We start from the raw sequence: 72,089 nt of genomic DNA on the forward strand, positions 1-72,089 counted from the left end.
GCAATCCGAGTGAATCCCTACTCCATGCACACTATATCTATCATGAATAACAAACTCAAATCAATCCGTGATTTGTATATACCCATAAAGTGCAATATATCCTGTATACAAAAGTCTCCTCACTCAAGTCATCCTCGATATTAACCTCTGCAAGTCATAACTGATTCACAAGTATGCCTCACACCGAAACTTATACAACACATAACCATGCAATCAAATCGTCGATAACAGACTCCCCCACTTGTCTCAAAGCCATAGAACAAAAAATTCGATAACTCACAATGCCTATACTCTATTACTGCCATAATCTCACACTGAAATTCAACTAAATCTTTCATAAGCTCATGTAACACAAACCATATAATACCTCAAATAATTTGATAAGTTCACATTCATCCTCGTGGCGGTCGGGTCAACTTTCTCAACCAATCCAAACTCAAATTGCAACACCTATAACCTAATGGTAGAAAAGAAACCCTCCACACAACATCATAAGGATCACACATCCATAAATTACCCCGCAGGTGATAACCCACCTGCTTAGCCTCAAACTAACATCTCTCTATACCTCTTTCACAGCCACAACTACTACGCAATCGCTTAATCTTCCTGAGTCTGAACTCATCAACAAGACATGAAAATCTACTTTGTTCCACAAGTAAAATAACATGAAAGAATCTCTCAAAAACCTTCATAACTCATGACTGTATGACTCATCCACAGAAATCGTGCATCCAATAGTCCTTTTGACATCTCAAGCAAATTTTTCCCGTTATATTCAAACCATCTGAACACATCCACCAGTCACATACTACTCATCATATAGCCATCCAACCCTCACCAAGCCACCAGTCTCACTCATAGGGACACTACTAGACATAGAAGTCCAAAAGCACATGCTCACACAACTAAACTAACGAGCCTAAGTTGTGGTCCAAACTGATCCTCAAGTCTTCCAGACTGGCCCATCACTAAAACATAGAAAACATATCTCGCACCTCATCCATGGAATTCACAACCCGTCAGCATACAGTTGATACCGAGCACTCACATGCGCATACGAGTGAGTGGAAGAATTCAAAGTGATACGCTTCATGCTGAATCAATGTCGCACGATAAAGAAAAAAATATGGGAAGTTTATCCTGAATACCCTAAAGCCTCTCGAAGATAGGTACGGATGTCATCATATTGATCCATAAGACACTACTAGACACTTGCTCATGACTCGTAGAACTTATGAACTTAGAGCTCTGATACCAACTTGTCATGACTCAAAATCCAACTAGTCATGATGACACCTAACCCGGCTTGCTAGGTAAGCCAATTTAACAATAATCCAATTCAAATGAGATCTACTGAGAGAAATGATAATGATATAACAGAACTTTTATACAAAGAATTCCTAAGGACTGGTAGTACAAATCATGAGTTTTTAAGATTTAGAATTTACAAAACTGGTATGAAATAAAGTACATCATCTGTTTGAAATATACATGAACAAATTAAAATTCTAAAGCTACCAAGATCAAGAGGCAGGTATGAATGGAACGTAAATACATCTTCAAATCCAGCTCCCGCCGCACACAGCAACATCAGCACCCAACATCTGCACGCAAGGTGTAGAAGTGTAGTATAAGTACAACCGACCCAATGTACTCAATAAGTAACAAACCTAACTTTAGGTTGAAAGTAGTGACGAGCTTGGACAAAGATTAGAGTCCAACACCAATAGCCAGTAACAACTTATAACAATATAACTAAAGTAGTACAAGTAATAACTCAAAAATAAAATGCTTTGCTCGTTCATAGTTCCGAAAAATGGGCATGCTTTTCAAGTATATCAGTGAGAACCCCAAATCTTTTTACCGAAATCACCAAAATATGAATAAGTTTGTAAAACTGTGATTTTTCCCAAGCCTTCAACAGGTAAATGTTTAATTTTCAAATGGCATGAGGAAAAATACTTCTCTATGCCTATATGTCAATGTGTATGTGAAGTCATGAATGACGCAATATCGTACAACATGCAGAAAAATGCATCTCTATGCCTGTATGTCAAGTGTGCATGTCGAATGCAATGAAACTCGGTGATAAAGCCATATGCATACCCTTAGAGTATCATTCACTCGGTCCTCCCAGTCACTTAGTCCTCCCAATCACTAGGCACTCACTCTCGGCACTCGCACTCAATAGGTACCTATGCTCACTGTGGGCGTACATACTCCAGAGGGGCAGATCCAGCCTAAGTGCAATAATAAGTCATGGCATGAATCAATAATATATGATGCGGTGTGCAACCCGATCCCATCATGAATCAATAATACTTGCTGCGGCTACAGCGCGATCCCATCAATATCCTCATAATAAGGCCCTCGGCCTCACTCAATCATCAATCTCTCCAATTTCTCGGGCTCACAATGTCATGAAAATCAGCCCAAATATGATTGTGTGATGTATCAATAAATGGTTACAAAGACTGAGATATGATATGCAAATGAATTCGTATCACTAAGTATGTAATTGCAATGTAAGCAAATAACTCAACAGTAGAAATGACCTCAGTGGGTCCCAACAGGATAAGCATATAGCCTAGACATGGTTTCTAACATGGATTACAGCTCAATTACTCTAGCACGTAGAGATTTCATAGATACAAATAAGATTAAGCAACTACATATTACCATAGAAATAACCGAGTCAGAATTCATACGGTGCACGCCCACACGCTCGTCACCTAGAATGTGCGTCACCTCAACACCAAACACATATCACGTATATTCAGGGGTTCATACTCTTAGCACAAAGTTTAAAAGTGTTACTTACCTTGAACATGCCAAATCTAATACCAAGTAAGCCAAATGATACTCCAAAAATGCCATCCTGCGCGTACCAACTAAGGTTGTATTTTGGGCCGGGCCCGGGCCTAAATGGGCTAAACGGGCTAGGCCTAACGGTCCCGGGCTTTGGCGGGCTGGTCTCTGGCGGTCTCGGGCCAAACGGTCCCAGGCTTAACGGTCCTGATGGATGGAACCGGCCCATTATGGGCCTAAGCACACATGGTCCCGGGCTAAATGGGCGGGGCCCACGGGCCTAAGTGTTCCGAGCTATTTTTTTTTGAAATTATTTTATCTAAGGTAATTTCTTGTAAACTATATATATATATATATATATATATATAGAGAGAGAGAGAGAGAGCTTATACGATACATCGGATCAGACTATATTGGTGGAAACCAATTTTGCATACTCAACCCAATCTTAATTGGTGGGCGGTAGTACGCATGGCCATCCAGATCTAGCTGTTTAGTACCCTTTAAAGGTTGGCGGTAGTCCGCACGACCAATAAAATTCAAAATATACAAGGATTTTAATATAGCTTTAATGACTGTATGGAAGAATCTATTCCTTTAACCAAGCAAGGGACCTGTCTAAATCTAATACATACTCTTATTGAGCCCATATGTCTAGCTATTCTAACTGTGAAAGAGAACGCCCTTTTAACTTCAGCGGGCTTTAGTGTCACAGCTGGCTAGACGGAGCCACTAAGGCAAAGCCAATAAGAGTAGTACTAGATTCGACTGTACCACCATCTTGGAACCAAGCCAAAAACCTATATTAAAATTCTTTTATATTATGATAGAGTCTAGATCTTTCGTGGTAAATATGGAAGAGAAGTTATACATTCAACATAGATATGAATATATTTAGCCGAACATAGTCACGGCTGGAGAGAAATGAAGTATAAAATAAATTAAATACCTTTTAAGGCCGGGACGCAAGGCCTGAAGATGATGAATTGGAAAACTTTATTTACTTCAAGTGAATACTTACAATTGAGAGATATATTCAGTAAAGAGGGATTTATTGAAGAAAGAGAGGGGGTTTCTTCCGATGTCTCTCCAAATGAGAGAAGGCTTCTACTTATAGAAAAAATAAAAAAAACATAAAGAATCTTTGTACAGTAAAGTGGGTCACTTATTGGTTTCCTTACACAGTGTATTTATTGTGTATATAGTGTATCTTCTATGTATAAACAGTGTATCTACTAGGTATACAGTGTATCTACTGTGTATGCAGTGTATCTATTGTTGTAGTGAGCTCCTTAGTAGCTTTTCTGTAGATCACAACCCTCTTTCGTCTAATCTTTTCATCTGTTGGAGGAAATATTCTGCCTTGTCTATGGCTTTACCAGATAATATTTCTTCTGGTTGCAAAGGTTGGGAATCATCTTCCGCGATATCCTCGCCACTTGTTTCACTTCGCATTGAAGTGTCAAATCTCTCATATTAATTTAGAGACTGAAGTAAATTTCTTTTTACTTCTTCTAAATATTGATTTATCATTTCATTTTTGTCTCCTTCTTGCACTGAGATCCTTCTGGCAATGCGTTTGACCGAGTTATCATCTTCTTTTGAGGACTGGTTGAATATTCTTGGATTTTTACTTTGATGGAATCCAAGAGTTCTTGCCCATATAATACTTTAGTTTTGGGATTTGTTTTCATCAACTTGTCCCAGAAATTATTGTAAAATATCCTGTATAAGCATGGAATTTGTTCTTCGGTAAATCCCAGTTCTGGAGTCTATTTATGAATCCATGGGATAGAGCATTCAATAAAAAAAGTATACTTGGTCAATCCTTTCTAGGTGACAGATATGATCAGTGTTATATAATTTGTTCAAATCTGGTGAAACCTTAGCCCATTCTTTATATAATCCAAGAAAAGGATCAGGCAAAATTTTTATTGTTGGACCATGGTATAACCACCAGTTTAGGAACCAATTAGGAATTGGTCCTGCAAATATCTTTGCACATACCTTTATAAACCAAGTATGTTTATGTATTTCATTGTTGTAATAAAGCACTTTATCAAAGGCTTGGATATAATCCCAGTACGTAAAGTTCATCAAAGATTTATCAAGGCTTATCTGCCTTTCTTTCATCATGAAAATTCCCCAATATTCAACAGATATAATCTGTTTAATAATAATCTTTGAGAAGTTATAAAAATTCTCATTGGTGTTATAACCAGAGAAGTGCTGAAATTCTGCACTGCCTGTAGTGGTGAGAATAGTCTCATAATACGAATGGGTTTTGTATGACTCACCCGGATATTATAATCCATTAATCAAATATCTTTGGAATATTTTCCATGGCTCATTTTTTCTCTGAATCTCAGAGTTTTCCAAAAGAAATATCATTTCTTTGTTTTCTAGCTTTTCATAGGACTTGATATCATCAGTGTCCTCTTCTTTAACAACTGAAGCAAATGTATCACTTTGCTTTTTAGCGTCTAAATACGCCTGCAGATGACCGTATAATGGACTATCTTCTGGAATATCTTCTAGATGAATGGAAGGTGTTGACGAATATTCTCCTTTAAGAGGAACCTTTGAGCTAATCAAGCTTCTCTTTCCCATTTGTATTACTGGGGAATTAGATAAGGATCCATATGACGATCCTTGAGAATATAATCTTCTTGAGGAGGAGGATGATTTGCCTCCTTTTCCTCTGCCTCTGCCTCTGCCTCTGCCCCACGAAGGGTCCATTCTGCACATATAACAATTCATTTTACTCAGAGAAGTAATAATCTTGCATATCATCCCTGATTTCTTCAGAATAATCATTGATTGGAAATTCATCTTCAACCATACTATTAATGATTCTTTCAATTATGAGACCTTGTAAGTCTCTATTTAACTTAACTACCTTTAAAATAGTGATTAACATTTCTTCATCGAGAAAAGTTGTGTAGAAATTCATAATCAATCTAAGTATTCTCAGGATAACAAATCCGGAAGAGAATTATCAATTCCCCTTTTACACAGAATTTCAAAATCAAAAGGCGCTAGTTGAGACTGTCATCTAGCAAATATTAATTTTGAAGCATCATGTTTAAAATCTTTGTCAAACATATACTTAACAGATTGAGCATCAGTTTTTATCAAAAACTTTTGATTATATAAATTGTCTTGAAATTTCAAAACACATTTAACAATAGTCAACATTTCATGAGCCACAGTAGTATATTTCTTCTGGGCTTCAGTCCATTTGCCAGAGTGAAATCTTATCATATATTCACAATTATTGTTGGGATTTACTTGTTTCAAAATCCCATTATAGCCAATATTGGACGCATCTGTCTCAATAATCTTCTGCCATGCAGGATTAGCAAGAGTTAAACAAGGTAGAGACTTAATACGTTGCTTAATAGTTTTGACTAACATAGTATGACTGTCAGTCCATGGTTGTTTATAGCCCTTTTTTAGCCTGTCGTATAAAGGGGCTAAATCTCGAGATAGACTCTTATAGAAAGGGGATATGTAGTAAAGACTTCCCAAAAATCTTTGTAATTGAGTCCTGTCAGTAATAATATTAGGAAACTTTGATGCAAAGTCAATTGATCTTTGAATAGGAGTAATTTTTCCTTGGCAAATATTATGGCCTAAAAATCGAATGTCAGTTTGGAATAAACTCATTTTTTGTTTAGAAATAACTAAACCATTTTGTATAACAATTTTTTTAAAATATCAAGATGCTTAATATGCATATCAAAGGTTTTAGAAAACACCAAAATATCATCAATATAAACGATGATAAAATCCAAGTAAGGATTAAAATATCATTCATTATTTTCTGAAATTCTGAAGGAGCATTTTTCAAACCAAAGGGCATGACATTCCATTCATATTGACCAAATGGAACATAGCAGTCCTATAAGTATGCTCTTTAAAAATTTGAATCTGCCAATATCCAGATTTTAAATCAAATTTTGAAAATATATTGGCATCATATAATCTGGATAACAAATCTCTTTTATTGGAGATAGGATATCTAATCCATTTCAAATATTTGTTAAAAGGTTTGTAATTTATAACCAATCTAGGAACGCCACGTTCCTTTTCTGTTGCATTATTCACATAAAATGCAGAGCAAGACCAAAGAGATTTTGAAGGTTTTATCAAACCCTTTTGTACCAAATTATCAATTTTCTTTTTGCAGAATTCGACCAATTCAGCGTTCATCTGGAAAGATCAAGATTTAGTAGGAATATCATTCTCGGAGAAGTTTTCTTCGTAAGGAAGAGTGACAATATGCCTTTTCCGATTCCAAAAGGTGCTAGGATGATCGGCACATATATCAACAGCCATTTGTTCAGCAATCAATTAAATCTTTTGCTGAACTTTAGCAGATTGTAAAGTATCGAATATATTCATACTCAATACTTATAATTGCAAGGAATCAATATGTCTCTGCTTCATATTAATCAGAGTATTAATATCTCTAGTTACGGAATCTGTAACAAAAGAATAAATTATCTTTTTATCCTGATAAGTAGCAGTAAAACCTTTCGAGTCTATGCTAATAAAAGGATAAATAGCATTAATAAAAGGATTTCCAAGTATAATAGGAGGGTATAACTGGTTTTTTACAAAAAAAAAAAGAAGTGAGGAATACAGACCTTATTTTGGCAAATATGAGTATTCGGTAGTTTATACTTGAAATCTAAAGCATGACCAAAAGTAGACTTAACAAAATGGGTGGTTTTCTGAAAATATTTAGTGGATATTAGCCCTTCCTGAATGCAACTTACATCAGTTCCACTATCAATCATGGCTATATCAGTTATAGAAAAATTATTATCAATCAAAATAATACATTTAATGTACCATTTATGAGCAGTAACAATTTGCATCATACCTAAAAACATGTCAGGTTTTTCATCAATCGGATTTTTACTATCATAGAAATCAGAAATTCCTTTTCCTTTGTCATTTGAAATTCAGAAATTCCTTTAGTCAAAAAATCAATTAGAGAATTATTTTTCTCAATTTGAGTAATTCGGTGATCATAAATCATTTGATTTTGTTTAAGAGACTTAATATCTCTTTTCAAATTTTCAATTTCGACTTTTAAGTCATCAAAAGAAGCATCTCTGCTTGGTGTATTGGTCTTATGAAGACGTTTATTAATTTCAGACAAAGAATAAGGCGTAATTCGTTCTTTTGTTTTTCAAAAGGTTTTGAACTACTAGAACTAGAACTTGCAGCCAAATTAATAATTTTTTTCACGAAGTTTTTCATCAGTAACTTCTTTTAAAAGATCTATTACATTATCAGATGTAATAGTTTTCATATTCAAATCTTGAAATTGAGATTGTAATTTATAAAATTCATCATCATCACAGGTACAAGTATCAACTTTACAAGCAGTACAAATATTATCAATATTTTTATCACTATCAGATAAATCAAATAAATCAACTTCAGCTTCAGAATCAGTCTCAGAATTATAATTAGATTCTGATCCAGAAGTGCACAACAAACTATAAACCTTATCACGTAACTCGTCTTCTAGTTCTAAGGTTTTCAGCTTTTGAAGCTTACAATTTGGAGCTATATGGCCAAATTTTCCGCATTTGTAGCACTTAATGTCAGCAAGATCTCGCTTAGACCTATTCTTCGTAAATCTAGTAGTCCTACGATGGGTTTTTCTAGAATCACGCTCTTCTTTGGATCTATATCTAGATCTCTTTTTCTTATAAGGGTTATCAGGGTTAGGATATCTATGATATCTATTTTTCTTTTTCCTACTCTGGGTGGAAGTTTTGGGTAGACCGAACTGGGTACAGAAATCTCCTAATTGAGATCTCTCTTTAAGCTTATCTATCTTAAGTTGTCTAGATAGTTTCAGCTCATTACACAAGTTTAATCCTTCTTGTGTACAAACTCCTATAAGTTTGCCATAGGTATAATTCTTATACGGAATTTCACTGTAACTACCCCTTAATGCTTTTCTTACTCTCTCAGCAAATAAAGAGGGAAGGCCATCTATAAACTTAGCTTTCCAATGCTCATATTTATTTTCGGGTAGTTCCATAACCCTACTCATAAACGTATCTTTATATCATCTGAATTCACTAAGGGTCTTACATCTAAGACCATTTAGCAGAGTACGGACAGTCTCATGTTGATTGGTAAATCTACCATTGAAATGTTCTAGAATCGTAAGGACAAGAGTATAAACAGCATCTTCTCTATTTTTTACTAGACCCATGCCTAAGTTATCAACTCCCTCGTCAGTGGCTATTGCATTAATAACCAAAGCTTTTTCCTCAATAGATAAATAGTTATCCCACCAGCCACGAAGTTGGCCAGTAAAGCCTGCAATAATCATTTTGCAAATAGTTCTATCTGTATTTTTAACACTTTTACAGATAGTTGCGTACATAAGCATTCTATGTACAAGAATAGTTAATTGTCTATCAGTTAAACATTCAAGATTCCTTTCATAAATTTCGGAACCGCTGTAAGACGTATTAGTCGATTCCAATCGCGTTCTTCTATTAACACATCTTGAGGAGTAGGACGGGAATAATAGTAAGTCTGCATTCTGGGTTTGTCTGCATACTTACTATTGGGTTTAATTAAACCCTTGAGTTTATTAAACTCTGACCACATTTCATTTTTATAATCAGAAATAATCTCAATTCTATCAGCAAAAATTTTTGATAAATCAACTGGTTTGATACTTAAACCAGAAAGCTTTTTATCAAGAAGTTCTTCTAAATCATTAAAGGATTTAAATTTAAAATCTTGAATCTCAGGAGGTCTTTGAACATGAGTAAGAACAGTTTGAGCATCTGATTTACTTCCTGAAGTAGAGGCAATATCAGTTGTCCTTTTGTTAGTACCCATTTCTTTTATCAAAACAGTCAATTCATCAAGTTTTTTGTCAAGAGAACTTATATGTTCACCCAAAATTTTTACATATAACCCCAAATAATTGTTTTGAGAAATCAATTTATTAATTTCTGTGATGCTGACTGCTGCAACATTTTCATCAATAAATTTTTGGAAGGCAATAAACGTGATACCAATATTATTAGGTAAAATAAAAGGCACTTGAGAAGGGTATATAGCTTTAACAATATTACCACACCCCTTTATAAGATCTTTCTAAAATCTTTATATAAAGCGGTAAATAATTTGTTATAAACTACGGAACAAAATACATAATTTGATTATGCAAAGCACAAGTTTCATAAAACTCTTGAGAAATATTATTTAAATCATATTTGCTATAAGCGTCGAAAAACCAAGTTTTAAACTGCTTCCATTTATCAGTAAAAAAATCTTTTTGAATATATTTTCTTGCCCGCGACCCCGGGCTAAAATCAATTTGATGTGGAATCATTAAGTATCATTGGGGTCGAAATCCATTTTGGATACAGAAGGAATATCATTATCTTGAACAATATTTGTTTGAGGGTTAACTTTAACCCTTTCAACCGGCTTACCACTAATTTTTGTAGAAATTGTGTGTAAGGAGGCTGCACGATTTCGGGCTGGTCCATAGACTGGTTCAACAGGAGAAATAAGTTGAATAGCAGGTAAGAGTCTATGATTAGAAAATGAATGTCTATTATAAATAGTAGACTTATCATCAAATTGAATACAAATCCTACCATCCGGATTTTGAGTAACATGCGAAAATTCATTGTTTGACAAGTCGTTAGTGATCTGACTTGGGGATATAACCGAATTTAAAGTCCAAGTAGTTGGGAAATTAATTTCTTCCCACTTAATAGGTCTCCTTGTTGTGACCTTAGACTTCACAAAATTGGTTTCCACCAATATAGTCTGATCCGATGTATCGTATAACTTACATCGAGGATTCAAAGTGACAATAATTTGAAATAGATTCTATAAGATAAACATATAAGTTCATAACCAGGCGCATAATTATAACCATGCATTTTCACATTTAAAGTCAATGCATCGAGTACATTAACATCAGAAAGAGAGCCTTATATATATATATATATAATTATGACTTAAATCTTCTATTCAAATTTAAACACAAAATAAATTGCAAAGAATATTCAAGGGAATGCCTTATAATTTTTATTATTATGACATTAACAAAAAATGGCAATATCTTTCTTAGTCTTCCTCCCCCCAATGGAATGAGCACAACAAGGTACTAATACCACCATTAAAAGGAAAAAAACTAATGAAGATGTGTCAAAATACAAGTTACATATTAGTCTATGTATTATCTCTAACAAATTTCATAAATCCTTCAAGGTCCGGAGGAATTTCCGTTGGTAGTGGCGGAAAAGAAGCTTGTTCATCACCGCTTCCGAGCGAAGCAGCATCCTGCACAAGTTCCGCTAGCATTTCTTCATAAGCTTTGTCTATCTCCGGTTGTGATTCATCAAGTCCGAAATTTCTTCTTTCTGAACGGATCCAATCTCTGAAGAGTACTGATTTTTTCAAGCTCTCCCTCATAGATGCTCTATGATCACCAATTTGAAGTCTCGCTTGACTGAAAGCGCGCCACTGTTGAATCTTGAACGCTTAAAATATCTCGAGTCATCCTTGAAAAAATCGGATAGTGTTTATCTTTGTCCTTCCACCATTCCAAAACATCAAAGGAGCCGTCGGGATTCTCTGATTCAAGTCCCTGCGACAAATAAACTTGAAACTCATTTAGTTGTGAACTATCACCAATATTATCACCTTGAGAACCCCTGAACTTTGTCCAAGAACTAAGTGCTTTTAGGCACGCAGTTCTTTTAGATGATTGCGAACTAAACGAAGTAGGAGTTAGAATATTTGGTCTAATATGATCTAAGGCAAGTTGATAAGCAATATAAATTGTTTGAGCATTTATTTTAATTGAGGCTTTTGCATCTGCAAGTGTAGCAAATTCCTCATCTGAAAGTGATAAAGCCCTATAAATATTTGTATACCAAAAGTGAGGACCATGGCAAAATTGACTATCGAAAAATTGAAAACAAGGGTTATCCCTATCAAGAATAACAGGTGGAGGAGGACGGGTAACAGGTCTGGGTCGGGGAGCCGGGGGAGGAGTAGTAGCTTGGCGACTAGATTCATCAATTTTAGAGTTTCCCTTACCCTTACCACCAAATATTTTTTTTCAAAGAAAAGTCCATATTAATTATAATTATACAAACAAAACTATAATATTAAAACTTAAGAGTTGGAACGAGTTTACCGAATTGACGAACAACTTCTTGAAAAATGTATATCGTTGAAGACTTGAATACTTCAATTCACCAACTTCATAATTTTTCACAAATTGCAATAATAAAGTAAGCAATTATAGAAGAAAATTAGAGAGAGATTGAGAGAGATTGATAATTTTGTGAGTAAAAATAAAAGAATCAGGGGGTATTTATAGTTGAGAATAGGGAAAAAGTATAATTATAAAAAGTTTGGGGTTAAAACAAAGTTTGGGGGCCAAATGGCTATTTTTTAAAAAGCCAAACGGCTAAAATGGCAGGCCAACGGTTAGTTTTTAAACTTCCAACCGTTGGCCATTTTTAAAAAAAAATAAAAATAGTCGTTGGGCCCGTTGGGCCCGGTTGAACTGGCCCAGGCCCGCCTGCTGGTCCCGCTCGCGGTCTCAACTTGGAGGACCCGCCCATAGTGGACTCCAAGAACCGTTTGAACCGGCCCATTTGGTCCGTGGTCTCGCGGTCCCGGGGCGGTTCCGGGCTGGTCCCAGCCCACAATATAGCCTTAGTACCAAACTTCGAACGGCTTGAAACTATTCAAAAGCAACTCAAGAATATCAAATAATTCCAAAGGAAACAAACTCAATTGATAAAAGTGGAATTTTTAATCAAAAGCTCAAAGTCAACCAAAAATTCAAACTTGGGCCCGCACCTCCAAATCTGATGAAATACATAAAATCTGATAACACATTCAATTACGAGTCCAACCATACTAGTTTCACTCAAATACAACTCCGAATCGATGTTCAAAACTCAAATTCACTTTATAAATTTTTTGACAAAACTCCCCAATTTCTCTTTTGAAATCATCAATCAAATGCCACAAATGAGGATAGATTCATGAAATATTATCAAAACCGAGTAGATAACACGTACCCCAGTCCTTCAAAAATCATCTCAATCCGAGCTCTATAGCTCCAAATATGACCAAATGAAAAACCCTCGTTATTAAATATTTTTGCCCAGTTGTTCTATCTCGTTTCTTGTTCCAAAAGATCCCAAAATTTTGCTTTTGATACCTCCAATGAATTCCTTGTGAAATTTCAGTAAATTTAGGCTTTTGAATCACTCCATTTGACCTTATAATGAAGGAGATATGTTGGTTTCAATATTTGAAAATAGTGTAGATTTTTAAATACGAATTTCATGGCAATTTCGTAATTAATCTAGAAAAAAATCTGGAAACCTATTCTGAGTAAAATGACCATAAATTCCTTGAAACTTGATGATTCCAGTTGCTATGGTTCCAAAATTACGATACATATCTAATGATTCAATCAAAACAGAAATTGGAGCCCATTTGCTTAATGTGGTACCATTTATGTTTGATAAAACGACGTCGAAATCATTAGAAAAACGAACGCAACACAACCCAAACCTATCTAAAACTCACCCGACCCCTCAGGACCCCGTCCGAACATACCAACAAGTCCCATAATATTACATGGACTTATTCGAGGCCTCAAATCACGCATAACAACATCAAAACCATGAATCGCACCTCAAATCGATCTTAATAAACTTTGAATCTTTCAACTTCCAAAACGCGTGCTAAAACATATTAAATCAACCCGGAATAAGCTCAAATTTTGCAGACAATTCCCAAATGACATAACACCCTACTCTCACCCCAAAGTGCATGTTATAACATTCCAAACTTATCGACTTTCGACGAAACTTATTTTTTCAATTCGTTTAGTTTCTAAGCCTTCCAACCCTCTTTGTACGTGGTATTCATGATCTTAAATATTTGTAACCTTTAACTTACATTATGTACTTTCAAAGACGATCTCATTTCTGAGCTTATGTCAATTGACTTGACGTACTCTCACGTACGAGAACATGGAATGTAACAGAGCGGCATGGCCGAAAGATCCACTGGAAATACGTCAGGATAATCCCTCACTACCGGAACTGACTTCATGGTAGGAACGTCAACACTAACATCCCTCACGAAGGCTAGATAAGCATTACACCCCTTCTCAACCATACGCTGAGCCTTTAGAAATGAGATAATCCTACTAGGAACATAATCTAAAGCACCTCTCCACTCTAACCGTGGTAATCCTGACATAGCCAGAGTCACAGTCTTGGCATGATAATCAAGAATAACATGATAAGGCGACAACCAGTCCATGCCCAAAATAATATCAAAGTCTACCATACTGAGCAACAATAGATCGGCTCTGGTCTCAAAACTACCAAGAACAACTAAACATGACCGATACACACAGTCAACAACAATAGAATCTCCCACAGGTGTGGACACATAGACAAGAGAACTCAAAGAATCGCGGGATGCACCCAAATACAGAGCAAAATAAGATGACACATATAAATAAGTGGAGCCTGGATCAAATAAGACTGACGCATCTCTATGACAGACCGGAACAATACCTGTGATGACTGAGTCGGATGCAACTGCCTCCGTCCTAGCAGAAAGAGCATAATATCTGGCATGGCCTCCCCGTCTAGGGCGACCTCTACCTGCTCGACCTCCACCTTGAGCTGGTTGCAGGTGGAGTGGCAACTGGTGCGGTAACCCATGGCCTAAGGACCCGACGGAACATGTAGAGCCATAGTAGTCTGTGGAGGTTCACCCCTCCTAAGTTTGGGGAAATCCCTCACTATATGACGAGTGTCACCACACTCAAAACAAGCTCTCGGAGGACGTGGTTGTTATGGCTGGCTCGGGCCTGATCGGCTGGACTGACCGCTGAAAGCACCCCGTGTAGGAGGTGCACTAGACAATAACGATGCATAATAGGGAGCATGAGGCCTAGGAGTGGCCGGAATACCGCTGGAAGCTGGAACTACTGAATGAACAGGGCGAAACACATAGCCCCTACCATGACGAGTTGCAACTAGGGCATGAGTACCACTATATGTGCCAGAATCTCGAGGCCTCTTGTCCTCTCTTTCCTCTCTCTCTCTCTCTCTCTCTCTCTCTCTCTCTCTCTCTCTCTCTCTCTCTCTCTCTCTCTCTCTCTCTCTCGTCCACATACCCTCCAATCTCCTAGCGATCCCCACTACCTGCTGGTATGCGATGTCCATCTCCAACTCTCGGGCCATGCTAAATCTGATATCGGGGTTGAGCCCCTTGATAAATCGACAAACTCGCTCTCTAACAATAGTAACAAAGGCTGGTGCATGCCTAGCCAAATTGCTGAACTGGGCCGCATACTCCGACACGGTCATAGAACCCTGGCACAATTGCTCAGACTCTGTGCGACATGCATCTCTGAGACTCTGGGGAACAAACCCCCCTCAAGAACATATCTGAGAACTGAGTCAAGTGAGTGAAGCTTTCTCGGTCGAACTACCCAACTCATATGCTCGCCACCACTGATAAGCCTCTCCCTTAAGCTGGAACGTAGTGAAAGCAACCCCACTAGACTCCACAATACCCATAGTACGGAGGATACTATGGCACTCCTCAAGAAAACCCTGGGCATCCTCTGACGCCAAACCGCTGAATGTAGGAGGGTGGTACTTCTTGTACCTCTCAAGCCTGAGCTGCTTTCCCTTAGAAACTACTGCCCTAACCTCGGGTTGAACTGGGGCGACCGGCTGTACTGGTATGACCTTTGGGACTTGGTCAACATGGACCCGCTGCTCTAGGATACGGGTGGCGGGAGTCTGTGCTCCTCCCCCGGCCTGAGATGTGGAAGGAGCAAGTGGGATTAACCTTGCTTGAGATAAGGTACTCAACATGCTCAGAAACTAGGCAAGAGTCTCCTGGAGAGCTGGTACAGTAACAGGCACCTCAAGTGCCTGCTCTCCAACTGGAGCTACTGGTGGCTCCTTTGTAGCATCTCATGCAAGTGATATGGTTGCACCACATGGACGTCCTCGGCCTCTACCCCGGCCCCGGCCTCTTGCGGCTCTAGCAGAGGGCATGGGTGTTTGGTCATCTGATCCAGCTGTATGTGTCCTCACCATCTGTGAGAGAATAGAACGATAGAAATTTAGAAGTGAAGTTTTTCCTAACGGTTCCATAGCCTCCCGAAGATAAGTACGGACATCTCCGTACCGGATCCGCGAGACTCTACTAAACCTGTTTGTGACTCATAATACCTATGAACCTAGAGCTCTGATACCAACTTGTCAGGACCCCAAATTCCCTATGTAGAATGTAGTGACGGCACATAGTTTCTAAGACTAGGTAAGTCTAACAACATGTGAAAACATTCAAATAAAACTTAGAATTTCAAAACTCCAAAATATCATAAATAGAAACTATAAACCCAATGCGTAGAACTCCTAAAAACCTGGTGAGTTATAAGTCAGAAGCTCTAGATACAGTGCTGAACAATCTTATACATCACTATCTATACAAGTGTAAAGAAATAAGGAAGAAAGGGATAGAAGGGGACTCCAAGGCCAGCAGACACGGACATGTGTACTTTGAAGTCTCCAAAATCAAGCTCAACGCGCTAGTACCGGGACTGATAAAATGTATCTAGGTCTGCACAAAAACATGTGCAGAAGCGTAGTATGAGTACACCATAACGGTACCCAATAAGTGCCAAGTCTAACCTCGGTAGAGTAATGACGAAGTCAGGTCAAAGCCTTACTATAGATAATAAGAAACAAGACAGAAGATGTAACGATATAATGATAATGACAAAGGGAATGAAACAATAAGGCATTTACGGAAGGTTAACAACACAGAATCAAGACAGTTAATAAAACACGGAAGGAAACAAGGATATACATGATAAGGAAACAAGCAACCAAGACAAGTACAACAAATAAAGAATACAGGGGGCCCTACCGAGGTACCACCTCGTAGTCCCAAAATATAAAGGTAACTCATAGTCTTTCCTTATATTACTGCGGGAGCCTTTACATTAAGTTTTGAAAATTATTTTTTCCTAAATAGCACCCCGCGTTTTAGCCCACTTTATCACACCGCATGGCTTCTAGTAGTTACCCTACTAGCCATGCGTATCAAACCCACCTTATCTCACCGCATGTGTTTCAACACCCAGACTTTATACCACTGCATGCATGTCAATAATAACAACAGCACGGCAGAAACCTCGTGCAAACAGCCAAACAATCATCTCAAAAATAACACGAATGACAAAACATAACAACTAAATAAAATGATATTTCACAACTTACACCTTGCCTTAATAGAAACCACGGCCTTTGCAACTCAACACAAAACTCAACAGCAAGACATTTCAAGGATAACAATTTCAAGTAAAGAATTCCACAATTAAATAATGAATGCGGAATTAAAAAAGCAAGTAATTCAACTAAACATGTAGTACAAGTTGCAAATAAGAGATTAGACAAGTAGACATGTGAAATTATACTAAACATGGTGACTATAACAAGCTAAAGTAACTCAATTAAAGCATGAAAAGGAAACTACGTAGCTAAAATCGGAATTTCAATATTTAGCTCGTGTACACACTCGTCACCTTGCGTATACGGCCTTCACATATTACAAATTATCACAACAGTACCAAATCCAAAAGGGGAATTTTCCACACAAGGTTAAACAAGTCACTTACCTCAAACCACGCTAAGTCAATCAACTAGAAGGCCTTTCCCTCAATTTTCCAACTCTGAACGGCTCGAATCTAGCCAAAACAATTATATACTATAAATATAACTGTAGGAAACTAATTTAATTAATGAAATTATGATCTTAGCAAAGAATTGAAAAAGGCCCAAAAAGTCAACCTGGGCCTGCGTCTCGGAACCCGATCAAAATTATAAAAGCGAACACTCATTCGATATCGAGTCCAACCATGCAACAATTACACAAATCCGATACTAAAATCTTACTCAAATCCCCAAAATTTTGCCTAAGAAGTTTCCTTCATTTCCCCCCGATTTTTCAACCCAAATCCCTAATTAAATGATCAAATCAAAGATATAATCATGAAATTTAACCAAAACTAAGTAAGAATCACTTACCCCAATCACTCCTTTGAAAATCTCTCCAAGAATCGCCTCCAACCGAGCTCCCAAAATTAAATTGTGAATTATGAAATAAACCCTCGATTTTGAAACTTAAGTTGTGCTACCCAGTTATTTACACATCGCGATAGCGTAAGACAATTTTTGCCCAGCTCAAATTTACCCTCCGCGATCGCGTAAAAGCACTCGCGAATGCGGATACATACACTGCCTCAACATCGTGTTCGCATCACAGGCTACGCGATCGCATAGCACAACTACCTCAACCCCAGCTTCGCCATTTCTTTTTTGTGAACGCGACTACTTTCACGCATTCCCGATTCACTGGAACCCAGCCTTCCGCGATCGCAGGCCATTTCAAGCGATCGCATAGAATAAATTCTCCCCAATGCCCAATTACCCTTCGCAATCGCATTAATCCATTCGTGATCGCATAGAAGGACACTAGAAGCACCAGATTCAGTAACTCCTCGATGATCCGAAATGCGTCGAACATGGTCCAAATTACACCCGAGGCCACCGAGGCCGCAACCAAGCATACCAACAAGTCCTAAAACATCATACGAACATGCTCGAAGCATCAAATCACATCAACCAACACTAGAATCACGAATTGTGCATCGACTCAAGCCTAAGAACTTATGAACTTCTGAATTTCCAAAACTAATGTCGATTCATACCAAAACAACTCTGATTGACACCAAATTTTGCACACAAGTCATAAATGGCATTACGTACTTATTCCAACTTTCGGAATCGAGATCCGACTCTGATATCAATAAAGTCAATTCCCGGTCAAACTTTCCAAAATCCTCCAACTTTTCAACTTTCGCCAATTTATGCCGAAATGGCCTATGGACCTCCAAATCAACATTCGGACGCGCTCCTTAGACCAAAATCACCATACAGAGCTATTAGAACCATCAAAACTTTATTCTGGAGTCGTCTTCATGCAAGTCAAACTGCGGTCAACTCCTACAACTTAAACTTCCAACTTAGGGAATATGTGTCCCATTTTACCCCGAAACTCACCCAAAACCAAAACCAAACACCCCGGCGAGTCACGTAACCACAATATAATATAGGGGAAGTATAAATTAGGGGATCGGGGCTAAAATACTTAAAACGACCGGCTGGGTTGTTACATTTCATTTTCAGAAGGCAAAAAATTGTGTTTCCTCCTTTGATGAAATTTTTAAACCTGCATCGTACCCGCATAGATTTAAATTTTCTTATTTCGACCCACCCCTCCCCGCACAACATCCCATGTGTCTAAACCTGCCCCGCCCCATTGCCATCCCTGCACGCGCATACACATACATACAATACAATGTTCAGAATGAAGAATGCAATATTGGAGGGTAGGATAGCCAAGACCATTTCCAAATTCATTAACTTATTTCCAGAAATGGAAAGAAGATCTGCTGAATTTACCAGCCACCGACCTAGATAAGAAAGTGAAAAGAATGAATTTGTGCACTAGGGAACTCGCTAAAGTACAAGATGCTAAATCGCCATGTGTACAAGCCATCGATTTTAAGAAAAATACAAACAAACAACAAAATAAATGGTGGAAGCTGAACAAACCCACTCTTGATTGTAGGGGAAATCATTGGCTATTTAACTAAAAGGATGCCCATTCCTGGCAAGAGGAATTTACTCATATAAGATTGTCAGCATATTCATGTTACATAAAAGTGCGGAAATCCTACATACAAAGTGGAGGACACTAATTCTGCCTGGCAACTGGAAACGATGATATTTATTTCGCAGGGACCTTTTAATACATATTATACAGCAATATACTTGTTACAATTCTTCAGAATAGATGCTACCCAGAACAGCTTAGGGATCAATTAATCATGGAAATTTCTTTAATAATGCTAACTATATTCTAATTATTTGGCAATTAGCCATTTACTCTGTCAAGTATTAACCTTGGCAAAAAAGCATGCTATAAGGTGCAACAGCTCTCGTGCAACTTAGTCCATTGCTTAAGCTTCAAAGCAGCATTTTTATGTCAATACTAGGTAGGAGTGGTAAAAGATGCCAGCAAACAGAAGTCACAAAATGTATGAAACGGCTCGTTCAAAACTATTAGCATGATGCCGATTAGTCCCCCATACTTGCTCTCTTGTGTAACCCTGTGTCAAGTTCCATTAAAGGATAAGAGGCATTACCAGAATTTCAACAGCTTGCACTTATTCCAATTTTACGAGATATTACAGGTTAATCTATTACTCCTGTTAGCCTAGCCAACACTCTTTGAACCTCTGCCGGTCATTGGTAGGTCAAGGATGATCAGGAAATAACATCTTTCTGATTCTCTGATATACTGGATTTCTCCATTCATAAGCTTTAAGATTTTTCTGCACATGCTCAGCCCTAGGCCTTCCTTGGTTACCCACCGACTGCTGTGGAACATGTCTTGAACCAATTCAGGAGGAAGCCCTTCACCAGGGCATACAATCCTATACCAAAAACACGAAAGGAAAAAGAGAGAATATTTACTAGTTAAGGTAGTATAGCACACCAAAGAGCGCGCAACTGCTGAAACTTTAAAACCACTACAACTCAATTTTCCGATCCAAGGCCAGAGTTAAACTCTAGAAAAAACAAAGTGCAACCTAGAATGCAGTAAAACACTGGCAGGACGAATATGTTTGGGGGTCCATTTTGGCCCAAGTCAACCCCCAAGAAAGCTAATAAAGTGATACCTAGGATGCTAATAAACACAAACCCTGCAGAAGTACTTGATTGGGGATATATTTTACATCTCTAATGAAAAATGTTTGGCTATTAAGTACCACACAAACACCATGAAAAAGTATGTAAGATTAAACTTCAAAATCAAAAGATTAAGGCTATGCTCCTGCTAATTCCTATCTCTGGGTTGAGATAATAGTATCTTAGTTATGAAGGCCACCAACGTTGTTGTCTATAAGTCAATGAAAGGCAATAGAAGAAGGCAGTTATGATACAAATGAATAAGAGATGGCGTATGAAGAGAGACAGAAGGGTAAAAGCTATATGTAGAGAAAAGGTGCAAGTCCAAAATGCACCTTCCACTTAAGCTTGAATGTTGTAGCCCCTACTGTAAATAGTCATGTGTCTAAACATACATGAAATTTATACTTCTCTTAACGTTACATTAAAATTCATTGGGTCATAAATCTCATATTTCAACATGCCTGCTGGAGCAATCAGAAATATAATCAACTAAGTAGCCTACAGAAAACAGCCCTGAAAGGAAGGACTCAAATAGGCAGTAGATGGCATTCAAATGACAGCTTCCACTTCAAGAACCATTTAAGAAATCAAGGTTGCATGATAAAGACGAGAGTTATTATTTACTACAGCGCATCTGCCAGTGGAACAATTAAATAAAATAAAGGAAGAGTAAATTATAGAATGTACCTGAATTCAATATGCACAACAGTTACTTCATCAGATATTTGCTTCATATTTGGCTGAAGTTGGATCTCTACCCACCCATCAGGTGATGGTGCATACCGTACCATGTTAAGCAAGAAATCTGCCAAGACCTGTTGAATTCTCACTTGATCACCATGTACTGTTAATGTCTTAATTTCCTCTGGAATATCCCTGATTAATTGCACACTTCTTTCCCTCAGCAATAACATCACTTGGCTAACAACAGCATCTATTACACTCCCAAGAAAAAATTCTTCTTTCTCAAGGGTCAGAGAACTGTTAGAAGATCAAAGATAAGTCAAATTATGCGAGGAAAAAGGTTGCTAATTCTACATAGAATTGTATGAAGATATGGACTTTGGGACTTACTCAACCCCAAAACTATTGTCCAAGTCCATAGAAAGAGATCCAGGAGCGGCTCAACAGATTTGGTGACCTAAAGCCAAACTTCAATATAGGGCCTTACATTTTTTTTTAAAAAAATCTTCATATACAATTTTATGTGAAATCTATTTTTTCTAGCTCTTTTAGATGCAAAATGATTAATTATTTTCTTATAATCGATTTTTTCTTTTAATTCTTTTATAATTGATAATAAAGCCAATACATTTGATCTTTCTTGAGACATTGTTGATCTTAAATAAGATTTTAATAAATTTAATTTTAAAAAACTTCTTCCGGCTGAGGCAACTCTTACATGAACTATTTTTGACTTAGTTTTTGATCGATTGCTAAAAATTTATCTAAAACTCCTCTGTGAGATTGTATTAAGTTTTGCAATTCTTCTATTTTTTGGCGTTTTGAGTAATCTGATTCACATTTTCTAGTTTACAAACTTAATTACAATAAATAATATATATTGTAATATATATATATATATAATAAATAATATATATATATATATATATATATATATATATATATATATATATATATATAAACACACACACACACAAGTAAAAATATAAAAAAGAATATAAAAGTAGCAATAGAACATGATTGTAGATGTTGGTAATTCACTGCTTCAAATCTTGTTGCACCGCTGAAGTCCGAGATTGAACAAAGAAGATATGCAAACTTTTTCCAATGCACTTCAATCCTTGATTTCTTACAAAATAATAGATTTTGTAAAAGAATGAAAAAAAGAGAGTAAATGAATAGTTCTTGTGTGAACGAAAAAGTAAAGGGAAGCATAATTTGGGATATATATACCCCACGAATGTTAAATGTAAATGACCCAAAAAAAAAAAAAGGCTAACATTCACACTTAAGGTAATGATCTGGATTACCTATTTTCCTTGATTTTATTACCCATTTTCCTCAGTCAAGTCACATTATTAATAAACCCCGAAATTTTTTCCTTTTTTTGATCAAAATTTTGTACTTCTTATCTTAATTCAATATTTTTTATTAAAAAAAAGTAACTATACAACTAGTCAACCTATCAGGAAATGGGGCCTCTAAGCTAGTGGGGGCCTAAAGCACTTGCCTTAGTGGCTTGTGCATTGAGCCGGCACTAAGGAGACCACCAACCCATTCTCTAACCAATGTGGGACTCTAACCCACTCTAACACCCCCTCGCACACCCAGACTGCCAACTGGAGCATGGACAATATAACACGGGGACCAAACGGGAATAGACCTGACTCTGATACCATGTGAAATATGGATCTTTGGCCTAACTCCACCCCGAAGCTAGTTCCTAAGGGGAGGATTGCCCAAGTCCATATAAGGAGACCAGCAGCCCATTCTCCAACCAATGTGGGACCCTAACCCACTCTAACAAATTGAAATACATGCCATAATTCCCTCCCGCACCCCACAGAACAACAATATAAAAAAAATTCAAAATTTTTAAACTTCACATGGTCTAGACAATATGCAGGAAATAGCTCTCAAAAACCAACTTGTGTTTGTGCCGAGAAACTAGTCTAGCTTGCAAATACGAAATGTGTTTGTGTGTCGCTGAGAAACTAGGTTGCAATAAGAAGTGCATACCTTATGCATCTACCCTAGATATTCAAAAGAAAATCTACTATTAGACAGAAACCATTGCTCATTCAGCTAGTCCAGATTGCTTAACTTCAATTTGTTCAAGTTAAATCTGAGTCAACATTGCAGTCCAGCTAGTCTTCGTTCCAAAATTCTAGACATCAAAGTATAATGTAACACATGCTATAAGAATGGGATCATAGGAGAGTAGCTTCGATACTTTCATCATTAGGACCTCAACTGCCAGATCACAACTGAGATAAGATATGCATCTTTCCAGGTGAACTATCACCTGAAATCATAGTAAAACATCTGCACCATAGCTCATACTATAAAGTCAATTTCAGCCTATCGTTCATCTAAAAGAAGCTCCCGCATTTATTTTGGCTCCAGAGGTACACTAGAATATATAATATATCATGGATAAAGAGATACTCCCTCTATTCCATTTTATGTGGCACTCTTAACTAAAGATCCTTTCTACATTTGGAAACAATTTAACTTTAAAATTCTCATTCTACCCTTAATGACATTGCTTTTATAGCCACATATATGTCATGGCATGTTTAAGACCACAGGTCCACATATTCTGAAAAGTCTTTTTTTTCTTTCTTAAATTTCGTTCCCAGTCAAATACCGCCACATAAAATGAAACGGAGGAAGTATGAATTTCAAAAAAGCTTATTAACAAGCACAATTGAACAAAACAGACTTACCCATCCTCAATGTTTTCCAGGTCAACATCCCTTATGATCTTAGACATCTGCCTCTCACAAGCAGTACTTGTCTCCAGATACTGCTTCTGGTTTTCTGTCAAATCTGTCGCCTCCAACAATGAATTTGTAAAGCGTATACCATTCAAAGGACTCTTTATTTCCTGACAAAGGTATGCCAACTCTTTCATCTGAGAATAACACTTCTTGTCCTGTTGCCTTTGAACTCTTAGAGCTTGCTGCAATTCAGGACTGGCTATCTGTATGAAACAGAAAGCCCCGATAATCTGGCCCTCCATATTGACTCTCTTGTTCGCAGTCAAAAGAGCTTGCACATATTTCCCATTACGGTCAAAAAAGGAAAATGGAAACTTGTCCGTTTCCTGGCCTCCAATTGCATTATGCAACACGATCATGAACTTTGTCATGGCATCTGGACCCTTGAGACGGCAACAACTTCCAAAAGTCTCACCAACTAACATTTTTCCAATGATCTCCCCTCTAGACCAACCAGTGAGCTTTTCCATGGCAGTGTTCCACTCAGAGCAACAAGTGTTCTCATCTGACGCAAATATGGGTGGGATCAGAGGATTGGGACTGTGCACAATGGCCTTGTAATCACCTTGGATGTGAATAAACTTGTCCATTACAACTTTTTGCCCAGTAACATCCTGGCCAACAAAACAAACACCAACAATGTTGTTTGTGTAATCTTTGCTAGAGCAAGCATTAACCACCACAAAAACAGCCTTCTTCAGTTGCTCAGATCCAAATGTCCTTAACTTTATTTCTACATTTTTATCTTCTTCGCCTGCAGTAGTAGGCTACAATATTAGTTTCATTTCCTTTTAGTTGTCTGTTGCAGCAAAATTGAGTAGGAAAGGAGCCGGGTTGCTACCAATTATTTCAGTTACAAACTATGCAAGAGTCAACCTACACACAGAATACAGAGAGAAGGTTCTCTACAATCAGGAATTAACCTAAATCTGTACATGTACGTTTTCACTTCAGAATTCAGATAGGCATATTTACTGCCATGACGATGAGATTAAGGTAATACCAAATCACCTAAGATTTACCAAAAATGAAAACTAAAAATTGAAACTGACCTGCAAAGAAACAGAAAGCTATAACCTGATAATCATAGAAAGCTTGTACAGAAGTTCATAAAGATTTTGTAATCAAACTCTAGATTATTTCTCAAGCATCCATGTTGGGTAGCTTAAGACATGGCACTGTTCGAAGATGCTTAGTCTAATCAAAACTATGGTAATCTTCAAAATGTTTGGTATTAAATCGTTATTGTTGTCTAATAACAGAAACCATCATTGTTGTCTAATAATAGAAATTAAAGTATCAAATTTGAAAAACAGATGCAACGTGATGCAGGAAAGAAGTTAACAGCTCGGTGACAGGCTAAAATTCTCTGGTGCCAAAGGTGAACATGTGATCCTGAATGTTATCCGCAAGTCAATCCTCATAACCACATATGTACTAATTGTTTTGCAGTAAAAGTGGGACTATGGAAATCAATAAAATTTGAACGCATCCAAAATGCCAGATTATGCTTAAGGGCACATTCGGTTAAAGTGTACTTGTTCTAGACAAACTCTACCAAGAAAAGTAAGGATCAGAATAAACTTCTAAAAAATGGCACAAGTAGAGTGGAATGGATATGAAGGTTCATCTAAGTCGATTCCAACTAGTTTGGGATTGAGAGCTAGTTGATTGATTCACTTGGTTTTGTGCATAATACCTCTCCATTTAGCCGCACCCAATGCCCTGACCCTCCACCCCCAACACACAAAAAACAAGACTTCATGCTTCAGCGGACAAATTCAACAAGATTAAGTGAACATATGTCAACCAAATTTCTTTGCATGATTTCAGGATTCAGAGTAAAGAAAATCACTAAAAGCCCATGATTTCTTCGCTCCCAATTTTCAAATACAAAGAAGAGCAAAGGTAAGACTGCACCACTCATGTAACGCAAAGGAACTCCACAACTAACAAAACTGTGATATCATTTGGAAATGAAGAAGCAATAAATAGACAATTATGACCTCTCAGAGCATTGAAGAGAAGCTTTTCAGCAGTCTCCTGTGACTCTTTATGCACAAGATCATGAACCAAGGACTTCCCCATTGCTTCTTCAACAGATAAATCTGTCAATTCAGCGACCTTTGCATTCCACCCATTTATGCAACCATCGACATCAACAGCAAATATGGGAGCAGTTGCAGTCTCTATCAATCTAACCATTTCTCTGGCAACAGAACTCAGTTCATCTATCCCTTGCAACTCCATTTCCCCAAGCTGAGCATGCACAACAGCCTTAGAATTACTTGCCTCGGCATCCTTAAATGAATCTCGCAGAATAAGCTGCAGAGAGTGAATTGCATCCATTTCTGCATTTTCCCATGGTAAGCTCCGGCTTTTAACAACTTCCAGAAATGCCTTGAAGGAAGAACGTGGATGCATTCTCTGCCCGTCATCCTTGTCTTCAGGATGATGCTTTGCACCACCCCACTTTATCTCTTTCGCTGTATGGGAGCGAAACCAAAATAAGAAATCTTTAGAAGTTATATAAGCAACAGCCATACCACAAACTGCATCACCAAGCAAAGCTGCCCCAGGATATCCTGCATCAGCCAAACTGTCAGTACTTAAACCTGTTGAGTCCCCATGGTAAGTCAATAACCACTCCACAATGTCCTTTATCTGAGCTTCAGTTGGTGTAACGCCTAATGGATAGTACTTCCCCTGGCAGTACAGAGCAGCGCCATCGCACTTCACAAGGTCCATAATACTGGGGCTCTGGATAACAATCCCCGTAGGTGAGTCTCGAAGGAGCATGTCACATAACAGTGTTTGTGTCCTCAAAACATGTTTCTCAGACAACTGTGATGCCAGTTGCAACTCCATGTTCAATTGGAGTCCAAAGGCCTGCATAAGGAATTCACAGGCATACCGAAGAGGGAATGGAATGCACCTAGCAGAAGTATGGTGTCCAACAACCAAGCCCCACAGCCTCATTGAACTTCGGCCCCCAACAGCTTCCTCATCGTTTCCATTGATAATAACTGCTAGTGTTAATGACGCAATAGACCCCATATTTGCCATGTACTGCGCGTGGCAACCATGAGGGGCTCTAAGTGTGGAACCAACTAAACATAAAGGCTGCATCAGTGATTCATCCTGAACAACCCGCACAGGGGTGGCATGGCAGTCCACAATCATTCTTACCCTGTTCTGCTTAAACAAAAACCGCGAAGCTTGAGGAATGTCGGTAGCAGGATAATGCAAACCAATATAGGGCTCTAAATCTGGTCTTTTGCTCTCAGCCACTACCTCCCCGTGCTCATCCTCATGAAATTTATATACCATAACCCGATCATACCCAGTTAACTCCCTCACACTCTCAACCACAGTATCACACAAAAGCTTAACATCCCCACCAGGAAGTGATTGCAAATGAGAAATAGCCCTCACAGCAAGTTTTTGTGACTGCACTGCGCCAGCAATGGATAAAGCAGGGTCCTCTGTTCTAGCAGGCTCCAAATCAATTACAATCCCGACATCAACCCTATGCAAAATTGCGTAAAATGGCTTGCCAGAATTCTTGGAATGAATCCAAATAGGATTCAGCAAAGTGATCTCGCGCGCCCCAAATGCTCTTTCTAGCAAAACAGAGCTAGAAGGAGTAAAAAGGGTCCTAACATCAGTTCCAACAGTGAGGATCTCAGGCCGCTCAAGGCTTGGAACTGATTGTGGAGTTAGACTAAGCATTTCGCACGCATTTTCGCTGTAAGCAATAACACGAAAACTAGCCTCATCTACAGCTATCATACAACCAAAAGGCTGAATATGACCCCCTCTTTGGATTTTAGTCAAATAAGCAGTAATTTGCTGTTCAGGAACAACAGATTGTGTAGTAGTTTTAATAGACTGTGAATAATCAAAAGACTTGCCAGACTCACCAGATTGTTCAAACACAGCATGAAGCCTAGCATCAGCCGTGTACTGTGCTATGGCTTTGCTTATTGAATCTTTGTAATTAACATTACTTGTGCCTGAAGATTGAGCTTGAACTTGACCTTGACCTGACTGATGAGAATGCTTTGTTCTACTTCCAGAAGCCATTTTTTCTCACAACTTTTCTTGGTTTAACATGGAAAAAGAAATGGATTGATAACCCTAAAAGAGATTTGACCTTTGGGAAGTTCTACCAGAGTAGTAAGCTGAAAAGAGATTGAACTTTGGGTTGAATTTAGAAATGGGGTTGTGACAATTTTATACTAGTACTAGTTGTGAGTAATATGGTGGATTATAAATTTTCGTGAAAATGGAATATGCTAGCAAAAAAGAACTACTATCTGGTTTTGTTTGATAAAAAAAAAAGGTCTATGTTGGTTTGACCCAACCCATTGCTTTGATTGGGCAAAATAAAATTTCTTATTCTGCAGTGAATTTTTTAATAATATTTGGGTATTTTATTAGATTAATATTCTGAGGTGGAAATATGTGCGGATATGGGGAAATGGCGTCAAGAAAAGCAGTGGCTGAGAGTTCATGTTTGAAACTTGGCCACGTGGCAAATGTAAGATTAAAAATTAATAAATTAAATGCTACTGTTGTCTGGTGCATTCATGTTTGGGCTACTGTACTTGTCCTTCGCGTCCACCACACGTGACCAATTTGCTTTGGGCACACTCATTAAGAAAATATTAAATTCTAAATAAAAATAGTTAATATAACTAAATTATTCTTAATTAAATGTTACAGCATAATATAGCATGTTTGGCCAAGCTATTTTTTAGGCCAAAAGTGCTTTTTTGGCCAATGTTTGGCCAAACTTTTGAAAGGAAAAAAGTGTTTTTGAGTTTTGTAGAAGCAGAAAAAAGTAGGTTCTCTCCAAAAGCACTTTTCTAAGAAGCACTTTTGAGAAAAATACACTTAGAAACAGTTTTTAAAAACTTGGTCAAACATTAATTACTGTTCAAAAGTATTTTTCTAAACACAAATTACTTCTCACCAAAAGCACTTTTTTTAAAAGTACTTTTGAGAAAAGCGCTTCTCAAAATAAGTTGATTTTAGAAGTTTGGCCAAACGGGCTATTAATGTGAGGAGTAAAATATTTTTTAGAAATTTTGAAAAAATAAATTAAATTTTTTCTTAATTATATAAATAAATATTTATTTTGGACCGAAAGAAATACTATTTAAGAATTCGAATCATCCGTATGGGATAAGCAATAGTAATTGGATTGGAACGTGATGTGTTGGTAATTTTATCTCGTGAGGGGGGAAAGAAAAGAAGATAAAAAGAGGAACTCGACGATTATAGTGGTATTGGTGGGGGCAAAGTGATGTCTATTCTCTTTCATATCACACTGCCCTCCCACGTGAAGTTCGTACTATTATTGACTCCCGTCTTGTCCACTCTCCATTCCCCTTCAATTTCGTCTCTCCGTGCTGCAAAGAGCAAACCTCAGCTTCGTTTATTTTAAGTTATACAAAGGATCATTGAAGGTTTCTCATATGACTGAAACCTTAATGGGTTTATTAGTCTAATGATTCAAAATTTGAACTCGAAATTTGTATTTATTTTGTTAACACATATTGTGTACGGTTATAATAGGGCATGCCCGCTTTTGCCATTTAATCGAGACCAGGGAATCACATCAAGGGTCCGTCTCGTAATGGATCAGGCCAGGGCACGAAGACAAGGTATCAGGCTCGAGAATCGAGGTGCTCGCCGAGGTCGAGGCCAACAGCGATCGAGACCAAATATGACTTCGGATGAAGCGCAATAACGGAAAGGCGAGGTATCCGTAACCGGTCGAAGATCACGGCGAAAATCCTGGAACATATCAAATTAAGGGTGGCTATTTATGCCAATAATGGGATTTACTTCCGTAATTAGAATTGTACCATAGATAGGATTCTTCTACTATATAAAGAGGATTCCGATCTCTTTGTAATCACCTTACATGGACACAGATAAAAGCAATACAACATTCTCTCTTTAATTTACATTCTCTTGTTTATCAACTTGTTGAATTTTAATCGTTCTAGCATAACTAGCTCGAGGGTATTCAAGCTCGAGGGCTCTGTCCAAACGCTGGTTAGCTTTATATTGTTGTCAATTTCCATCACTTATTTTTACGTTTATCAATTGGTATTAGGTGAGATCACATATCCTTAAAACAACATTATAAGTTTAATTGTTATCCAATTTCTAGGGTAAACAGTTTGGCGCCCACCGTGGGGATAAGGATAATAGTGATTGCCTAGTATTAATCCTCATAACACACATTGTTTTTACACTTGTTCTTGTAAGTGTCTTTGATTTCAGGAATCAACATGTCAAACTCTCAAGCAGTGCCCACTCACACAGACACCGGCCTTGGTCTTCATGGCGAGAACGAGCACATAGTCGCCCCGGAAAACGGAGTACCTCCAATCGATCCCGATGGACCACAGGCCGTAGATCCAGTCGATGTCAATTCTCGTATTGCGATTCATGAAAATTTAGGCGCCGACCCAGAAAATAGCGTCCGCAGAGACGCCCGGGCAGCCGATCAAGACGCACATAGTGGTGAAGAAGGCGAGATTAGCCTTCGAATGATATTTGAAATGTTGCAGACTTTGCAGCTTGCTCCAAAATAAGAATCGAGCACCAAGCAGAATCAAACTCGATGCATCACAGGAAGTTATTCACAGGATCGAGCCTATACCGGAAAAATCGAACAATAACGGATCAGGAACTGACCCCGTCATCATGAAAATGTTCGAAGATCTAAATAAACGGATCGAATCAGGAGAAAATAAAATTGAGGCTAAGGATAAAAAGGTAGAAACACACAACTCACGGGTGGATCAAATACCGGGGGCACCCCCGATTTTAAAGGGTTTTGATTTGAAGAAGTTCATACAAAAGCCTTTCCCGCCAAGTGCGACTCCGAAGCCCATTCTGAAGAAATTCTGTATGCAAAAATTTCCAAGTACAATGGAACCACTGATCCTAATGAGCACGTCACTTCTTATACATGCGCAATAAAAGAAAATGACTTAGAAGATGATGAAATTGAATTTGTTCTATTGAAATTTTTTGGAGAAACTTTATCGAAGAGGGCAATGATATGGTACCACAATTTGTCGCTCAATTCCATCGATTCCTTCGCCATCCTTGCTGATTTGTTCATTAAGGCACACGCCGGATCAATAAAGGTCGCGACTAGGAAATCGGACCTCTTCAAAGTAAGACAAAAGGACAACGAAATGCTAAGGGAATTTGTATCTTGGTTCCATATGGAACGCATGGACCTACCCCCGGTCACCGATGATTGGGTTGTCCAAGCCTTCACTGAAGGTTTGAACGAGAGAAGTTCGATAGCATCGCGACAACTTAAACAGAATTTGATTGAATATCTAGATGTGACCTGAGCCGGTGTACATAACCAATACCAGTCAAAGATTAGAGTCAAGGATGATCAGTTAGGAGCCCCTTCCGATTCCGTTTATCCAAATAGATTCGAAGGCAGGATTCAAAGAGACATAGACAGAGAGCCCCGATCAAACAGAGACTGGTACCGACCATACAACGCAGATCATAGAAACAATGGACCAGGACGTAATCATGATCGAAGGAATGATCGAGGACAAAACTCCCGAGGGCTCTTGAGTAAGAGCGGCTTCGATAAACATGTTGAGCCCAAAGAAGCGCCATGATTATCAGAATACAACTTCAGCGTCGATGCGTAGGGTATTGTATCAGCCATTGGACAGATCAAAGATACTAGATAGCCCAGACCCTTACAGTCCAACCCAGCTCAAAGAAACCCTAATCAAATATGCAAATACCATGGAACCCATGGTCACAAAATCGAAGACTGCAGGCAATTAAGGTCATCTTCGAGAGTTCTTGAGTGATCGAGCTAAAAATCATTTCAGAGACAGGGATGCAAACAGGAAAAACGAGCAGGAGGAACCACAACACGTAATTAATATGATCGTTGGTGGGGTCGATATTCCTCTGGGCCCAATATTTAAATGCACTAAAGTTACAATCACAAGGAAGAAGCTTACCCAGGACTACTTAACAGAAGATACCTTGTCTTTCAATGATGAGGATGCAAAAGGGATCGAACAACCTCACAACGACGCACTGGTAACATCTATCCTTATGAATAAAATTCAAGTTAATCGTGTGTTGGTTGATCCAGGTATCTTGGAAAATATTATTCGATCAAGGGTTGTAGAGCAACTCGCCCTCCAAGATCAAATCATACCTACAGCTGGAGTACTTAACGACTTCAACATGGCGAGTGAAACCACCAAAAAGGAAATCATTTTGCCAGTAAACATGGCCGGAACTATCCAAGAAACGAAGTTCCATGTAATCAAAGGTGATATGAGGTACAACGCGCTGCTTGGAAGACCTTGGATCCATAATATGAGGGATGTACCTTCAACGCTTCATCAAGACTTAAAATTCCCAACATCAGAAGGAATCAAAACGATGTACGGCGACCAACCAGCAGCCAAAGAGATATTTGCAATTGATGAGGTAATACCAGTATCAGCACTAATATCAACAAAGGGACCAGAATCAAAGGAAAAGAAAGAAGTCAAATAGAAACTACAGTCGCTGGCCTCGACCAGATCAGAACAGCAGAAAATTTTCGAGGATGATGATTATATGATACCTCGAACCTTCGTAATCATTAATGATTCTGATGCCACGAAGTCAACGGTTGAAGAGCTGGATTAAGTCGTACTAATCAAGCATCTGCCCGATCGAAAGGTATACATGGGCACGGGGTTAACTCCCGAGCTCAGGGAAAAACTCATTAAATTCCTTATTAAAAATATGGATTGTTTTGCTTGGTCCCACCTTGACATGACAGGGATCCCACCAGAGATTAACACTCATCGATTGAGCTTGGACCCAAAGTTCAGACCGATAAAGCAAAAGAGAAGGCTACAATCCGAGGTAAAGCATGCATTCATCAAGGATGGGGTAACCAAACTTCTCAAAATAGGATCTATCCGGGAAGTAAAATATCCCAAATGGTTAGCAAACGTAGTTATAGTCCCCAAGAAAGGGAATAAGCTAAGAATATGCGTAGACTACAAAGACTTAAACAAAGCATACCCTAAAGACTCCTTTCCTTTGCTGAATATCGATTGCATAATCGATGCCACGGCCGACCACGAGATCCTCAGCTTTCTCGATGCCTACTCCTGGCACAACCAAATATAAATGAGCTAGGAGGATCAGGAAAAGACTTTGTTTATTACTAAGTATGGTACTTATTGATATAATGTAATGTCGTTTGGACTAAAAAATGCTGGTGCTACCTATCAATGCCTAGTAAACCGAATATTCGAAGAATAAATAGGTAAATCAATGGAGGTTTATATTGATGGCATGCTAGTTAAGTCTCTACGCGAAGAGGTCCATTTGACACATTTGCAGGATACCTTCAACATATTGAGAAAATACAACATGAAGCTCAATCCCGAGAAATGCGCATTCGGGGTCAGTTCGGGCAAGTTCCTCAACTTTATGGTGTCAAATCAGGGAACCAAGATCAATCCCGATAAAATCAAAGCAATAGAAGATATCACAGTCGTGGATAGAGTTAAGGCCGTACAAAGATTAACATGGGGGATATCCGTCTTAGGCCAGTTCATCTCGAGGTCTTCGGATCGAAGTCACAGGTTCTTCTCACTGCTCAAAAAGAAGAACAATTTCTTACGAGCAACTTTACTTATATTTGGCAGTATCGGACGTTGCGGTAAGTGATGTCCTAATTTGAGAGGAGCAAGGTACGCAATTTCTTGTTTACTATGTTAGCCGAACTTTAGGTGAAGCCGAGACCCGGTACCCACACTTAGAAAAATTAGCGCTTACTCTAATAAGCGCCTCTAGGAAATTAAAACGGTATTTTCAATGTCACCTAATTTATGTTGTAACCATTTAACCCCTTCGCAACATTTTACACAAGCCCGAACTCTCGGGCCGACTGGCCAAATGGGCCATCGAAATTAGTGGGTATGATATCGAGTATCAACCCCGAACGACCATCAAGTCTAAAATCTTAGCAGACCTCATGGCCAACTTTACGTCTGCCCTCGTACCCGAGATCAAAAAGGAACTATTGCTTAAATCGGGAACATCCTCGGGAGTGTGGACCCTTTTCACAGATGGCGCTTCAAATGTGAAAGGGTCCTGGGCTAGGCATCGTTTTGAAGCCACCCATAGGCAGTACAATTAGACAATCCATCAAAACCCCTAAGTTGACTAACAATGAGGCCGAGTATGAGGCCATGATTGCAGGTCTCGATCTGGCTAAAAGTTTGGGAGCAGAGGTCATCGAGGCCAGGTTCGATTCCCTACTTGTGGTTGACCAAGTCAACAAGACCTTCGAGGTTCGAGAAGATTAAATGCAGAGGTACTTGGACAAACTACAGGTAACCCTACACCGGTTTAAAGAATAGACACTACAGCATGTACCTTGAGAGCAGAACAGTGAGGTCGATGCCCTTGCAAATTTGGGGTCATCAGTCGAAGATGACGAAATTAGCTCCGGGACTATCGTACAACTTTCAAAGTCAGTAGTCGAAGAAGTCCACGCCGAAATAAACTCCACAAGCCTAATTTGGGATTGGAGCAACAAATATATTGATTATCTAAAGAACGGGAAGCTTTCGTCAAACCCTAAGGAATCGAGGACTCTGCGAACAAAAATTGCATGATTCACATTGGTCGAAGATGGAACATTGTACAGAAGGATTTTCTATGGACCGTTGGCAATATGTTTGGGTCCGGGAGACACCGACTACGTCCTACGAGAAATTCACGAGGGTACTTGGGGGAACCATTTCGGTACCAAATCACTGGTTCACAAAGTAACTAGAGCAGGGTACTATTGGGTCAATATGGAAAAAGATACTAAGGAGTTCGTTCAAAAATGCGACAAATGCCAAAGACATGCACCGATGATCCACCAGCCCGGAGAGCAACTTCATTCAGTCATATCCCCATGGTCGTTCATGAAATGGGGAATGGATATCATTAGCCCTCTACCATCAGCCCCAAGTAAAGCTAAATTCATTTTATTTATGACTGACTATTTCTCTAAGTGGGTTGAAGCACAGGCTTTCAAGAAAGTCAGAGAAAAAGAAGACTTCATCTGGGATCGCATCATATGCCGATTCGGGATACTTGCCGAGATAGTATGCGATAATGGAAAATAATTTATCGGTAGCAAAATAACGAAGTTCCTCGAGGATCACAAAATAAAAAGGATATTATCGACGTCGTATCATCCTAGTGGGAACGGATAGGTCGAATCAACAAACAAGACCATCATTCAGAATCTAAAGAAAAGATGGAACGACGCCAAGTGAAAATGGAGAGAAATTTTTCCCAAAGTCATTTGGGCGTATCGAACAACGTTAAAATCTAGTATGGGGGCAACACCATTCTCCTTAGTATATGACGCAGAAGCCCTAATCCTAATCGAGGTCGAGGAACCCAGCGTCAGGTTTTAATACACAACGGAAGAATCGAATCACGAGGCTATGAACACAAGCCTCAAATTGCTAGATGAAAAATGGGAAGCCGCCCTCGTCAGAATGGCAGCACAGAAGCAGCGCATCAAAAGAGCCGAAGGGCTATTATATTGTTGAGTTTGAGAATCCGCCCTCGCTCAACTGAAACCTAAGGTTTTTTTTCTACTCCGAGTTCGAGCAAGTACTCACTCGATTATAAAGATTATTCTAATCTAACTTCGACAAAATTTTTGCAAGGCAACGAAGTAAGTCAAAATTCTCACAAGATATAAAGTATATCATAATTATCATAAGGCGAAAAGCAAAATAGAGTTTTCACAAAACAGAAATTGGAGACGAGTCAGAAAGAAAAGGGCTCTTTCATATATGCAAAAATATTTACAAGGATCACTCATACACAATAAAGGTCAAAGAAGAAAAAATTCTATGTGCCTAATCCTTTCCGGGAACCTTATCTTCATCTTCACCGCCCTCGAAACCACTCACGCTCCCAGAATCATCATCGTCGGAAGAGAGCAACGCTTTAGCTTCAATCTCAAGCTCCTTCGCACTCTCGATCTCGATGGCAAGGTCAAAGCCACGAGCATGTATCTCCTCGAGAGTCTCTGTCCAAGATTGGCATTTGGCATGCTCGGCAATACAGAATGCTCGAACCTGAGCAGCATCAGAAATTTCCTTTGCTCGAGCATAAGCAGTTTCAGCATCAGCTCGGTAGACGACCACGACCTCCTCCGCATCAGCCTTTGCTTTTTCTGCCTCAATTGTGGCCTTTGCAAGCTCGGCGACAAATCGAGCCTCGAGCTCCTCGATTTTCTTGGTTCGGGCTGAGTTTTCCTCCTTCATGCTTTGAAGCTGACATTCGGCCGATGACAATTGAGTTCGAGCAGCCTCTTTCTACGAGGTAAGGCGATCCATGTTTTGTTTCCACCCCAAAGTCTTCACCTCCTTCATCTTGGCCTCCTCGCGAAGTTGCTCGATTTTTTCGGCCTTTTGTTGAACCTGCAGGATCGAAGTATTAGTCTCTATCCCTGAGATAATACATCACACTTCTAAAAAAAATTCATTACCTGCTCAATCAGGTCGGTTTGCTCTTTATGGGTTGTGGCCAATTCGGCTCGGAGGACCTTGATCTCCTCTCTTTTTTTGCCCACTGAGAAGCTTGAGGACATCTCTCTCCTCCGTGAGCCTCTTCAGATCGGCTTCACACCGGTTCAACTCTGCTCGAGATTTTAGAAAATGCTTCCAGATGAAGAGTCAAGGCCTATGAAGAAAGAAAGGAAATCAGGCAAGAGGAAACGAAGGCAAAAGTAGTATCGATAAGGGGAGCTAAGGCTTACCTGACTTAGGAGTCGATGGGCCTCATCGAAGATACTCGATGCATCTCCCAGATCGGAAGCATCTTTGACTCCTGCGAAGCAACCGTGGAAAAGGTCCCCCCCCCTTCGCGGGTCATTCCCACATCGGGGGTCTCCATGGCTTGGGCTTCCTGAATTTGCCCCTCGGAAAATGTGGGGAGGGGCGGCGAATCGTCAACATTTATTGCCCCAAGCGAGTCACTTGGGCGTTCTCTTCTCTTCGAAGGGCCTTAGAATTGGCCCTTTCAGGTACGTCCACCGATTGCCCATCACGGTGGGAGGCATCTTTAGCCTCCGATGACTCGGGGACTTTGCTCGGGCCATCTTCCGAGATCTCCTCGGTCCGAAGCTGAACCTTTTCGGTCACCGTCTCAGCGGCCTTTGGGACCTCGGCCTCTTCTTTCGAGCCACCAGCTTGAAGGCAATATCTTCATTCTCCTCCTCTTCATCTCGTAGTCACTGAACTACATCCGCAGGCAGGACGACAACATCTTTCTTCGACCTGCGAGCCTTGCTTTTCTTGGGCTTTGGAGTATCGGAGAGCGAGACCCTTTTACTTTTCTTATCCTTAGTCGGCTTCGGTGCCTCCTCCTCCTCCCCAGACGGGGGCCTCATGACAGCATTGTCTCTGAAACCTATATGAAAGGAAATCAAGTAGAAATAAAAAAGAAACATTTTAGAGAAGAGCATCAAACTCGAGTAAAGAATCTTATCGTGATTTTTGGCCTCCCATTGGCCCTTTGCCAAATTGCGCCATGAGCGCTCAGCATATGAAGAGGTCGAGGCTAGTTTCTGAACCCAGTACTCAAGGTTCGGGATTGCACCAGGCACCCAAGAAACTGTTGCATCTTAGGAAAGGATGTCAATAAGAAAAGGCAAGAGAATCAAAACAAAAAACAGAAGCTATGGGTGGATTTGTACTCACACTTCATGTTCCATTCTTCGGGGAATGTCATCTTCTCGGCCGGGATTATGTCGGAAGTCCTCACTCGGACAAACTGGCCCATCCATCCTCGATCTTTGTCCTTGTCTATGCTCGAGAACAGCACCTTGGTAGCCCGACGCTGAAGCCTTATTAGTCCGCCTCGATAGAGACGGGGTTTGTACAGTCTAATGAGATGGTCGAGGGTAAAAGGCATCCCTTCGACTTTGCTCACGAAGAATCGAAGCAAAATGACAATGCTCCAGAAAGAAGGATGGATCTGGCCTAAGATTATTTGGTATTGGCAGCAGAAGTCGAGGATAACAAGATCGACGGGACCCAACGTAAAAGGGTAAGTGTAAACACTTAAGAACCCTTTCACGTAAGTAGTGATATTCTCTTCGGGGGTCGGAAATCACCACCTCTTTGCCTTCCCAATGGCAATCATTCTTTACCTGCTTAATATTGCCCTTAGTTATCGAGCATTTATATCTCGACATTGGCTCACATCAACCAGGGACTGACAAGGGTTTCTCAACTTTGAAATCGGAAGTAAGATCGCGCACCCCCGGAATACACTCCTCGATGCGTGGCTCCACCGGTGTTTTATCACCGGCCGGCAGCGATGAAGAAGCTTTCTCCTTTTGAGGAACGATTTTTGATGTTTTTGCCGTTTTTATGTGTATTCAGAGAAAGAAGAAGATGAGGTTGTTGTTATGAGAAAAGGTTGACAACGAGATTCGAAGAACTTGAAGAATTGAAAAACTTGAAGGAAGTAGAGTGTTTTGAAGATTAAGAGAAGTTTTGAAAGTAAAGTTTGAGAAAATTATGAAGAAGATCTATTTATAATGTTTGCTATGACGGTTTGAAGACACTAGTGGTCGACTATCAACTGACGCTTATTAATGATTTTGGTAATTGTACGGACGCGATGCTTCCGTGGCTTACGTCACGAGGGTGACGTCATAATTGGTCGAGGTATAAAATCGAAGGCTCAGTTTGTTTCTTCTCATTACACTCCAAGAAACGAGACGACTATCTATGTACGGTTAAAATAGGGCTTGTCCAATTTTTTCAATTAATCGAGACCAGGGAATCACGTCAAGGGTTCGCCTCATAATGGATCAGGCCAGGGCACGAAGATAAGGTATCAGGCTTGAGAATCGAGGTGCTTGCCGAGGTCGAGGCCAACATCGATCTAGACCAAATATGACTTCGGACAAAGCACAATAACGGAAAGGCGAGGTATTTGTAACCTGTCAAAGATCACGGCGAAAATTCCGGAATAAATCAAATCAAGGACGGTTATTTACGCCAATCATGGGATTTACTTCCGTAATTAGAATTGTACCATAGATATGATTCTTCTACTATATAAAGAGGATTCCGATCACTTTGTAATCACCTTACATGGACACAGATAAAAGCAATACAACATTCTCTCTTTAATTTACATTCTCTTGTTTATCAGCTTGTTGAATTTTAATCGTTCTTGCATAACTAACTCGAGGGTATTCAAGCTCGAGGGCTCTGTCCAAACGATAGTTAGCTTAATATTGTTATCAATTTCCATCACTTATCTTTACATTTATCAATTGGTATTAGGTGAGATCACCTATCTTTAAAACCACATTATAAGTTTAATTGTTATCCAATTTGTAGGGTAAACACATATACTTGGTCCTAGCCAAAGATAATGAGTCGGACGTATGTTCCAAGATGTTTTAGATAGTTAAAGTGTGCAATTCTTTACCTTGGCACTTTAAGCACCGACTTGAATTGAGTTTCATCTCCTCTTTAGCTTCTAAAAACTGTGGAAAATCTTCTCTAGACAGACTATGCTTGCTTCTTTCCGCCATTTAACTTAAGTTTTATCCGTTAATTATCACAAACTAAGTATACTCCTTCCTGTGTAAATTAAGCTTGTCACTGTCCATTTTCCAGGTTATCGATCCGTGCTAATACCGACTGCCAAAATCTCTGCAAATCTTTAATCAGTCAGTCTATGGTTGCCACTTGCCACACTGTGAATTCAGCCCTTCAGGTAAATACAGTTTTATGCAAACAGTTACAATGAAGAAATCTCGTAAAGACTTTTGAAATCAGTTACAAAAATGGATTGTGTTATTTCATTTATGACATGATAGAGGAAAAAAGAAAACACTTATGTGGAACTAAGAATTGATCACGAATGATAACTGAGAGTTGTCTTTTGGCATCTCCCTAAGAACTTAAAAAATGAAATGCTCACCAGAGCTCTTAGGAGTACTAGTTGAATCACTCACACAACAAATGGCTAACCAAATAGTTTGAATGAAAAATATAGATAGGGCGCAGGCAACTTTCTGTCTGTTGTTATCGAGAGACTCTTCACTTGGTGTAGAGGACATCTTCCCATGGGTGACGGTACAGAGGCTGCTTCAATCTCTTCTGGTCAAATGTGTGCCTGAGATTTGAAAAGGTACATAATCAATCATTTAGGAATTAGAATTGAGCTATCATAAAAAAGAATTACTGACAGTGAATTTAAAATGGTGTTTAAGCATCATGCAACTCACCCTATAAGCCCAATTGAACGAGCCAGCACGAAAAGTCCATTGAGGTAACCAATCTCCACAATTTCATCAATTTCTGGCTTGGTGAACATTCCACTGCCGGCAAGGAGATCCAAAAAGAGGGATCCAATGGCACCATCGACATTGAGGACTAGGTTGTTTGCCTTTGAGAGTGTGTAAGTTTCAACCTGAACAGCATATTCCATGTACTTAACAGAAGGGAAATTTTCCCTAGCATAAAGCTGCAGTAGTTCCACTCTCTTATCTCTGTTGTCACCTCTCTTAATCCTATCACAAAGAAGAAAGATGTGGTGCGTCAAATAGATTTAGAGTCACAAGAGCCTAGAAGCATGATAACCCTAGTTCAAAAGATTTTCAGTGCATCGTTTGCTTCTACAACTCGAGGAACAATTCTTTGATGATTCATGAAGCTACAGGATATGCTACCTGTGGCCAATTCCTGGCACACGAATGCCCTTCTTCTTCATACTTTCCACGAACTCATATGGTGTAAGACCCTGAAAATATAATGCTAGTATTACTCTTCTGGACACAAAAGAGACCAGCAGGACTTCTAGCCTGATGAGTGGCTCATTTAATGCTCATAAATTATAAGGCTCACCTTGTCATAAGCATCCTTGAAGTACCGAGCAGCATCATCAATAGCACCACCAAATCGCGGACCAATAGTCAGCAATCCTGTTAAAAGCCACATGATTCCAGTTTTGATTTGAAAAACAGAAAAGAGCCAAATCTGTCCCTGAAGTATCAGAATTGGTACGAAAATGCCCTCCGTCCGCCTATTTGAATAAAAATGCCCCTACCGTTATTTTTTTGGCTCAACATTACCCTTATTACTAACAGAAAATTCTGGAAAAAAAGAAAATTATTTAATATCCACGTGTCACCGTCCCATTGCCTCAATTAAACCCACCCGTAACCCGTGCGAATATTGCCCCCCTCCGATTTTAAAACACAACTCTCTCTCTCTCTCTCTCGCCCTCTATCTCTCTTCTTCTTCTTCTCCTCATAGTTGCTCGGGCGGAATCCGCCAAAAATAGCAACTAAAACAACAGTCTCATCTCACTTGCAAATTATGAATAGAAAATCCTTTTTTTTACTAGACTTAGCATAGTAATCTAATCCAAAAAATAGAATCCATGATAACAAAAAAGTATTCAAAAGAAGAAAACAAATACTAGTAAAGAAATTATCTAAAAAATTGTCAACTATTATTAGTACATCATATGAACCCAGTATATTTGAAATGTGACAAATTGCACAATACCCGTTACGCACAGGAGAAATGCTTACATATCAATAGAACAAAGAATAAATTTAAAATAGAAATGCACATTACATATATAGTAAAAGATTGGAAATAATCCTGAGGTTTTCATAGAGGAATGACAAAAAATAATGAAGAAAAACCCCAGAAATTTCGAATAAAAAATCTTACACGATAAAGGATACCCATTACACAAACAAAAAAGAATCTAAACTTTTTGGCATAAAGAAGAATATGACACTTCCGTCCATCTTCCATAAAAATAATTCTAATAAAGAACTCAATTTTGGGTTTGCCTCATGAACAATCATAGACATACAATTCGTACAAAAACGCTCATTAAAACGAAAATGACGAAGAGGCAGAGGAGTGTGTATATGAGTGTGAGAGAGAGAGAGTTATGTTTTATAATTGGTGCCGGTCAATATCCGAGCGGGTTATGGGTGAATTTAATTATAATTTGGCTTAGGGTTTACATTAGGCCAATGGGACGGTGACATGTGGATATTAATTAAATTTTCTTTTATCTTCGAAATTTTTTGTTAGTAACAAGGGTAATGGTGAGCCCAAAAGATAACGGTAGGGGCATTTTTATTCAAATAGGTGGATGGAGGATATTTTTGTACCAATATCAATACTTCAGGGGGGGGGGGGTAGTTTTGACCCTTTTCCATTGGAAAAATAAACTTTTTTTTAGAAAAATAAACTCATAACTAGAAATGAGCAACCTTAAAATGTAACATACCGGAAACAAGGCATGAAACCAGATCTTTCCCAGCCCTGGCAGTTACTATGGAGTTGTGGGCACCAGAGACACAGGGACCATGGTCAGCACACAACATCACGCAAATCTGCCAAGAAATCAACCACGACAAAGCATGTTAAGGTTTAGAAACAGAACGACATCTGTTGGCAGAAACTGATGGTCAATACATAAGAGTTTTATAACCTATTGAAAGAGTATAGAGTTGCAAGCATAAGAAACTTGCCTCAATAAAACGTGTACAATAACGTGGTAGGCTACGTTTGAACCACAAGAGGGAAATCACATCACCAACACCAAGTCCCTGCTCCACAATGGATGACATGGGCACACCAGCATAGCATGGCTCTTCACCTGTGAATAGAAGTTGTAGACAGAATTAGCACCATTTCCTTCTCACATTTATCCACCAGAAAAACAAATTAATTATTTGAGAGAAAACAGTTGAATCCAACCGTACCTCTATCGTCAGATATTGTGGAAATAATATGAGTTGGGGCCCGAACTTTCCCACTCTTAATTGCCGTGCTAAGATCTTCAGGTATTTGAGGAGGAGAAACTTCCTTTACAGGAGTTGTTTTTCCTGTTTCAACCTACCAAAACAAATACGCGGTGCTATTAGAACTAACAACAGAGTAGAAGACAAATACAAGTGATCTCTGCTGAACGTCAATTAACTCACTAGCTTTTCAAATGTATCTTTGATTGCTCCTTCAAAAGCTTCATATGAGGTTGGAACCACAGCTCCGGCATCTCTGAGTGCTTGATTCTTTGCTTGTGCGGACTCCATTTCACCACCACTCTTTGCTCCCTATTTGAAAAAAGATCCATGCAAAATTAGACTTCATGTGTAAAACTATCCTGTCCAGCCTTTTCTGTATAAAATCTTTATTATTAAAATATCTCTCGATCTTCGCGAGAAACAACTAGGAACCTATTTTTAGGAAATGTGGCAATCATAGGAAATAGAGCTCACCGCATGACCAAATTGTACTTCTGACTTGAAGAGTGTAGCACAAGTTCCACTGACCCATGCAACAACAGGCTTGTTAATTTTTCCCTGCTTCAAGGCTTCAACTAAGGAATACTCATCTTGTCCACCAAGTTCCCCGAGAACAACCACCATTTTAACCTAAGTATAGCAAAAACACCATTAAGAAAGTGAACAACCAATAAATGGCAAAGTGGTTTGTATGGAATCAGGAAATACAACAAGGCATCAATGCTGTAGTTGTTTATGCATCATTGAGCTTCTAGTTGTATCAATATTAGCAGAAAAAAATCAACCTTAAATCATAGATACTAATGGTTAAAATAGGAAGAAAGGCAACAAAGTCGCTGTGTGTGTGTGTGTGGAAACAGATATACTTTTGCTACTTAGTTGGAATGTTAGCTTATGAAAAGTAGCTTCTTTATTGGCACATATAATGAGAATTTAGACAACTACAGACAATCAGGTTATCTTAAAGTTAAAGCAACGTCACTGAAGGCCTGAGGGTGAACCTGGTGATATTACAAGGAGAATATAGCCTGTACAAATCAATTACCTGTGGAATATTGTTGAAGCGCAAAACATGATCAGAAAGGGTAGAGCCAGGGAAAACATCTCCCCCAATTGCAATTCCTGCATAGACCAAAATTCACTCATTATTCTACTTCTCGGTAAAAACAAAAAAAACATGCTCCAAATGATGGATTCAGAATTCAGAATGCCCAACCTTCATAAATTCCATCAGTCACACGAGCAATTGTATTGTATAATTCATTAGACATACCACCCTGTACATCAAGAGAAAAGTTATTATTCTTGAAAGTGGAAATGCTACTCCAAACTATTCTGCTTCGTATATTAGAGTGAGGTTATGGCTTCAAACAAGAAAGTTGGGTTAAAGTAATGCTTGAACAGTTTCCAACATTAAAATTAAGTAAAGATATGTTAAAGTAGTTGAGAATAGACGGAAGTATCTCACAAATATTATTTTATCTTAATCGCACTCTAGGAGATAGCAAATTAGAAAGTGGGGACAAAATGCTGCAGGTGTAACCAACTAGAAATTTCTGATATGATATTAAAGAGGCTGACAAGATGGGTTGCTCTAATGGTAAGCACCCTCCACTTCCAACCAAGAGGTTGTGAGTTCGAGTCACCCCAAGAGCAAGGTGGGGAGTTCTTGGAGGAAAGGATGCCGAGGGTCTACTGGAAACAGCATCTCTACCCCAGGGTAGGGGTAAGGTCTGCGTACACACTACCCTCCCCAGACCCCACTAGTGGGATTATACTAGAAATTTCTGATATGTATATTAAAGAGGCTCTAAAAATCACTCACAGATTTTGAGACAAAGCCTACAGATCCAGGTCTGTAAAGTTTGCACTGAATAATGTTATCAATTGTTCCAGCAGTATCACCAATCTTGAAAGCACCAGCTTGGATCCCTCCAACAGTAGCTGGACCAATAACCACCTGAGAAAGGTAACTTACACGCCATATAATTTTAAAACCAATGAAAGAGGGAAAATTAGAGTGAGAGTAGTTATTGACCCCCCGAAGAAACAATGTTGAAAAGTGAGATAGGTAATGTCTAAATGCTCCAAGTGATGATCCGTTGAAGCTCATTCTACCTTTTTAGACAAAAAAGTTCTTCAGAAATGATGAAAATTGCTGACAGGGGGAGTTCATTGACTCCAGGACATGCAACAATGGAATGTGAAACAAGTAATGGATAAATACTCAACTTTATTATCCTATACTTCATTATACATCATCACTCAAAATATAACTCCCACCACTGACAAAATAATAATGTACCCAAATGCAGTAAACTGATTGATATGACATAGTATTACCTTATTGTTTGCCTTTGCATAAGCAATCAGCTGCTTAGCGTCTGACTCAGGAACACCTTCAGCTATAATAGCCGCAACTTTGATGGTCGGCTGTTTAAGAGCAGACATGGAGGAAGCAGCAGCACTGCAAATCAATTCGGACAGTAAAGATCAGAGAAACAAGAGCACATCTTTTGCAGCATCAGTCTTTTCTTCGAGAAAAACACAATTTAATACAGACAACAAAACAAGAACATTGGTTAGTACCAACCTTCTGAAAGACGCAAAGTTTATGAAAACATCAGCCGTGGGATGTGCAGCACAGGCAGCTTCAATGCTGAAGAATGAGTAAAATTTTAGAATACAAATGAATGAATGCGATAAGACACCACACTCACCAAATAGAAACCAGTAGTACAAAGGTATGTAAAGACAACATAGTTCAAAAGTATATCTGCCAGAAATATGATATAGTTGGTGTCTTTTGCGCATCATTTTAAGTGACTCAATTATGAACTGAAAAGTTAAATAGTTAGCCCATGATATCATCAGATATCAGGGAAAATCAGTTACTAAAATTGGAAGCAGCGAGCTAAATGTATTTAAGCCACACCAAAGCTAAATAGCATACTGGAAGAGAGAAACAAGAACATAGACCACATTGTGACAGACTGCCAAAGGAGAACTTTTAGAGATCCAAATGAAAAAGTGCAAAATAGAATGGGAATATAACCAATGACTGAGAAAACCAAGAGAAGGACGCACGTTGAATGTACTGGGATTGCAATTTCCTCCTGACCAAAGAAGAGTTTCTGGAATCCCTCAGAACCAGGATTAATAATTCCAGCAACAGATGGTGTTTCCCTCCCTGAAAATTTAAAAGTAAGAATTTAACATTAATCAACACGTTGAAAAATCACAACAATATTGGGTGCACATTTTCCGGCAAATCAATTGAGAAATAGATAGTACGAACCACAAAGGAAATCAAAGTCAAGCATTCGCTGGATAGGAAGCTGCTTGTAGTTGTAGAACAAAGCTTGTGTAGTCTTGGAGAAAAGTTGTCCAGTAGCCATTTTGCCGAGTCAATTGAGATCTCTGCTAAGTTACAACATCAGCAAAAACATCAACCATCCATGAACAGATAATTTCTTGCATATGACACACAACCCTTTAATTTTGAGACAGAAAGCCAAAACAATACATTAATAGATAACTATTGAGCTGACAGTGAAGTATTTCATCATACAGTCATTCGAGTGACAGTGTATCCAAGTAGTGACAGGTAAAATGGTATATGAAATATATTACTCAAACAGCCCCCATCCCTTATCCACCCGAAATCAACATTCCTAAACAGAAAAAGATCACAAGGAGCAAAAATACAAATAACGAAGCTGACTCTTTAGTCTGAACAAGTTTCTGTAAATCTTGCCTTCCAAAAGAGAACAAATCAACATGAAGCTAAATCTTCCGGAATTCAATCAAACAGAGAACTACACCAATAGGTGCAGAATTTCAGAAAATGAAACTGGTTCAATAAAGAATACTGAATCAACTATACCTCCAAAATAAGTTGTGGGAGGATATATGAATCCAAATCACAATCCCAGTATAAAGAGGTCAGATCTTTAAAACATAAACGAAATCAAAATAGTACACCTGTCCTCCTCTCAAGAAAAGAGTGATAACAAATGGCCGTTAAAAGCAGATCCAATTATTTAAAAGCGTCAGTACACAACAAATTATATATATACACAGACAACCTCGGGAACATCGAAAAAGAAGCGAAAAGAAACAGCAAGATTCAACAATTGAAGCGTGTTTCACACTAAAAACAAAACACATATATATGACACAAACCCGAATCAAAAACTTAACAGTAGCAATTAGCAAAACACACAGATCCGAAACACCAAAAATTAAATATAAGGAAAGAAAAACAAAGCATCATTGGATCAAAATGCACCTAGTATTTGTTGTGTATATAAATCAAGAAAAGGGAAGTCCCCTCGTAAACTCAGACAAGAGGTGAATGAATTATGGTAGCTGGTGGGAGAATGTTGGGGGGAGAGAGTTAGATGAATCTTAACTATATATATATAGTACGTGTATTTAAGGCATAAGGAGGGAATTGGGGGGCTGCAACATAGACATTGTAATACTACTAGCTAATAACCAAGAAAGACAGCGAAAGAGGAGAAATTATCACGTGGCATCAGGTAGTTAGTTCACGAATGATTCAATTTTCTTTATTTTTGAAGAAAAAAAACACTCTAGGTGCCGTTGTTGAAAGTTTACCTAAGTCCTCCAGTGTAAAGAAAATGTGTTAGGAGTACCTAATTTTTTATCGGATGCCTCCCAAGGGACAAGAAAATGTATTATGAACTTAGCTTCAATGGTGTTGATTGTCCAAAATTCAAGATATATAAGGTACTTGACTAAATTATTCTTTATCTCTTCTTAAAATATATAATAAGTGCTGATAGATTTTTTAGAAAATTGTATAGACATTGAATCATGGGATATGCGGGTTCGACTACTGCAACAACTCCTTTGGAGAGGGAACTAATGGCTTTACTACATGATTTGCAAATGTTGTTGGGTTTTAAGCTTGTTAGAAAATATAGTGAATAGGAAATTGAGGGAAAAATAATATTTTTAATTTTTTTCTTTTGACAAAGGGACATTGTTCCATATTGGAGGAGGAAAAGACTTTTGAGATATATATATACAATTCACTCTTCTAGCTCTTAAAGAGTTGAGAAGAAGGCAAGCCACTCGTCGTCGTTGTCATCGCTCGGCTTTGATCAAATGATTTGTTTGATTAATTTTTTGGACCAGATTTAATTGCTTATATTAATACAATATTGTTTAATCCAAATTAGACCGATTCTGTAACGATAATTTATTTTTTTCTCCGTTTTAGTTTTCCGTGATAATTTGAATTTGGCGGTTTGCGTAAATGATCGTTTTATAAAACATTCATTTTGAGTTGCAGCCTTGCACGAAGAGTTGCAACTCTTCGGTATTACCTAACGTTTTGGCTATAAATACATGACCTCTCCCTCAGATTTTCCTTACAATGATTCATATTTCTCCTTCTTCCTTCTGCATTGTGCTTCGAGAGGTTATAATCACCAGATTTGAATTACAGTATCTGATTATATAGCGCCTATAAAATATTGTACATCTATATTTACTCGACTTATATATAATCTAACAAATTTAAAAGAATTATATTAAATTCAAACTTATTGAACACTGGAAAGTAGTGGATTCAATACTATTATATCTACTGCCTTAAATTTTGAAATTCGTCCCCTTTACTAGGTTTCTTTATACTTCATAAATAAAGTTAAGACTTTCTTCTTCTTCTTCTCTCTTTTTTTTTTGAGAGAGAAAAAAGGAGCGGCTATATACTACTATTGAGGCATGAAATATGCTATTTATGTTTTTCCTCTCTCTTAGACAACTGGACATACCTATTTTTAAGGTGATTGTTGTTACTGTATTCATGAATACATGGCGTGAATACATGTGAATACATGCGCGTATAGCTGGACTGCCCTGATTTTAGGCGTTTTTTACTATTGTATTCATGAATCCGGCAACGCGAATACATGTGAATACATACGCGTACAACTGGACTACCCTAATTTTAGGCGCTTTGCTGTTGTATTCATGAATACATGGTGCGAATATATGTGAATACATGCTCGTATAGCTGGACTACCCTGATTTTTAGGCACTTTTTGCTGCTGTATTCATGAATACAGCAGCGCGAATACAGCGAATACACTACCGTAACAACTGAATAATAGCTATAAAAAGTAATTATACATATGATAGCTATAGAAAGTTAATGGTCACTAAACAATAGTGATTTTTGAAAATTCCTCGTATATCTAGTGCCTTAAATTTTGAAATTCGTCTCCTTTTCTAAGTTTCTTTATACTTCATAAATAAAGTTAAGACTTTCTTCTTCTTCTTCTTCTTCTTTTTCTTTTAGAGAGAAAATGGAACGGCTAAACTAAGGAAGGGGGTGCTAGAGTTGTGAGGGGGTGGCTGCCGGGGATTAGGTAGATTGGAAGGTTGGCTTGACTGATCTTGACAAAAATAACGGGCCACCTTTTTTTTATTTTTTATTTTTTCTTTCTTTGAGTGTTCTTTTTTGACCACTAAATTTTCACTCTTATTCTTATCATCCCATCACTTTTAAAATATTTAATAGGTAAAGATAATAAGTGAATTCTTATTTATATTTGTAGAAGGCATCTTAGGTATGGCCTAATGATTAATAAAATAGATTAAGAAACATAAGATCTTATGTTTAAATTTTAATGGAGGCAAAAAGATATTAAATTGATTCTTTTAGGCCCCAATTGTTAAAAAAAATTATATTATACTTTGCCCAACTTATTCAAAATCCAAAATAACAAGAGTAAATTGAAATAACAGTAGTTCAAAATGCCAGAAAACGAAAATGAATGAACTAGCAATTTGGTTAGACATTAATCTGTTATTAAATAGATAGTGCCATGTGATAATTCTTCGAAATGTAAATTAACTTCTGCAACAGTCATCTTGATATCGGAAAATACGTCTTTTAAAATTAAAAAAAAAAAAAAAAAAAAGTGGATTGTAGCCTAATAAAATGGCTATTCAACAAAGTAAAAGTAAAATTCAGTTAACTCCCTTAACCTTTAAGGGTTGGGAAACAATACCCCCTCCACTTATTGAATGAGAACGATAACCCCCTTAAACTATATTTTTCGATGAGTTAGATAATTTTGATACAAAAAAAAAACATTCTTCTCATCTATCTTAAAGGTTCTTCAACAAACAATGCATAAATCATGAGTTTATAATTGCTCAAGAAAAAGATGTCTATGAACGACAAGTTAACTTCGTCAAAGCATTCCACGTTCATGTGCGTGCCAACCACACATAAAAATGATTTACTATACTTATGTCTGCCCTTACATTGGGCAATCAATTTGTCAATGAAATATTCATAAAAGTTACTACAATCTTAATTCTATATGCAAAACAAGTCAAACAAGTGCAGACCAAAGTTGAAGTAGGATGAACATTTTTATATAACGAGAACATTTATATGGTTCAAACACGTCCCCTTATATAGAGATGAGTTAAATTAAGTTTGCAGGTAAAAAGGGGAAAATTTTCGCGTCAGGAACTAAACACATAGATTAAATAAATTATATCAATTTGGAAAACTACTACATAATCCTAATTATCAGAGATGTGCACACATTTTGAGGTTTTGCAAAAATAAATACAGAGAAAGAAGCTAGATCCATATAAAGCACAGTCGACGATTAAGTGTTCGATAGACTTTAGACCATTGTTAACCGAGAATGAAAGAAAATCGTACCACTAATCATGGCGTATTTAGATTCCAAAAGAGGATTATTTGGTTTTTCCCATGTTCTAGAAGCAGTTCTTTTTCTTAGCCATTAGTTTTAGGTCAAAAGGGGACTATTGTTCCCATTCAACATGTGAAAGGAGTATTCTTTTTCAACGCTTAATGGTTAGTGGTTAACTAAATTTTACTCGCAAAGTAAATTAGGAAACAAAAACGTATCTAATATTCAAATTAGTGATAATTTATGTAATGCCCCATAATATTTTATAGCTAATTTGAGATTTGTTCGAGGTTAAGAAAGTGAGTAAATCATGTTAATGGACGTACGATGCGATATGAAACTTGATATAAGTGATACGATGTCTTAAAAATACTCAAAACAAAAAATAAAACGTTCCAAAGCTGGACCAAAGCCTGTGAGCCATCACAACCATAACACCAAAAAAATGACATGTTTTCAAAGTTATGGTGCTACAGCTGTATGTCGCACAGTGATATGCCGTAAAAATACAGAATATTTTATGCTATTTGCACAAGCTTTTCGCTTTCCTTTAAGCATATTTTCTATCGTTTGTTATGTTATTTTATTGATTTATAGAAAGTCGAAGTTAAAGAGCAAAAAAATACTCAAAAAGCATCAAGTCCACTGAAGAACACAATCTGCAGTCATTTCTGCTACTGCAGAATAGATATGCTAGCCGCAAATCGTCCGCAAAAGAAGTCATGGATTACCAGTTTTGGAAGTCAAGTCTAGAGACCGTAGAACACGAATGCGAGCTGCAGAGATATTGTAGAGTGCAACAGAAAATTATAGTTATGAGAAGCTGAAGTTCAAATTTGCGACCAACTGAAGATTTGTAGACCGTGGAACATATCTGTAATCCATTATGCGACGCCACGAAATCACGTCGAGGTGTCACATCCAGATCTACAAGTTAAGTCTGCAACAATATCAAATATGCAGAGCACAAATCTATTCTGTGGTCCATTCCGCGACCGAGAAGCTTTCTGAGGGGCATTTTTGTTCAAATCTGGCACATATTTTTTGGACCCTATAAATAGAACCTTTAGGGGACATATATCACTTTCTAGAGCAACTTTTTATCTCCTTGAATACTCTTTTTTTTATTGTTGCAAAACATTTAACGGAGAATATTCCATTTTTGTCTTCGTTTACATCAAAACTTTTGTAAGCTTTAATTTCTATTAAATATAATTTTTTTGGTAAATAAAGACTTTATTACCAATTAAAATATGTACAGCTCCACAAAAAAGAAAAAACTGCTCAATAGAGGAAAATGAACACCGGTTCCATTTTCCTGTACATTATCCATTCCCCCTTACAATGCCCACCTACATACCCAAGGATAAAAATTAAGGTGCTGCAGCGTCTTTGCCATAGTTGCCTCCTTGCTTGCTCTTCCTGAACTACTATATTTGTGATTTATCTTGTACTTCTTTGTGTTTGCCTGAACACCATTTGATTCAGCTCCATCTAAACATGATATAAAATTCCGGCCAGCGTCATTCTGTAGATTTCCGACTTAGGATTCTTGCCATTATAGTGCATTACAGCCCATGCTACTTCATCTTTTCAACTCAGTACTTATATTTGGATTCCTTGCCATTCCGATATTTTACCCCATATTTCAGATGTTACTTCAAATTCAAAGAATATATGTGAAATGGTCTCATCTTTTTAGTTGCATAGTGGACATATTTGGTTCACCAATATGCCCCAACAAGTTAACCTGTCCCGTGTAGATAGTCTCTCATGTGTAGGTAGCCGGAGGATGGAAATCCATTTGGCGGCAGCCATATTATTGCATATCATTCTCTTCCAGGGTACCTTGTCATAAACCCTCTAAGCTTCGTATATATTCTGATGGAAAACTTTCCTATTCCCAGGAATTTAGTCAAGGTGGTGCCAGTTTGCTCCAAGTACTTGCTTGCTTTCATGATCTTTTGGACACACCATGATGCTTGATTATATTTTGCCGCCCAGATTGGTCCTTCCTTCCAATAGTATGCATGAAACCATAAGACCACAGTTTGTCCTTCTTTTTGCATAGATTCCAAAACTGTTTAAGTATAGCTGCTTTATTTTATACCTCCGTTTCAGTAAAGTTCATGCCACATGCAGATTGAGGTTGGCACAGAATATCCCATGCTAGCAGTACCTTGTTTGATCCTTTCTTATCTCCAGTCCATAAGAATTTCCTGCAAGTCGAGGTGATCAATTTTATGATCTTCTTGGGAGCATGAACACCTGCGACCAGAATGTTTGGACTAAGAAAAGGCCACTTTTAATTATTAGACTCTCCCTGCATAAGATAGAAATTTAGAAGTCCAGTGGGTTATTCTTCTTAGTAATATTTTCTAGCAGTGGTTGGCATTGAGTGCTGGACAGCCTTTTAGAAATCAGGGGCACACCAAAATACCTAACTGGCAATTCTCCATGTGAAAATCCTATTGCTGTAGAACAGGTTTAAACCAACAAAAGTAGATAGGAGTTTTGCTAGGATTTGTAATGAGTCCTGAAGCTTTTGAAAAGTGTTGAAAGCATTGGAATAATATCTGGGCAGATTGCATATCCCCTTTACAAAATAGTAGTAGGTCGTCGGCAAATCCCAGTTGGATAATCTTCGTTTTGGAACACTTAGGGTGATATTTGAATCCTGGATTTTTGGCCATTTTTTTCAGCATTTTGCTAAAGTATTCCATAGCTAGTACAAATAGGAAAGGTGACATAGGGTCCCCTTGTCTCAATCCTTTCCTAGCTGTAAATGGTTTCGTAGGTTTTCTATTGATTATAATTGAGTATGACACTATTTGCAGGCAGACCATGAACCATTTAATGAACTTTGCTGGAAACTACATTCCTTGTAGTACTTATTCAATAAAGATCCACTCAATAGAATCATATGCTTTTTGTAGATCGACTTTTAGCATGCATCTATGTGACATCCCTTTCTTGTCGTAGCCTTTAACAAGCTCGTGGTTGAGTATAATATTGACAGCTATGTCCCTTCTTGGTACAAATGTTTCCTGGCTACCATCAATTAAGTCATTCATAACAAGGCATCTTGCTGTGATGACTTTTGATATCAATTTGTATAGCATTATGCAACACGAGATGGGTCTAAATTCCTTGACCTGCTATGGGCTCTTGACTTTTGGAGTCAAAGTCACTGATGTACAGTTGATTGGCTCAAACATTATTGTTGTGTCAAAGAAGTTCTAGATTGCACATGTGATTTCCTACCCTGACTATGCACCAGCTCTTTTTGAAGAAAAGAGAGTTGAATCCATCACATCCAGGAGCTTTTTGGTCATCAATTTCTTTTAACGCATCACTGATTTTCTCTTTGCTAACATGGCCTATTAATTGTAGTTATTGGGCCCTCGTTAGTTTCTAGCCTTACTTCATAACATCTTGTTGAACCACAGAGAGCTTTGTGGCTGATGATCCAAGTAACTTGTGGTAAAACTGAGTGACTTCTGCCTCAATGTCTTTGTAATTTGTAATAGTGTGCCTCTCAGTAATTTCTAATCTCCTTATCTAGTTCTGTATTATTCTGTTCTTCATGTTTGCAAAGAAGTAAGCATTGTTGGTATCCCCAAGTTTGAGCCATTGGACTCTAGACTTTTGCTCGAGGATGCTCTCCTCTACTAGTACCCACTTCTCTAGTTGTAGTTTCAACTCCCTTTCTTGTTCAAAAAGAGAGTTTTGATGCATAGGATCTCTCATTTCTATTTGAAGGTCCATCAATTGTTGCCTAACTTGCTTTACCTTTTCATCAACCTTGGGAAATTCTTTGGCATTAAGCCCTTTCATTGCTTACTTGACCTGCTGGAGCTTTAACCATATATCTTGCATTCATGTATTGTTATTTGATGTATTCCAGCATCATGAAACTAGGTCTAGGAAATCTTGGTGTTAAACTAAGTGATTTAAAAATCTGAAGGGTCTTGTACTTCTTCCTGTAGGTCGCTCAATTTCAGTAGTCAATAGTGTATGATTAGAGAATAACCGGTCCATGGCTACTGCTTCTAAGTATGCCAACTTGATTAACCATTCACTATTAACAATGGCCCAGTGAAGTTTGCTGTGAATGTAGGTGTTAGTCCAGGTGTACCTTCTGCCCATTGTTCTTAATTCTCCATATTGTTACTCATCATAAAGCTGTTAAAGTCTTCTATCTCAGCTTCATGCACATAATTGCTCATGATTCTATCTTCACTACCCCTGATTGAGTTGAAGTCCCCAATAACTAGCCAGGGCTCTTGTTGGTATGTGGAAATTTCATTTAATTCATTCCACATCGCTCATCTATCAGCTATGATGTGCAACCCATATACTACAGTCATATTAAAGCTAATATTTTGACTAGGAACATTCATAGAACAGTGCATGAGTTGTGGGTGTATACTGTTTATGTTGACATTGACCTTGTTATCATCCCACAATATCCATATTCTCCATTTGCTATTTGTCGTGCAATTAGTACTCTACTTCCAGCCACTTGCAATCTTCCTTACTATTTGAGTAGCATGTTGGGCTTGTACTCTATGTTCTAGTATAGCTATCACCTACATTATTCTGACTAATAAACTTCTTCAACTCGGCCTGCTTATAGGCTTTATTTATACCCCTTACATTCCATACTACTAGCTTCATTGAGTTATATTTGGTAGCCTATCCTCTCTTCCTCCTTGAGTACTTTGCCCTTTTTCATGCGATGTTGTCAATTGTTCAGTCATTTGCCTATCAATACATTCAACCAAATGTTGTATCCATTTAAGGCATTGATATTCACATCCTTTTTGCCCACTTGAGAGTTCTTTGCAACTGATTTACCTCTCACTTCCTGCCACCCATCGCTCTGATCTTGGCCTTTGTTTGCCTCCACCTGCTTTTGGATTTTAGTGATTTGTTCTGGCATTGCTGCTATGGCTTGGTTGCTGGTCATTAATTCTTTCTTTTTTCAAATTGCTTTCTGTACAACTGGATTCATTTTTGGCATTGGGATCGCCTGATTAATTTATGCTTGACAATTATGACCAATTTGAAGATATGTTAGTTAGGCTTCCAATCATATATGATCTCTTGTATAAAGATCTTTCCCTGAGGGTCCCTAAGTTTGACTATATTTGATAGCTCCTGGGTAATATCCATTTCTATTATCATGCAAGCATATGTGATCCGGTCCACCCTAGAAGTACAATCATCGGCATACACATGCTTCCCTAAGAGACTCCCAATTCTACTGAGTGACTCCAAACTCCAATATTGTAGTGGAAGATTAGGCAATTTGATCCATAATGGTATTATTCTGAGCACTTCCTTTTTGAAGTCAAAATAAGGATCCCATACTTTTGATATCACAGGCTTATTGTTTAGAGTGTGAGGTCCTGAATATAACACTTCATCCCTCTCTTCAAAGCTAGAAAAATGAACAAGAATGTAGCCTTCATTGTGGTAGTATACCTTAGGTTTGGTGATGTAGCTCCAATTTCCAGCAATGAATCTCTCTATTGCTCCAATAGATGGTGAACTTCCCACAACATACATAATTAGAGCATGCTTCCATTTTGCAGTCTCCCTTTCTAGTCCCTCTTGTTGTAGTTGGGTCATCATCTCCTCATCAACAATCACCGGTGGGATATAGATCAGTCCCATTCCTTCGCAACTAGTTTGTTTTCAGTAAACAAGTTAACCCATGTTTTCTGTCCTTCTCACGCCTTCTGCGTGTTCGATATTTGCTCTGACTGCACCCTTTTTTGTTTCTAGGTACTTGCTTCCCCTTTGTTCTCACTCAAATTGGTTGTCGTCATAGGTTGATTCAAGCGTTTCTACATAGATTGGCCATTGCTTGAGCTCTCCTGGTCCAGTGTCTTCAAATTGAAGGTTCCAATTGGAGTTTTCATCATTTCCTCACTCACTACTGCAATTGATTTAGGGCTAGGAGAAATTGAGGTGCTTGCTTTAACTGCAGACTCCACAGTCGCCTTTGCAGCATCTTTCACAGCCTTAATTGACTTCTGATTACCCACCTTTTGCTGTTCCTCACTCCTCTGCATTTGCATCGGTGTTTTCCTTTCTCCAGCTTCATCAATCATTATTGCTAAAGGCGATTTATTTGGCCTTTTTCCTGGTAGTTGCCCATCAATTCTTAGGTCCATGTTGTGGCTCTTGTTTGGGTTTCTCTTAGGTCATCCTCTTCCCCCCATTTTTTGGCCAGCAGCGCACGTTAGATAGTCACCCTAAACATGCACTAAGAGCGTTTCTAGAGAGACAAGTCACTAATAAGTAAAAATAATTTTATTCATGTCTACATAAATATTTTAGCTATAGTTGTGATATCCTTTGTGTAATGACCCGATCGGTCGTTTTGAGTTCTAGCATTTTATTCTGGACTTTGAGATTTTGAGCAGCTTTATACGGTGCATTATGACTAGCATGCATGGTTATTTCTTATTTTTGAGTGGTTCGAGATGGATTTGATAAAGTATTCTCAATTTGGAGGCTTTAAGTCAGAAAAGTTGACCAATATTTGACTTATGAATAAACGACCTCGAATTTTGATTTGATTATTTCAATAGGTTTGTATGAAAATTTTAGACTTGGACCTATGTTCGAATTTGAATTTGGATGTTCCTAGAAGGTTTTGGCTCTATTTGTTGAAAGTTAGCAATTTAAAGAAGGGGAGAGTTTATAGATTTGACCGGGAAATGACTTTGATGCTATTGGACTCCTATTATGATTTTGAGATATCAGTTGTGTTTATTTAGCTGATTCGAACTTATGTGTAAAATTTGGTTGTGATCCGGAATGTTTAAGTGTAATTCGAACGCGTTTGGCAAAATTTGAAGGTTTGAAAGTTAAGAGAATAATTTTGATCTTTAGTTCTTGCTTTTGATGTTATTTTGATGTTTTGAGCCTTTGGATAAGTTTGTATAATGTATTTGAACTTGTTCGTATGATTGGACGGGGTCCCAAGGATCTCGGGTGTGATACAGGGTGGTTCTGAACCATTTTGGTGATGTTTGGAGTTGTTGGTTTTTAGCAAGTGATAGTGTACTTTGCGAAAGCGGTCAGGGCTATGCGTTTGCGAAGTATGTTTTTGGTGCTGGGTCTGTTGTTCTTCGTGTTAGCAGGGTAATAGTTGTGTTCACGTAGTATTGGTTCCAGGGGTCACGCGTTCGCGATTGGATGACGCATTCACTTGGAGTTAGAGCTGGCAGGGGAGGATTAAGCCTTTGCATTTTCAAAGGAAGGGGGCTATCGGATATCGCTATCGCAAGGATGAGGCCGCAGTTACAAAGGTATTTGGCCAGTGGTTGTGGTTTATGCTTTGCAAGTGTAGAGCAGTGGTCGCATTCGTGAAGTGTACTGCTGGGCAGAGTTTATAAGTTGTCATTTCGGTACTTTTACCTATTATTTCATATTTTGAGCTCTAGACTTGGAAATGGGCGATTTTACATGGGATTTTAATACACGACCTTGGGCTAAGTGATTTCTACTCATTCATGGTGTTATTTCAAGAGTTTATATAAATTATTAACACCTAAAATATTTTTGAGATGGAATTGGGGTTTTGACTAAACTTTAAAAGAGTATATTTTGATAATTTGAGTATCAATTTGGACTCAGTTTTGGAATCTAATTATATATTTGGATTTTGTAGGTTATAGGTCATTGGGTTTGGTATTGGTTCTGGATTTCGGTCATGTGGACCCGAATTGACTTTTGTTGACTTATTGAGAACTTTCCAAGTATCAAAGCTTTATGAATTGGGGTTGGTTCCAATGACATTATTTGACTTTCTTGATTGATGATTGTCTTGGATTTGCACTATTGGAGGGCTAGAGGGAGATTTTTATGTGATTTGTTGTTGAAGGCTAGCCTGGATGAGCTAAGTATCTTGTATAATCTTGTTGAGGGAATAACCTATGACTTTGTTTACCTAATTAAAATATGTGAGAGTCGACATACATGAGAGGTGACGAGTGTATATACAGGTAATATGTATGATTCATGATCGGAGTAATCTTTAGGCTGTACTACGCATGTATTTGGATATTGTGATTTTTGTTATTGTGCTTTATATGTTTTATGACTACGTGAACTCTATGAATCATGCTGCATATCATGTGTATGTGTTTATTCTTTGTTGATCATGATAATTGCTATTGTATGACGTATCCGCTTAATCTGAGCTGTAGTTGTACATTTCACACATGTATACACCTTAGCATGCTATGTTCCTCAGCCCATGAGTATGTGATTTGATATATGTTATTCGTATATGAATTCTTGTGTATTCTTTGTGTGCAATGGACTGGATTGACAGTACGTGAATGGTCCGTGTGTGAGTTATTATGGCACGTGAGTTGTTCGTGTGGCTGTTATGATTATGGCACGTGAATTGCCCGTGTAGTTATAGTACATGAATTGTCCATGTAGCGTGTGGTTAAAGATTCACCCCCTATAGTCACCCTCTCATATTTCTCTCTTGATGGTATACACACAGGTTGTAAGAAACCGACGGGTTTCTGATTGATGTGGATTATGAAAAATTGATCATTGGTCGGATTTTGCATCTCTTTTCTATTTGCAAACTACTTGAATGTATATTTGATTTATACTACATATCTTCTCTATATTCTCGCTCTGTAAGAATACATGCCTTTTATGCATATCTTCTCTGTATGTTTCTTTACTTGGTGAAATGATTCACAATATATATCTTCTCTATATGTTGAACCGTGTGTAACTTGACTTGAAATTTCATGCATATCTTCTCTATATGCAATGGTTGACAGATTATTTGATATTTCACGCATATCTTCTCTATATACAAGGGTTGACAGATTATTTGATATTTCATGTATATCTTCTCTATATGCAAGGGTTGATAGATTATCTGATATTTCATACATATCTTCTCTATATACAATCTTTGGTGATTTAATGACATTAGGCATATATATTCTCTATATGTTGATCTATTAAAATGTTATAGAACCTGTGCATATCTTCTCTATATGTAATTGTTGATGTGTTAGCTGGTATTAAATGCGTACCTCCCTATATGTTGAACTGTTATGAGACTTGCACACATATTCTCTATGTGTTCTGATTGGTTGTACTTGTATTTCATGCTTAGAATTCGATATTGCTTTTTGGTACATATATATGTTATTGAGCTGTACAAGTTATGTAAAGTGAGTATCCTTGACCCCAGATCTCGTAACTACTTTACCGAGGTTATTCAGCATACTTACTTAGTACATAGGGTCGGTTATACTCATAATACACTTCTGCACCTTGCGTGCAGATCTTGGAGCTGAGCTGAGCTGGATGATGGAGGCTAGCATTAAAGATGTACCTGCATTCCGGGTATAAACTGCCGCTTGTTCTTGGCAGTTTAGGATAGTTCTTTTAATCATGTATATTCCAAGCATATGTTGTAGTTATTTTTTGTACCAACTTTGTAATCCTAACTCTTCATGACTCATGACTTATGTTGCACCCTATTTTGCACAAGTCAAAACAAGATTCAACTAGTAATTTTTCTGTTGATGATGAAAAAGAGTCGCCACCTATATTTAATAGTATAATAGGGTATCTATTCAATTGTTAAATCATTATCCTATTGGTTTGCTAACTAGCAAGATTTGAGTAAGGGTTCTTGTTCTTCTAAGGGGAAGGTGTTAAGCACCCCCTAGAATCTGCTCCATAGGACGTAGACTAGGTTTAAAAAATTAAGTGTCTATATTCTATGTAGTTAGTGCTTAGAATTGTATGGTTTACCCTATGTCATGTTTTAAAACTTATCATTTTTGAAAGATAGTGTATGCACTTTGAAAGGAGAGTGTAGGTTTGAAAAGCCTTTTTAAAATGTCTACATAATTGAAAGAATTTTGGAAGTGTGTTTGTAATGCTTATACTTGCTAACTTTGTAAAATGTGGCTAAGTTTAAAATACTTTGTCTTTGAAATAAAGATGGCTATTTGTTCAACTTTAATAATATGAGAACTATTAAAGGAATGGGCTTAGACATACCTTGAAACTCATTTTTTTTAATTCCACGTCCGAGTGTTAGAAGAAAGATTTTGAATTGTTTCTTGATTGCTGGCCCATTTCATTTGGTAGAAAAGCTTGACATTCAAAACTGTTTTCAATTCCAGCTTTTTAAAAGGTGCTGCTCACTTTCGAATCTATTTTACTTTAAAAAGAAATTCAAGAAATGGTTAGTGAAGATGATAATCATATAGCAGAAATAACTAAGTAGGTTTGAAAATATAATTGATATAGGAGACAGTAACTCTTTTAGTTTTACCGACCCTTTTTTGCTTGCCTTAGTTTCTAAAGTAATTCAAAGAGATAAAAAGAAAAGGATTCATTCAAATATTATCACTGTTTTATTCACATAGAAGCGACAACATACTTATGTAAAAGCGATAAAAGAAAGGGAATTGGACTCATGGTTTAGGCCTGAAGAAAGTTAGGCCCAGCGAACAACAAACAACGGCAACAACTTCCATGACTTCAGACTCAAGGGTTGGAACTTGGGTTTGAGTTCTTGAGAACTCAACATACCCAGTTCAGTCACATGTACAAAAGAGAAAGGCGGACATTAGTGAGAAAGCCCAACATAACATTTAAATACAGATAAGATCAACATAAGGCACAAATAAAACTGTAACAACTGCTTGCGATTAAGAATGCAATATAATTAATATAATGTCAAAATAGAGTAAAGAAATTTACAGTGAAGCCTTTCCTTCATTTAATACTAATCCTAAAGAGATTAATACATTTCAATGCTTAAGAGCTTAAGGTAAACTTCCATTTATGGCCAAGGCATCCTTTGGATCCCTCGCACTTCAGAGTTCACAACGATCTCAAGGACTCCGAACAATGCTTGCGTCAGGGAGAGTATCTCAAGTACAAACTAAATCTTACTCCTAAATACTCTTAACCACTCACACTTACTCCTACCTATATGTTTATGTGCCAATGAGGCACTCACTGTAAGTTTTAATGTAACAGTAACAATAACACAAAGGTTCAAGCATGTACATTTCTCCCATAAACTATACAGAGTATTCCTATGAATATGAGCTAGCAGATAACACCTTAGAGGTCTCAATCCAAACACAAGTGTGTAGTACACTATCAAACACTTTTAATATGCTCAAGAGTACTCAAAGAAACCAATTACAGGTGCAGACAAAGGAAAATCCATCATCAGACTATTTTAGGAGTCCAATTATTAAGTCATGTGATCAGGGAGTAAGAAGATACACTCACCTGCTAATAAGTTCAAGTTTACAAGAATCCTCACTTACAATACCTTAACAATTTCAGACTATGTTCATATTAATTAGGAGGTCATGCATAGACTAAATCTTAACTTCTATTATATGTATGGGTTAATAGCTTCATATGGAATCCCTAAAGAGGATTTGTAGGAGTACTTAAACAAGCAAGTTGGTCTCAACTTAACAGATGATCACTTTATCCTTAAAAGGTTCCTAGTCTCATATTCACACTAAGTTTATTAAGAGTTGAGGCATAGTATTATACTCAGGTAGAGCATATAACATCCGAAGGTTCATCTTAAGTCTATTAGTCAGTCACAGTCAACTTGTAAAGGCTTAGCAAAATTCAGCTTTCCTTATGTAACCATACGACATGAGAGCACAACATATGTATGGAAGACAAGCAAAGGTCTGTTTCAAAACAAGAATAAGTGCAGAACCTTTAGGAGATAGATAGACATACACATGAGACATTCCTAAAGAGTGCCAGACTACAACATAGTAGAGCATAACATCAGACCAACATACTAATTACATGGGTTCACAACAATGGATTATTTCACATTAAGCATGCACAATTCTAGTAGCAGGATAGTGAGTCCACTTAAATGGGTTCAGTAGATTAGTCCAAACATGATGAAGTTCTAGTTTCAGATGTGTTAGCGGCATGGTATAACTGAGAGAGGATGCACAAATATAGCAGCTATCAAGCTTTTAAGGACAATCAAGGGTACAACTTAGGCCAGGCTAGCAGAACATTCATAGACATACTTATACACTGAAGCTCACAGGTATAATCAAACAGTCGTGAAGGTTAACAAAGAATTATTACGATGATCTTTCAAGAGCTACTGAATCACATAAGCACATTGGAAGAGAGAAAGCAACCCAAACAACTGATATGCTTCAACTAAATGACAGCCATGTAGTTAACTTTAAGTGTTCATATCTATTTTAGTTTTGATTTATCAGATAAACAACCTCAAGTGCATAATACAAGTCAACAAGTAATACTAAGGTAAAGATCAATAGAGTAAACATGAGAGCCACAACAAAATCATCAGGAAAGTTTAAGGTCAAAACATATGTACAGAATCATTAAGGTTCTTTGTTAATCACACATAGATTATTCAATTAAGAGACATATTCATCAGGATTTAAAAAGTGTTTGATTAGTATTGGTTTAGTCTCATATTATTAAAGAAATTGTATCCAAAGTATAGTGGTCGATTATGAACTAGTAGCAACACATATTGAGCAAAATAAACTAATGACAACATATCATTAGCAGGGTTAATTAGTAGAAGATAACAAAGTAGACATGATGTGACGACCCAGCCGGTCGTCTAATGTATTGCTGCCCTGTTACCCTACTTATTGCTTATTCTATGTTCACTTATGGTTACGTGACTTTTCGAAGTGGTTGGGTTGCTTCCGGGGATGTTTCAGAGTGAATTAAGACACTTAGTCCTAAGGTTGGAAGCTTAAGTTAGAAGAGTTGATCGGATGTTGACTTTTGTGTAAATGACCCTGAAATAGAGTTTTGATGGTTCCGATAGCTTGATATGGTGATTTTAGACTTAGGCATATGTCCGGATTTGGATTAGGAGGTCTGTAGGTCGTTTTGGCTTGAATTGGCGAAAGTTGGAAAGGTTAAAGTTTGGAAGGTTGAGAAGTTTGACCAAGAGTTGACTTTGTCGATATCGGACTTGGATCTTGGTTCTGGGAGTTGAAATAGGTCTGTTGTGTCATTTATGATTTGTGTGCAAAATTTGAGGTCAATCGAAGTTGGTTTACTATGTTTCGGCATTAGGTTTAGAAGTTGGAAGTTCATTAGTTCATTAGGCTTGGAAAAGATCAGATCAGCAACGACTTTCGAGTAGAGGATTTTTTTGCTTTTCATTATTCCCTCGGAGTTGAGTTATAGTTAGCAGATGAGATCTAATTCATTAGAGAAAGGGATGGTGATTAACTGATAGAACCTCTCCTCTTCTTTTTAAGCTCCGCCCAACCTATACAAGGTGTTGCTCGCTTTCTCTCAGCCACTAGTGGCTTATGTAGTGGTTGGCATTCCTACGTGCTCCTCCTTGCCCCCTATTTAAGAATCCAAAGGCCACCTTTGGATGTTGTCGTGACGCATCCATCTTCGACTTCGATTCGTTACGCTCAGAAGCTCCATTAAGCCCTAAAGTCTCTTGCCGTCTAAAACTCTGCAAAGAGAGCGCTGCTTTATGTTTGAAGTGCATTTCATGAATACGATGTTATTTGATGTGATTTGGATCAAGTTTGGCTTTATTTGGAATTTTTTGGACTGCTGATTTTTCTGTATCTAGTTTTCTTATACGCGATCGCGAGGAAAGGGTCGCGATCACGAAGGGTCTTTTGTGATTGGTGGAATTTTATGCATCGCGTTCGCGATGTGGGGCACGCATTTGCGAAGATTTGAGGTCTCAGGTCATCGCAGGCACAAGAAGGGTCATGCGTTCGCATAAGAGGAGTGGTCAGCTGGGGTGAGAGGCTTCAAGCCTACGTGATCGCGGTATTGGGCACACGTTCGTAAAGAGTTATATCTGGTGACCATCGCATTTGCGAAGTGCATTTTATAGGGCAGTGATTTTTGTTCTCCGCGATCGCGAGAGACTTTTCGTGATCCTGAAGAGGAACATCTAGGCGAAACATTGAAAATCCAAATCGAGGGTTAGAGTATTATTTTCATATTTGAGTTGTAGAGCTTGGATTACAATGATTTTGGAGGGGATTTTCACGTCTTGGATCGAGATAAGTATTTTTAACCTGGATTTGTCATTATTCTATGATTCCATCTTTGTTTTAGCATTTAATTAGTGAATTAAAGTGTAGAAATGGAGGATTTTGTAGAAACTTTGAAAAAATAAAAAAATTAAGGTTGTAGGTCGGAATTGAATGATTTTGGTATGGTTGGACTCATAATTGAATGAGTGTACAAAATTTATAAATTTTGTCGGGTTCCAAGGTGCGGGCCCAGAGTTGAGGTTGATATACGCGCGGGAAGGGCTTGTTAGCGGAGTGATTTGGTTTGCTAGAGGTAAGTATCTTATCTAAACTTGGTTGAGGCATTAGTTGCCTGAATTATTTATGATAGCTACGTGGTATGAGTGGCGCATATGTGTGGGGTTGAGCCCATATGCATGCACCGGAGTATTATTTCCATAATAGGGGTAATGCTTAGGCTATGACATGCCTTGAAATGACTGATAAGCTTCAAGTTGATATGTTTCTCCTATTTGTACCCTTCTTTTAGCTATTTGTAACATATTTGAGATCTTGTTGAGGTTATTCTTCCGTTTGAACATGATAAACTGTTAATTCTTGATGGAAATTGTCTATTATACCTGTGATAGCACATATTGTATATGCCTACACTATACCATGTTATTTATACCAATCCAGGAGTATGAAACTTGATAATCATTAATCATGTACATGTATTTTCGCATATTTGCTTTCTCTGTGTTATGAGCTGGACTGGTAGCCTGTAACCACGTCGGGAGGATTGCGATTATTACACGTGAGTTGTCCGTGCAACACGTGAGTTGTTCGTGAAGATCCAATTATTGATATTATTAGCACGTGAGTTGTCTGTGCAATACGTGAGTTGTCTGTATGGTTGATTCTATTAGCATGTGAGTTGTCCGTGCAGCACGTGAGTTATCCGTGCAGTGTGTGGATATGGATCCATTCCCCTAGGCTCACCCTCTCATGTCTCTCTCTTGATGGTTTACATGCGATTATTGAGGAAAACTAATCAGTGGTTTGGTATGGATATGGAAAGGCTGAGGAAAGTTTGGCCAGTATTATTTTGGAATTGCATTTCATCTTTACTTGCAACTTCTATGGTTTATTATCTGATTATCTACATATCATATTATATGTTGTACTCGTGATTGAAGAGAGATTTTTGAGTAGTTGTACACACATAGAGATAGTCATTTCAGTATCTTATACATGTTCACATTAATGTTCTGTACTTGTTGGATTTTATGAAACTGTACAGATTATAGTAGGTATCGTTTATAATTCTTATTTCTTTTACCTCGCCGAGGTTAGTTATGATACTTATTGAGTACATTGAGTCGGTTGTACACATACTACACTCTGCACATAATTGTGCAAATCATGTGTGGGGACCAATTATCAGCAGTAGGCTTGCTTATTGCTTATTCAATTTCAGACTTGTATACTATTGTAGAGTTCATGACTCCGTATTTACCAGTTTCTAGGGGATTTACCTTGTTTTAGCAGTATTTGGTTGTATTGAGATATTTAGACTTATGCTATTTCTATTGTTACATCTCGCGATTTTCGTACGTTAAAATTTTGTTTTCAGTTAATCGACGTAGACTCGGAGATGAGATCATCTTGACGTTAACGTACTTACGCTATTTATAACAAGCTATAGATAAGTGTTATGAAGAATAAAGGGGGTACACAAATAAAGAAAATGAGTTTCGTCAAAAGTGGTCAATTTGAAATAAAATATGGGTCGAGCGATAATACCCGATAATTATGAACTACTACCATGCAAGGTACCATATGACCACGGTAGTATAATGTGTAAAGTATATATATAAAGTATATTAAAATAAGTTAAATTTTATGTAATTTGAGGCAATTTTTAAATTATGTGGGTAATTGGTTAATTACCGGATAACAGGACATTATCCAGTTAACTAATAAGTGGATAAAAATTTATAAATTATTCCCAAACACGTGGCAAACATCCACCATGTCAAGAATGTGACTAAGAAGTCACTTATGCCTAGGTGGCAACCTAGGCATAAATGAAAAGTGATAACTAATCTAAGTTGTCTGTACAAATCAATATGAATCAAAAGGCATTCAAAACACTATTCCTTCCAAACTTATAAAGAACCAGAAAATGTTTCCTCTCAAAATTTCAAGGAAACACGTGATTTCGTTCCAAAATTTTAGGAACTAGACACAATTTTCGTCCATGAATCTCTAAGGAGCAGGGGCCAATTTTGTTCAGTCAACGAAGGTTTCCAACAAAATATTATACGGAGTTTTCCCTACTCCAGGTATGTGAAGGTCCTCCCTTCTTTCTTTTGGAATGGTCCAAATTATACTGAAGCAACGAGCAAACACACAATTTTCATAAATTACTCTATTCATAGAAATAGTAGGGATATCTATATTCTTGATTCCCCATGAAAAATATTATTATCTTGTTCATGGGTCTTAGAATAATACACAGTTGAAAAAATTTATTCGGAAGGAATATCAAGATTATTACATATTTTTCATGCATTTCACTCATTTATACATGTGCATTGACCCATGACCAGATGACGTTATATACGCGTATATATATATATATATGTCACGACCCGAATTCCCCACCATCGGGAGTCGTGATGGCGCCTGCTGTCGGAGCTAGGCAAGCCAACCTTAACATACCCTTTTCAACTAATTTTCAACAAGATAATAATAGAAACAATAAATTCAAGCGGAAGCCTTAATTTAATATTAAATGAACGAAAATGCGAAAAAAAATTAACATCATCCTCTACCCAAGATTTAGTGTCACAATACTCACGGACTACTATAAGATACTACAAATAAGAGTTTGAAAGAAAATAGATAAGGAGTCTGCTTCGATACAATGAAAACAAACAGAAATGAAATAGATGAGACTCAGGGCCCACGCATGCCAGCGAACTACCTAGGAGTCTCTGGACTGAAGGCACGCTCCCAATCTACTGGTACTGCGGTCCGTAAGCTACTCCCGAATCTGTGCAAAAAAAGGGCACAGAAGTGTAGCATCAGCACAACCGACCCCATGTGCTGGTAAGTGCCTGGCCTAACCCCGGCGAGGTAGTGACGAGGCTAGTCCGGACCTACCTCAATTAACCTGTACAGATATATGTGCAACAACGGAAAGATATACAGAATTTAAACAGATAATAGGGAGGGGACATACTGTGGGGTGTAACAATTTAGATATAAGACCAACGAACAGAGAGATGGAAACTAAATAATTAACATCTATGAAAGAGAGCAAGTGAATCAACAACTGCACGGCACCAATCTTCGTGCTTTTACTCTCAATTCTCACCAAAACTGTCAAATATAGTGCACGGCATCACCCTTCGTGCTTTTCCTCACATAACTCTCACATCAAGGCACAGAATGACCCTTCGTGCTCAAATAATTAGAGATATGGTACGGAAAGACCCTTCGTGCATAATTATCAAAACATGGCACAGAAAGACCTTCGTGCATAATCGCTCTTCCTCACCCAATCATCAGTCACAACCAATCGGGGAAGGGAATATACAACAAGATTAAACATCCCGGCAAGGGAGAACAAATCAACAATAAGTCCCGGCAAGGGAAAAATACCACACTTCCTTCTTCAACTCATCTGTTTCTCAACTATCACCTCATAATTATTTTGGCAAGTAATTAGCTCAGATGTTTCACGTCTTTCGAATTTAAAAGCAACTACGACTCACGGTCATGCTAGACTCCGGTGCATAGATAACTGTTACCATGCCTATACACCGTACTCCACAGTTAACACGTAGCAAATAACATCCAAATCCTAATACCTCAAGCCAAAGTTAGAACTAACACTTACCTCGAATGCTCCAAAATCAACTCACGCTTCTAGTATAGCTTTACCTCTTGATTCCACCACCAATCCGCTCAAATCTAGTCATAAGTTACTTAATCACATTAATAATTACTAAATGAATCACTCCCCATGCATGAAAATAAATTTTACAAGGTTTTCCCCAAAATGGTCAAAAATACTCCCGGACCCACGTGGTCGAAACTCGAGGTTCGGACCAAAACCCGGTTACCCATTCCCCCATGAATCCAAATATATGATTTGTTTTGAAATCGGACCCCAAATTGAGGTCCAACTTCTCAATTTGTACAAAACCTAGGTTCTACCCAAAACACCCAATTTTCACCCCTGAAAATCTTTGATTTGAAGTTGAAATTATGTTAAAAGATGTTATGAAATAAAGAAATTAAGTTAGAAATCACTTACCAATCGTTTTGGAGAAGAAAAATTGTTTGGAAAATCGCCTCTTAGGTTTTGGGTTTTTGAAAAGTGAAAAATGACTGAGATTTTTCCGAACTTGTATACCTTTCTGAGGACCTGGCGCGGACCGCACAAAAATGTGTCGCGGCCGCGCCGAGTGGGAGAAAAATTGGGGCTTCTCTGAACCCTTCCAGCGCGGACTGCACTGTTTTGGTGCGCGGCCGCGCTGGTTAACCTGAAACCCTAGCCCTTAGACTCAGCCACGCGGACCGCACAGAAAGGCATCGCGGCCGCGCGGCTCCAGCGCGCACCGCGCGGAAATGACCGCGGCCGCGTTGGTGTCTGCAACACCTGAACCTGCATTTTCTTAAGTCCAAAACCTCCCGTGCCCCATTCAAAACTCACCCGAGCCCTCGGGGCTCCAAACCAAGCATGTACACAACCTTAAAAACATCTTACGGACTTACTCGTGCGATCAAATCGCCAAAATAACATCATATACATAGGATCAAGCCTCACACACATGATTTTCTTTCAACTTTCATAAAAACTCAATTTCCCCATTTTAAGTCCGAAACACGTCATATGACGTCCGTTTTTAGCCAAACTTTACAGATAGTGCTTAACGCATATTTAAGACTTGTACCGGGCGTCGGAACCAAAATACGAGCCCGATACCTATATTTTCTAACCCCTTTTCATTTCAAATTTTCATATCAAATTTCAGAAAAATAATTTCTTTCAAAAATTCATTTCTCGGGCTTGGGACCTCGGAATTTAATTCCGGGCACACGCCCAAGTCCCATATTTTCTACGGACCCCTCCGGGACCGTCGAATCACAGGTCCGGGTCAGTTTACCTAAAATGTTGACCGAAGTCAATGTTATGCATATTAATATCGAAATTCATCAAATTTTTCACATAATTCACATATTCTAACATAAAAACTTTCCGGCTACGCGCCCAAACTGCGCATGCAAATCGAGGCAACTAAAAGCGAGGTTTTCAAGGCCTCGGGAGCACGGAACAAGGAATAATTATGGTGATGACCCCTTGGGTCGTCACATTCTCCACCTCTAAAACAACCGTTCGTCCTCAAACGGACAGAAGAAAGAAGTACTTGAGTTGGGAAATAAATGAGGATAACGGCTCCGCATATCGGACTCGGACTCCCAGGTCGATGCCTCAGGAGGCTGACCTCTCCACTAAACACGCACCGAAGGAAAACTCTTCGACCTCAACTGTCGAACCTGCCAGTCTAGAATAGCCACCGGCTCCTCCTCATATGACAGATCCTTGTCCAATTGGACAGTGCTGAAATCTAACACGTGCGATGGATCTCCGCGATACTTCTGGAGCATAGATACATGAAACACGGGATGCACAGCTGACAAGCTAGGTGGCAAGGCAAGTCTATAAGCCACCTCTCCCACACGATCAAGAATCTCAAATGGACCGATGAACCTAGGGCTGAGCTTGCCCTTCTTCCCAAATCTCATCACGCCCTTCATAGGCGATACACGGAGCAATACCCGCTCACCAACCATGAAAGCAACATCTCTGACCTTGCGGTCTGCATATCTCTTCTGTCTGGACTGAGCTGTACGAAGTCTATCCTGAATAATCCTGACCTTGTCCAAGGCTTCCTGAACCAGGTCCGTACCCAATAATAGATCCTCTCCCGGCTCAAACCACCCAACCGGAGACCGACATTGCCTACCATACAAAGCCTCGTACGGAGCCATCTGAATGCTGGACTGGTAGCTGTTGTTGTAGGCGAACTCTGCTAAAGGCAAAAACTGGTCCCACGAGCCTCCAAAATTAATGACACATGCTCGGAGCATGTCCTCAAGAATCTGAATAGTCCTCTCGGTCTGACCGTCCGTCTGGGGATGAAATGTTGTACTCAACTCAACCTGGGTGCCCAACTCTCGCTGAACCGCTCTCCAGAAATGCGAGGTAAACTGTGTACCCCGATCCGAAATGATAGATAGCGGCACCCCATGAAGGCGAACAATCTCCCTAATATAAATCTCGGCTAACCTTTCGGACGAATAGGTGGCTGCAACAGGAACAAAATGCGCTGACTTGGTCAGCCTATCAACAATGACCCAAACTGCATCAAACTTTTTCCGAGTCATCAGAAGTCCAGTAACGAAATCCATCGTAATCCTCTCCCACTTCCACTCGGGAAGTGCAATCCTCTGAAATAGACCACCCGGTCTTTGATGCTCGTACTTAACCTGCTGACAATTCAAACACCGAGCTACATGCACAACGATGTATTTCTTCATCTTACGCCACCAATTGTGCTGCCTCAGATCCTGATACATCTTCGCGGCGCCCGTGTGAATAGAATACCGAGAACTGTGGGCCTCCGCTAAGATCAACTCTCGAATCCCATAAACATTGGGCACACAAACTCGCCCCTGCAATCTCAATACGCCATCATCATCTAAGGTTACTTTCTTGTCACCTCCACGCTGCACCGTGTCTCTCAAGACACAAAATGGGGATCATCGAATTGCCGATCACGGATACGCTCTAATAACAAAGAACGAGCGACCGTGCAAGCTAATACTCGACTAGGCTCAGAAATGTCCAACCTCACAAACTGATTGGCCAAAGCCTGAACGTCCAAAGCAAGTGGTCTCTCACCGACTAGAATATAAGCAAGACTGCCCATACTGGCTGACTTCCTACTCAAGGCATCGGCCACCACGTTGGCCTTTCCCGGATGATATAAGATAGTGATGTCATAATCTTTTAGCAACTCTAACCACCTCCTCTGCCTCAATTCAACTCCTTCTACTTGAACAGATACTGAAGACTCTTATGATCTGTGAACACCTCACACGCCACACCATACAGATAGTGCCTGGCTGCCAACTCC

General features: G+C 38.4%; 2 protein-coding genes across 5 annotated transcripts; both read right to left on the reverse strand.

Moving 5' to 3' along the window:
* Positions 1-19,606: 19,606 nt before the first annotated feature.
* On the reverse strand, positions 19,607-28,591 carry LOC107778992 (phytochrome B-like). Of its 2 annotated transcripts, XR_012705079.1 has the most exons (5): positions 26,191-28,518; positions 24,131-24,938; positions 21,792-21,858; positions 21,405-21,698; positions 19,724-20,458 (listed from the first exon to the last, which is right to left on the reverse strand). XR_012705079.1 is itself a non-coding variant. In XM_016599323.2 (4 exons), the coding sequence occupies exons 1-4, from the start codon at positions 28,268-28,270 to the stop codon at positions 20,239-20,241; spliced, it is 3,402 nt and encodes a 1,133-aa protein (XP_016454809.1). In that variant the 5' UTR covers positions 28,271-28,591; the 3' UTR covers positions 19,607-20,238. The 2 variants fall into 2 exon arrangements, 1 of the variants encoding a protein (XP_016454809.1); XM_016599323.2 differs by lacking the exon at positions 21,792-21,858 and having other exon boundaries at positions 19,607-20,458; positions 26,191-28,591.
* An 11,452-nt stretch (positions 28,592-40,043) lies between these two features.
* Positions 40,044-47,652, reverse strand: LOC107778993 (ATP-citrate synthase beta chain protein 2). 3 transcript variants are annotated; one of them, XM_016599324.2, is made up of 17 exons: positions 47,389-47,652; positions 46,396-46,517; positions 46,185-46,287; positions 45,691-45,756; positions 45,441-45,564; positions 44,923-45,057; positions 44,314-44,374; positions 44,143-44,219; positions 43,572-43,727; positions 43,278-43,406; positions 43,056-43,188; positions 42,822-42,949; positions 42,578-42,683; positions 41,167-41,243; positions 40,992-41,062; positions 40,548-40,832; positions 40,044-40,435 (listed from the first exon to the last, which is right to left on the reverse strand). In XM_016599324.2, the coding sequence occupies exons 2-17, from the start codon at positions 46,493-46,495 to the stop codon at positions 40,360-40,362; spliced, it is 1,827 nt and encodes a 608-aa protein (XP_016454810.1). In that variant the 5' UTR covers positions 46,496-46,517; positions 47,389-47,652; the 3' UTR covers positions 40,044-40,359. The 3 variants fall into 3 exon arrangements, with proteins under 3 accessions (XP_016454810.1, XP_016454812.1, XP_016454811.1); XM_016599326.2 differs by having other exon boundaries at positions 44,923-45,070; positions 47,389-47,565; XM_016599325.2 differs by lacking the exon at positions 47,389-47,652 and adding an exon at positions 46,984-47,077.
* Between the last annotated feature and the right edge of the window lie 24,437 nt (positions 47,653-72,089).

This window comes from Nicotiana tabacum, chromosome 22, assembly GCF_000715075.1.
Source record: "Nicotiana tabacum cultivar K326 chromosome 22, ASM71507v2, whole genome shotgun sequence".
NCBI lineage: Eukaryota > Viridiplantae > Streptophyta > Magnoliopsida > Solanales > Solanaceae > Nicotiana > Nicotiana tabacum.

Excerpts from the sequence above, each read along its gene's own strand:
- LOC107778992 (XM_016599323.2), bottom strand. The coding sequence starts at position 28,270 with ATGGCTTCTGGAAGTAGAACAAAGCATTCTCATCAGTCAGGTCAAGGT. Across the intron at positions 24,939-26,190 it reads TCTCTTCAATGCTCTGAGAG|GCGAAGAAGATAAAAATGTA; the intron begins GTCATAATTGTC and ends CTACTACTGCAG. Across the intron at positions 21,699-24,130 it reads CTGGAAAACATTGAGGATGG|TTCTCTGACCCTTGAGAAAG; the intron begins GTAAGTCTGTTT and ends ATCTTCTAACAG.
- LOC107778993 (XM_016599324.2), bottom strand. The coding sequence starts at position 46,495 with ATGGCTACTGGACAACTTTTCTCCAAGACTACACAAGCTTTGTTCTAC. Across the intron at positions 45,058-45,440 it reads ATGCAAAGGCAAACAATAAG|GTGGTTATTGGTCCAGCTAC; the intron begins GTAATACTATGT and ends TACCTTTCTCAG. Across the intron at positions 40,833-40,991 it reads GTGCCAGGAATTGGCCACAG|GATTAAGAGAGGTGACAACA; the intron begins GTAGCATATCCT and ends TCTTTGTGATAG.